General features: G+C 37.1%; 3 protein-coding genes and 1 non-coding gene across 4 annotated transcripts; 3 read left to right on the forward strand and 1 right to left on the reverse strand.

The window, feature by feature from the left end:
- The first annotated feature begins 6,192 nt into the window (after positions 1–6,192).
- On the forward strand, positions 6,193–40,055 carry LOC104604682 (chaperone protein dnaJ A6, chloroplastic). The gene is made up of 8 exons (XM_010269149.3): positions 6,193–6,420; positions 9,855–9,973; positions 30,291–30,432; positions 30,567–30,624; positions 35,653–35,695; positions 38,521–38,569; positions 38,682–38,759; positions 38,856–40,055. Exons 2-8 carry the CDS (start codon positions 9,867–9,869, stop codon positions 39,705–39,707), a joined length of 1,329 nt encoding a protein of 442 aa, XP_010267451.1. The 5' UTR covers positions 6,193–6,420; positions 9,855–9,866; the 3' UTR covers positions 39,708–40,055.
- Positions 40,056–41,404: 1,349 nt separating this feature from the next.
- Positions 41,405–41,489, reverse strand: TRNAM-CAU (transfer RNA methionine (anticodon CAU)). The gene is given in 2 exon segments: positions 41,405–41,440; positions 41,452–41,489. It is a non-coding gene; the product is annotated as a tRNA-Met (tRNA).
- Positions 41,490–48,210: 6,721 nt separating this feature from the next.
- On the forward strand, positions 48,211–54,280 carry LOC104604675 (uncharacterized). Its single transcript, XM_010269137.3, has 6 exons — positions 48,211–48,971; positions 49,135–49,258; positions 49,348–49,507; positions 50,887–50,926; positions 51,079–51,376; positions 53,832–54,280. The coding sequence occupies exons 1-6, from the start codon at positions 48,789–48,791 to the stop codon at positions 53,912–53,914; spliced, it is 888 nt and encodes a 295-aa protein (XP_010267439.2). The 5' UTR covers positions 48,211–48,788; the 3' UTR covers positions 53,915–54,280.
- A 2,086-nt stretch (positions 54,281–56,366) lies between these two features.
- On the forward strand, positions 56,367–57,681 carry LOC104609428 (protein TRANSPARENT TESTA 1-like). Its single transcript, XM_010275746.2, has 2 exons — positions 56,367–56,837; positions 56,947–57,681. Exons 1-2 carry the CDS (start codon positions 56,418–56,420, stop codon positions 57,376–57,378), a joined length of 852 nt encoding a protein of 283 aa, XP_010274048.1. The 5' UTR covers positions 56,367–56,417; the 3' UTR covers positions 57,379–57,681.
- Positions 57,682–72,089: the final 14,408 nt, after the last annotated feature.

Below are 72,089 nucleotides of genomic sequence, written 5' to 3' on the forward strand. Positions count from 1 at the left end.
GCAGGGGAGCTGCAGGAGAAACTCTCTCCCTCTCCCCCTGTTTCATCACCGTTATCTTCCTCAAACCAAAGAGGAGGCAGACCTGTTTATCATTGAACCACCGCCTTACGCCCATCGTTGCAATTAGTCACCGCTGAACCCGACCCAGTACCAATCATCGTTGTTTCGAGTTCGGAGGGTTTGAATACGAACAGTGTAATGAGAGAGATTTCTTGGGGAAGGGGAGAAATAAATGAGAATGTAAGGCTGATCTTCGGTTCAAGATCTGGAAATAAGATTTATCAGTAATGGCCGACTTCGGGGAGACGTTTTTGGGTGGAAAAACGATTAGAAAAAAAAATACAGACAAAGAGAAAGAAGGGGGATTAGAGAAACCTACTGCCGCTGCCGAGAGTTGCAGCGACGGCTATGGAAAGAAAGGAAGACAAATAAATCTTACGATGGAGGGCTTCTGGCCCATGCGGAGGCTGAAGAGTGGACGATGGGTCTTAGCTAGGTGGTAGAGGTCTTTGTGGAGACAGTCGTTGAGGTACCCCATCAAGTGCCATCCCATAGGACCCGGTGGCACATTTCGCCAGTTTCGCCGGCGGAAGATGATGGAGAGGAGGAAGAGGTGGCGACGGAGGCGAAGAATGCGAGGAGTGTGGACTCTACCTGTCACGCCATCTCCTCGGAGACTCTCAACTCATTTCTGGCTGAACGCCGGTGCCGGGTACGGGTCCCGCAATTGCAATTGGAGTTTAACATCGGACCGGGGCCGGAGCCCGTGAGCGAGCGGAGTAGGGTCGTAGGGAGATCGATAGGACTAGGATTTCACAGCGAGAGAATGGGGCACCCTTTTTAGTGTAATGGCAAAAATGACTTTTTGTATATCTTCATTACCAAATTGGCGACAATTCTTAGAAATAGTAGGGATAGTTTAAGATAATATTAAAACAATAAAGATAGGATTAGTCAATTTTTTAAACGTTAAGAGTAGTTTAAGAAATTTGTCTATATATATTATTTTATGGATAAATCTTTTAAATTATCCCTATGGACTACGAAATTGACTAATTCTACTTTTAATGTTTACATATTGTCTTAAAGTATTCTTAAATATTTTGACAATTGATACACGATAAATATTAATTGAAAAAAATGAAATATCAAATTTGTCCTTCATTATTCATCAAATTTTCAAAATAAAACCCAATTTGATGAAAAACCCCTTATTTCAATTTTTTTCCAAATGCAACCTCCAAAACCCAAAACAATATTTGAGACATCTCCCTCATGCATATAATTTTAGATTGAAAAATCTCGTGGTTTTCTAAAATGAATCTCTGATCCGAGTATCAGTTACCAAAGGAATCGGGTCTAGAAATTTCGTTGACCTTTTTCTTTTTCTTTCTTTTTTTCTGATTTTGATTATGAACCTTCTCTTTTCCACAAACTTACTTCCTAACATTATTATGTAAATCCTCAACCTTCTCTTTTTCCCTTTCCTTCTTGAGTTTTTCTTTGTTGATGGTTTATATCTCCATCAACTTGAGATGAGTTTCTTTTGGACTTTATCAAATTTCCACAAAAACTGTTGGCTTCTCCGACCTACTCCCTCTCTTCCTCGGAGATTGTGTACTCATAATATGAAGATCTAAAGCTCACAAAATCTTAATCTAAGTGCACAACGATCTTCTTTCTTTTCCCATGCTTCCTCTTACTCTTTCGCACAGGCCTGTTGTCATCTATGAACTCATCATCAGAGCTTATTGCTTTCTTCCTCAATACCTTGGACCTCCTCCTCCGTTTCATTTGCTTCTTCGAAACCTTGGACTTCCTTTTCCTTTTTTTACTCCTTCCAAATACCTTTTTGTTTGTGTTGTACGCTTTTCTCCCCTTACTCCTCTTACTAACGACTCTTCCTCGTCATCTACATAGTCAATTCCATATGACCTGAATTCATCGTCACCATCATCACAAGTACCTTCATCCTCATTATAATCATATGGCAACCTGGCTCTTCTACCCAACTATTTGAGCATAGTTTTTTACTTACCAGAATAACCCTTTTAGGGTTTTGATCTCGAAAGTTCCATCTCCTCTTCATCTACAAAATCAATTCCATCTGGAATAAATTCCTTGTCACAATAACCACCGTATGTTTCTTCTTCTTTGTCTTCACTTGCACCTCTACTTGTTATTTTATGCAATCACTTCTACTCGCTTTCCCTGGAACGATAAGAACTACTTGGTGTCTCAATTTGACAAACTTCTGCTCCTCCTTAGTCCCATCTAACATGAATTTGTCATCTTCATCAAAATCACCAGATGAAACTATAGTTCTTTTACGAGATTGTTTATGCATACTTCTTTTTTGACTAGAAGAACCTCTTCGTGGTTTGGATCTAACCATCTAACAAACCTTGCCCGATGAATGCATCTTGGAAATCTTTAGGTTTCTTCCATCATCTAGAGACCAATTCTCTTGCGCTACTGACTTGAAAAAATGTCTTGCCTTACAGGCCACAGTGTGGATTTCTGAGTTAAAATCCAAGCCATAGTCCTGCAACAATAAAATATCGAGATGCTTGGAAGGAAAAATGCAAACGATACACGAGTAGTTGCTCAAATATTATAGATGACAATCTCATTCTCACCAAACTTTTGTCGTTTGAAAGTTACAATGGTCGCCGTCACATGCGACGACATACCAAAATCACCGCCACCACCGCTGCAACTTCCAACAACAACATTGAACAATATGTGTATTTTAGGAATTTAAAATAATTACCATTAACGTGATGTTACATGTGAACGAAGTATGACGAAAAATTATCAGCAAGGGATGTTTTAGACAATTGTCAAAAAATTCAAAGGTACTTTAAGACAATATGTAAATAGTAAGGTAAGAGCTTGTCAATTTTGCAAACGATAGGATTTGGCACTTGTAGCTTTTGATTTATCTTATATAATTCTATCATGGAACCAATGTTGTTGCTCTAAAAAACGGTGTCGCATCAGTGTTATGTAAGAAAAAAATGGTGCTCCATGAAACAACATTATGTTTAGAACAGTTTTTCTATCGAAAATAGGTGCTTCAAGCCACGCTTTGGAAATTGGGAAGGAATGGCTTGGAGCAATGCCAAATTTGGCGTTTCCTGGAGCTGCAGCTTGTTGCTGCCAATAGGGCAATGATGTGGTAGTGGATAATGGGTAGAAGTGCAAAAAACGTTTATTTGAGCATTGGTACCAAATAGGAAAAGTTGTTGTTGCTCCAAAAAGCGTCCTACTTGGCAGCAACGATTCCAAATAAGAGAAAACAGTGCTTCCAAACCACACATCAGCAGCAAAAAACGGTGTTGCAACTGTAGCATCGACGCCAAACATACACTTCATGGTTCTATGATTATGTATATGTTTCGCATCGATGTTGCAATTGCAGCATTGTTTTCTCATAAAACATATACTTCAAAAAACTATGCTGCTGATGTGTGGCTTAGAGCACCGTGCCTTTGTTTTTGTTTGGAATCGTTGCTGCCAAATAGGACGTTTCTTAGAGCAACAACAACTATTTTTGTTTGGTACTATTGCTCCAGGAAACGTTTTTAGCACTGATACCCATTATCCAATGCCACATCACTGCCCTGTTGGCAGCAACGAGCTGCAGCTCCAGGAAATGCCAAATTTGGCGTTGCTCAAAGCCATGGCTTCCCGATTTCTGAGGCGTAAATAAATTAAATAACTTTAATCATTTTAAAATTTTAGTAAAAATAAAAAATAATTATAATAGATTTACTAATTTTGATAATAAGAATATAAAATATAAATAATTTAAATATTATTGTTAGAATTAATAAAAAAATATGTAATAACAAAAATTTTAATAATTTTCAAAAAATATTCTTAATATACATTCAAGAGTAGAATAATAATTACAATTATTATTGTACTAATAATAAAAACACCATTTCACTTGTATCAATTAATACTTTTATAAAAGAATTTTCAGAAAATTAACATTCATTAATAATAGTTTTAAAATCTTTATCTATATCTATTATATATATGTATACTAAAATTAATATTTATTGTATTTTTGTGATATATACATTTTCAATAATTATTGTAGATTAAACTATCATTATTTAATTTATTGGATTGATTGTATTTTTGTTATAAATTTATTTTCAGTAGTTACGTATTTTTGTTATAATTTATTGCTTAATATTTAATAGATATTAAACTATTGTTAGAGATTACACTATTTATTGATTAATTTAATATATTTTCATTATTTATTGTATTTATTATACTTGTATAAGTTATTTATTATATATTGAGTAATTATTTGTCATATTTTTGTTATAACTTTATTTTTAATAATTATACATTTTCACTATATTAAATATTGTTATTTATTAGAGATGAAACTATTAATTTGATTGAAATTAAATATTGTTAATTTTGTATTATAAAAAATATATATAAAGATAAATAATTATTAATTATTTGAAAATTAAAATATAAAAAATTATGTATTCTTATGGGTTTCTTTTGTTTTATTTTCACTTAATAAAACCTGTACATCTCATGGCCCTTGCTAGTTGAACTCTAAAAATACACCCTTAAGGGCGCGTGATAAAAAAACAAGGGAAATTCAAGTTAGTACTCGAACTTTCAAATGTGTTACTATGGTACCTAAACTTTAAAAAAGTGTCAAGTTGGTCCCTGTCGTTAATTGTATGCCAGTTATCTGTTGAAAATGTCAAAACTACCCTTCAAAAGAAGATATAGTTCATTGTCCTCTACCTTGAGACCGAACCGGTTATCTTCAAAGAAAAAACATGAAATGTGATAGAGGAAAACAATAATTGAAAGCAAAGAAATAACTAGACAATAGTGTGTTTCAAATCTAAATTAGGAGATAATGACTTTATTAGTCTGTAATCTCAAGCACCTCAATCGATTCAGTATCAAAGTAGAAGACAACGAACAATGTTTTCTTTTGAAGGATAGTTTTGATATTTTAAACAAATAATTGACAGTTGGTTTATGGCAGGGACCAACCTAACACTTTTTGAAAGTTTAGATAAGGCATTAACACTTTTGAAAGATTGAGTACTAACTTGACACTACCCAAAGTTCAAGGTATTAAAATGGAATTTTCCAACAAAAAAGTAAAAACAAGTTCACATTTGTGCCCACAGCACATCCCTACCTTGTATTGGAATATCTCCTAGTGATGTCTAATAATGGGAGATGTTCCTGATACAAGGTGGGGATGTGTCGTGGGGCATTGTGGGGTGCCCCGGTGTCACGGTCTGACACAAGCTTAGCATTGCCTATGCTTGGCAAGCTTACGTTAAGGGACACCACTGTCATTTTTGCCTATAAGATTTTTGGGAAAAGTGATGTCATCTTTAGGCAGACCTCTAAAAGATTTACATACTCTTTGAGGATGGGTGGTTGACCTCCTTGGGTGCCTAACCTTGGCACTCCTAGACCTTCATCCCTTGCGGGGTGGCCCTGGTTAATGGCTAGCATGGCTACCAGGGTTCCTCACGGGCGCACACATGCTCATGGGGACAGTGCATGGACCAGCACTGCGCCACTGACACTCAAGTGAGGCTTGGCATGCAGGCCTATCTCAAGCATGACCCTTCACCACACTAACCCCTTGCCCAAGCTGAACGAGATATCTCGTTGCCTATAACACACGGGTGTGTTCCGGTCCAAGCGGTTGCCTATCATCATTGGCACATAGGTGCCTACATCATCGGCTTACAGGAGACCCTTCACATTGGCGCCAAGTCGCCTCACATCATGGCCTTCCCCCTTTAGCACGTAAGTGGTGCCTCCCATGAACTGGCCAGAGCCAGTCGAAAGCCCTGACCATGCGACTTGAGGTCATGATCTAGTGCTACTGACCTTGGTGAAGTCATCTCATCGGGCAACTCCTAGCCTTAAGCACATAACAAGCTTGTCCGCACGAGTTTCTTCCGCCGTAGAACTACCCCCGTGACACCGGGTCACATATGTGAACTCAGTAAAAACATCTAATATGGTTTACGTTGGTTGATTCACATGGTTCTAATTTCAATCTGTGGGGTGAGCCGGTCGATACTTCTGTCTTGGGTCTGACGACTCTGATCGAGATTGGACCGTCCTGATTGATAATAATATACCAAACTCTCGGTGTTGAGAAGCTTTGGGAAGTATCACAACTCTCCGTGAGAGGCACGTACGAGCGCTTTATCAGGTTTGGTTCTGGAACAGCTCTTCCTCTTTTGAGCCTCATCTTCGGCAAGGAAGGCCGAGAGCATCTATCTTCTCGTCTTTTTCTGTCGCAGCTCCTTGCATCAACAACAGACCCCAAGCAAACAAACCTTCACTGCCAGAAAAAGAAGAACAAGTCGATAGTTGAAGAAGAACAACCAGGTTAGTTTTTTATTGGCCGAGCTCAAATGTTAATAGTGCTTCTCTCCAAATTATAGATTCTTCCCTGAGATAGCGTAGAATAGTGAGTTTGAATTCATCAATCTTGTATCCTTTCAAGATGGTATTCTTTCTTAAAATATTTATATTATTGAATTAAAGCCACCTTTTTCTTATTCACCATTTCTCTGTTTGGTTCAGAAAGATTTTTTTTTTTTTTCTTGTGCGTGAGTGTATGCACTTTTTTGTTTGCTTGTTGGAGGAAGCGGAATCTAATTTTAGGCATTTTAGATTCTCCAACCAGACCATAATGGTTATTCGAGAAAGAATAGAAGGGAATAACGCAATCTTTTTAGCAAACTATGGAAAAACTTGTTAATACCGGTGCGCTTGGATTTTTTTTCAGGCTTCTTTATATATTACATATTTACTACTTCATATGTAATATTTGTTTGTGTTCATTTGTTTTTGATGAATAATATCCAGTATTATCATGTTTCTTACCTCAAATGTTGAATCATTGATAAATTAGGATCTTACTACAGATGGAAAGGTTTATTATGTCCCAAAGTCTGTTAGATTTGATTTGACTTGAAGGGTAAAGTAATGGGAGAAAATATATAATGCCGATAAACGAAAATTTCCTCAACACCTGGAAAGTGGTCTTAATCTCGGAGATAGAACACAGAACTTGTAAGGGTTTCATGAAACTCGTGAGAACAGAATACTGTTAAACTGCGATAAATTCATGAAAAGTGCACTGAGAGACAACGAGGTAGTTTTGCAAAACTGTGTGACAGAGAAAAAAGCTTCTAGGTTAAAATTAATTTGTTTTATTTTTTCAAGGCAATGATCTACATGACAGTTCTACACTTCTACTTATCCATCACAGCAGGCCTTGGATACGAAACCATGCTACATTGGAATGAAAATCTTGCTGGTACACCTGCGACTTAATGTAATGGACCCATGGAGGATGAGTTCTCACAGCGAAGAGTTTCCTACATGGACTGTCCATTGGAGGCATTTTCACAGCTTATGAATCTTTATACTGGAAGCTAAGGTGGCAATTGAACAAGTGGAAGTGATTTTTTAATCACCTTCACATGGTGTGTGGATGTGTTTTCTTATTATGTTCCCCTTTGAGTTAATTTTCAGACCTGTAGATCTCTGGCACAGGGAAAGGCACGGATTCTTTTTTTTTGAAATTTTCAATTTCCCCATTTCTATTTTAGCTTGAAGAAAATACTGTTGAACATTAGGGAGAAACATGCCATAGATTTCAGGTTATATGGATGTTGTGGCTGGTGGCACTTTATTGTCTTCTACCAGATGCATGAAATAGACTAGTGATAAGTCATCTCCCTCATTGTGGCTAGAAAAAAGGTGCATTTTTTTTTTTGAGAAATAATTTTAAATGATCTTTGTAGGGAACTATTTTCCATTGTTTACTATTAAAGAATTATGTTCTTTGAAGCTATGGTAGTCTTTTTCATCCTCAATCCTTAGCATCATTTGCAGAACATGTGGAAATTCTAATAGTGCCAGTATTTTTGTTTTTCATAGTTTGCTAATGGAATGCTAAACTGTTACTCCATTTTAAATCCAATCTAGCTTATCCCATCCTCTCATTGTCCAAGAATAGTTGTTTTTCACTAGATTTTGATTGGTACTAGTTATGTGAAATTTGTTATCCATATTTTGTTCACACTTTGTTTTCCTCCTCACTCTTTTAAACCTTGGACATGTCTCAAGGAATATTTGAGTTTACTCATATGAAGATGCTGAGAGTGGCCACTTTGTGCAAAAAAAAGGCCAAAGGTTAGGACTGTATCCGGTCCACCCCTCCTAAGACCCAAAATAGCTGGGATCAATATTTGGCAATGGCCTTTAATCCATATGAAGATGTTGCTTCAGGATTTATGAAGTATTATTTGCCAAATATTCTGACAAACGTGTATTTGAATCACTATTACTTTTGTTTTCATGCATATTTTGGTTAAGATTCATGTCAAACAGTAACAACTCTTGTATCATACATGTATTCTTTTGGCTTGTACTTCCTATGATGCAACCCGTTATTGAGCATCAGATGGTTTACTGTGTGAAATTACATTAGGATAAGAAGTATGAAATTACAACCATGTATGGAAAAAATGGTGAGATATGAAGTATGGGGATGAGTGGATAGCAAGTTATAAAAACAATTAGTAGAATACATTTAAACAGGGGTTCTGTTTGTTTGTGTGAATTAATGTATAGTACCAAGCCATCATTCACGAACTTACGATGTTTCTTAGCTATAAGTCATGAGCCTAGAAAGCTTTAGTATTAAGTGTGTAGAAGAGTGTGAAATCTGGGTCTATAAATACCCCCAAGTATAAAATAGAGTATAAGAGATCATTTTCAGAGGTTTGTCTAATTTGGGAGTTGAATGATTCCTGTCATTTGCAGGGTGGTGCTATGGGATTTATGGTGTGAAAGAAATGTGGGGATTTTTGAAGAAAAATGCAAACCTATGGATTACAAAAGTAAGGGTAGCTCATTGGGCTGTGGTATGTGGGGCTTTTCAAGGTGTTTCTATCAATGATCTGCTTAGGGAATGGCAGGTGGTGACAGAGTTTCAGCATACATGACAACAAAGGATGTTAGATTGGTCCCCTCTTGTTCTAGAGGTGCTCAAGCTCAATTTTGATGGTTGCAGCCTTGGAAACCCAGGGCCCTTGGGGGTGGGAGGAGTTGTTAGAGACCACGAGGGCAATATTATTCTAAGCTTTTCTGGTCTGGTGGGACAAGGAAATTCTTCAAGAGCTGAACTTTTGGCCTTGGTTCAGGGTTTGAAGTTGTTGGTTAGGCAGGAGTTGAGGTCCTTGAGGAATGTAGAAGTTGAGGGTGACTGTCAAATGGTTTTGTGCTGGATGGCAAGGCAAGACCAAATTCCTTGAAAATTCAGACCTTTAGTCAGAATGGCTCAAGCTCTAGGTATTGATTTGAATGCCTCATTCAAATGGGTACCTAGGAGTGCCAACTTGCTGGGGTGATTCTTTGGCTAAGGCTGGGGTGATTCTTTGGCTAAGGCTGGGGTTGGGAAATCTTCTTTAGATTGGGGATGCCCAGGACTGGACGCTAATGTGAAATATGTAATCAGTGCTGTTTTTTGTTTGTTGTCTTTTATTTTTGCTCTGTTGTCAGTTGTGGGTGGCCTCTTGGGAGGCCCAGCAATGTACACTTTTTTGGTTGTGTGAGTTGATGCTAAATTTATCTTTGTCTAAATGCTTGTCGCATTTGTTATTTATAAAAAAAACCTGCCGTGTTGAACTGAAGAGTCTCTTAGTATAAAATCATTCTGATGCAGAAAATAATGTATCTTAGTATATTTATTTGTGCTGTTAATGGTTGATTTGGTAAATTTTCTGACAAATATGTTTCCTATGTAGAGAATATCTTCAATGGCGATCATACCTTGTGGAAGTACATGGGTATCACAGTGGGGAGTTCGACCTCAATTTATGTTAAGATCCTTCAACATTAACAAGTCATTGGTGTCTCAATATTGGTAAGGACACTTCTAAGCAACTAACTCACTAATAATAAAATAATAATGCTTTGATTTTAGGCCAGTTTGGCTGCAGGTATCTGCTATGCTTTTTTGTTAAGGATGAGAGGATGGTATGCATTTTTTCAGTATTTGATTCAAAGAAGGAATAAATGAAAACACGTTTAAAAGACATTTCATAGTAAACAAGATTTTAGGATTGCAGTATGGTGCGAACATGGAAAAGGCCAGTTTGTCAAGGATTGATATTCTAATGATATGTGGAGAGATGAAGGCCCTTCATCCTGGGTAAGCACCGGATTAATCACAATCTTAAAATCACCTTCAGTATTAAGCCTATCATTTCTAATGCACAACCATCTCTCTGATGCTATTCTAGATATAGAATTTCTGTTCAATGGGAAAATGATGAATTCCCTGCATTGGTTGATCCAACTTCCAAGAACAATTTTTTTTTTTTCTTAGGTGGTGTTCGGTAGCGCTGAAAATGTTGATTTTTCAGCAGTTGGAGATTGTTCAGTGCTACCTCCAAACCGATTCTTCAAATGACGAAAATATCTCCGAATTGTTCAGCATTTAAGTTGCCTCTGAGCGCATTTGGAGGTAGCGAACAAAACTTTGATTCCAATTGTCCTATTTGTAAAAATAAAAAACCCAACATTGCCCTTCTGGTCTTTCCACTCTTAGATGTGTTTTTCGCTACCGAAATAGGGGACAAATCAGCTGCTTTGTTTTGCGCTTTTGGAAAGAAAAGAACTCTATTCTGCGTTTTTTCCAACTGTCCTCACTATCACTTTTTCCCTCCTTCTCTTCCTTCATCTTCATTGTGGTGAATAGAGTCGACAAACTAGAGGGGGAAGGAAGGAGAAAGAGAAAGAACGCAAAAGGAGAAGAAAGTAAAAAGAATGCAAAAAGGGGAAAGAGAAAGAACGAGAAAGAGGGGGAAGGAAGGATGGGAAGATGGGGAGGAGCAGTGGCTGCTACTGTTCTTATTGTGCCCTTTCTAAAATGAAACAAAAGGTTTTTTTAGAGAAAAATTTCTCTCTTATCTTAATTGTGCCCTTTCTAAAAATTAATAAAAAATGATTGGTCTCCCAACCCCTGTTTTTCATCTTCCCTCCTGTTGTTGACCAAAAATTCGACCCCGTTTTAAGTTTTTTTATATATATATATATTTTTTTCTTTTTTCACACTCTCTCTAGAATTCTAATCTTTTATATAAAAAACTAAAAAAATTAAGATGGTTATTATTAATTTATTTTATTGCTTTTAAAATTTGTTATCATTTTCATTTATTGATTTACCAATTTTAATTTATTTTATTGTATTTTATATTTTTTAATAATATTATATGATCTTTTATATATTTTAATTGTTATTATTATTATTTTATTAATATCTTTTGTTTTTTTACATTTTTATTATATTTATAATAATTTTTACTATTTTATCTTTCTTAAATTTTTTAATTATTAATGATATTATTTATTATTTATTTATTTTTATAATATTAATCTTTTTATTACTCTTTTAATATTATTTATTATTTGTTTTATATTTTATTTGTATCAATTCACAATATTTTATAATGTTTTCTATATTATCATATTATTTTAATAATTTTCATTTATTTTATTTATATAACAACTTGAGGGGTAAATTTATAAATTGCACAATTTTCAGATATCACATCTTTCAGATTACCAAACAACTCCACTATATTCAGATGTTTGCAAAAGCAGAAAAGCAAAATTTTCACTGAATGCTTTCAGAGCTTTTTCAGAGTCCCCCCCCTCAGACTTCAGATTTACTGAACGCCACCTTTGTCCCATATTTGAAAATGTGACTATGCCTGAAGGTCCCATATTTCCTCATGAGCATCCACCAAAGTTCATTTTAACCAGGCCAATTGGTGGTGGTGAGAAGAAATAGTGCTATGGAAAAACCATTGACATGATCTGCTTGATGCTTTCAGTCCAAAAGAGTTTGCAGATGTTCATTCATCCTCTTCTTTTTGTGTTGTTGAAGTATTATTAGTGTTACTAGTGTTGTTGAGATCAGAAGCATGAAGAGCACCTACATGAGAACATATGTTGAATGAGGTTCTTTAGAAAATTTAGATTATGTAGAATATCTTTATACAATCTGGAAGATACTCAAAAACAAAACATGAGGTATGGGGGACATCCCTGAATTGCTTTTGAGCTAATGACTATGATAGAGGATCAGTTGATTTGCTCAGAATTAAACCATTGAAGATATGAAAGCTCCTTTCAAGCCATATGATCCAAATAACCACAAAAGGATGAAAAGACCATAGAAGTTGGTTCCTTCTACCAAGTTACTTCAAATGCCATCCACAAGTGGTTGTTCTAGGGGCACCTGTTTTTTTAATGGTTCAGATCTGATGGATCCCTAGAGAGCTGTATTCCAAGGCTGATGGCTTAGATAAACTGGGGCTAGAATAATTTTTGGTTTTTAATATTGACAGGTCCTTGCCTGAATAATTTTTATTGTGGATGGGACTATCTGTCCATACTTGTTCTTTTTTTTTTTTATCTTTAACAGAAATTTTCATTAAATTAAAGGGTGAGAAATTACAATCAGAGCTGAGATGTTTTATCCAGCCACCCTTTAAGCTTTAAAAATACTTTGTGCATTTTTTATACATCCTATCATGTATTCACTATTTTCTCTATGTAATTAACACAAAAGAACTGTAGTGACTGGAGTGCAAGGTGACAGCTCCAGGAAGAAGGGGCAGGGTTCTGTTATTGGCTCAAAGTGAAGTTGAAACTTGAAACATTTTCTTGGACTGGGGGTGTTTATGGTTTTTCATAGGAGATATGATGGAATCTAAAAAATTCCACAATTGGAACCCATACCCTGTGGATGTCTATTCTAACAGACATTGTGAATGTTTTTCTAAAGCTGAAAAATTTTCTTGGACTGGGGTGGTTATTTTTTTTTAAAGAGTAAAAGAAAAAACTTATTGAAAAGTAAAAGCAGATTACAGCACTACAGGGGTGTTAACACCTGGACCCGCTACCAACCACAACAAAGTGTCCAAAGACACAAGACTAAACTGAGAACCCCACCCCCCTCCCCTCCCTCATATAGAAAAGCTTACAGAGACACAAAACAAACAATAGGAAACCTGAGACCCCCCTTTCATACAACAGGGCTTTCAAAGATGCAAAACTGACAAAAGAAAGACAAAACCGCCCTTCAAACATTGGCTAGTCTTCAGGATTGAACGACTTGTTCAGCCCATCATCTTCCTCATCCCAATTTTCTTCTTTTTTTTTGAGAAAAGAGGTTTACTTGATTGAGAAAACATAGAGTACATGAGATGATGTACATTCAGGCTACACACAGGTTATAAAGGCATATTTCTATCACTGTACAAAAAATCCCTGTGTCTACCAGTTTTAGCCAAACTATCAGCTACAGAGTTTAATTCCCTAGCAATCCAATAAAGGTTTACAGATAAGGAATTTAACAGATCTTTAGCCTCATTTATATAGTGGGCCAGTCTCCATGGACCTCCTTCCTTCTCCCCTAACCACTTTATCGTGTTGCTGGAGTCTCCTTTGATTGTTAGATCAGTGAAGCCTAGGTCTCTCGTGATATGGAGCCCCGCTAAAGCAGCTAAAATTTCTGCTGTTGTGGAATCTGCAACTCCAATTGGTCCACTAAATACACACAAAGAGTGGCTGGCCATCCCTCCTCTTAAATACTCCACCGATTCCTGCTATTCCCGGGTTTCCTGTAGCACTTCCATCAAAATATAAAGTCACTTCCTTCTCCTCTCTTTGATGGGGGATGCTCTTCCCTCTTGAAGGACTGGGAGAGGAGAACAATACTTCCACTACATTCTGCTGAAGCATATTCATGGATATTCCTTTGAAGCTGTCCGAATTCTGCACCCACTGATTGCACAAGTATATATTATGTCAGAGATTAAGTCTCCAAGTGATCTAGCTTTATTATCGAAAATGCGACTTTCTTTCTTCCCAAACACCCAACATTACTGCTTTACTTAACCTAGTAGGGTACAGCTGGGTTTTCCCAGAACACATAGAAGATTTCTTAAGACAATGGCAAGGAAGTGGACTAGGCAAACGGGGGAGAATATACTGGCATATGGTGTCCGAATTCTGCACCCACTGATTGCACAAGTATATATTATATCAGATATTAAGTCTCCAAGTGATCTAGCTTTATTATCGAAAATGCGACTGTTTCTTTCTTCCCAAACACCCAACATTACTGCTTGAGCTACCGTATGCCAGTATATTCTCCCCCGTTTGCCTAGTCCACTTCCTTGCCATTTTCTTAAGAAATCTTCTATGTGTTCTGGGAAAACCCAGCTGTACCCTAAGGTTAAGTAAAGCCATATCTTCGTCGTTACTGAGCAATGTAAGAAGAGATGGTCTGCCGACTCACCATTACTGACATGGGGAGAAATGTACAGCCTTCCGTTGAGCTTTTTCTGTAAAAGATCACAGGTGCTTATTTTCCCCAAGCAAGCCTCCCACACAAAAAAAGAGACTCTAGAGGGTACGTGAGCAATCCAAACTCTTCTATAAGGGAACCCATAGTTTGTGTCACCCGATACCGAGGCTCTGAAAAAGGAATTAGTTGTGAACTTACCGGCTGGATGGAGCTTCTAGATTCATTGGTCTTTGTTTGAAGGGGAAACATAGACCTCTCTTAAGGCATGTAGGAGTTCGGCAAGATCCTCAATCTCCACATCCCTTAAGTGTTTTCTTAGGTTTAGGTTCAAGTTTGAAGCAGGGGTTGAGTCTGAAATACAGGAGGGTAAAGTAACTTCTCAGTCAAGAATTTGATTTTGGCCCCATCCCCTACTTTATATCTAATAAAGGAAATATAGATATCATAAATGGAGCAAATACCTTTCCAAGGGTTAGAGGCTTTTGTTAGATTCAAGGTGACCTTGCTGTCCCAACTGTTGACATTCTTTCCGTATTTTCTGATTATGACCGAGGTCCAAAGGGCATTTGATTCTAGAGGAAACCGCCACAGCCACTAAACCCAGAAGTGCTACATTTTTTTCCTTGACCATTCCTATTCCAAGTCCTCCAGCTTCCTTTGGTCTACAGACTAATTCCCAACTGACCAAGTGGTTTTTTTTTTCATCTCCACCCCCATCCCACAAGAACTCACGCTGCAGCTTTTTAATTTTATTTCTGATATTGGCCGGGATTTGGAACACTGAGAGATAGTAACTAGGTAGGTTAGCCAGGGATGCCTTTATTAAAGTGAGTCTTCCTCCTTTTGAAAGAAAGCCTTTCTTCCAAGTTGCCAGTCTTTTTTCACACTTTTCCACTACTTGTTCCAGAAGCTTTGGCTTATTGGATTCTCTCCGAGAGGTAACCCCAAGTATGAGACCAGAAAAGTCTCCACTTTACAACCTAGGATCGCCTTGAAGCTGTTTACCAAACACTTGTGTTTATCCCCACAATGCTGCTCTTGGAAAAATTTACTTGGAGACCTGTAACTTTCTCGCAACACAAAAGGATCTTTTTTCAAGTTAATGATAGAATCCAGATCAGCCTTCAAAAAAACAATGATGTCATCAGCAAAAATCAAATGGAACATGTGAATTGAGTCTCTTCCAACTTTAAATCCTTTCAACAGGTTTAGGCTTTTTGTTTTCTCAATGAAGTGACTGAGAAGGTCTACAACCAGAGTAAAGAGAAAGGGGGCAGCCTTGCCTAAGACCCCGACTTGCCTGAAAATAACCTTTTGGTTCTCCATTTATCAGCACCGGGAACCGAGCAGAATTGAGGCACTCTTTTATCCAACACACCCATATTCTTCCAAAACCTCTTAACTCCAACATATTTAGTACACAGTCCCAGTCAACATTGTCATATACTCATGCTTTCTCCAAATCGAGTTTTATAACCACTCCAGACTTGCCTTTTTGTCTTCTGTCTTCAACACATTAGTTGGCCACTAAAATACTATCAATGATCTGCCTTCCTTTTACAAAAGCATATTGACTATTGGAGATTAGATCTCTAAGCACTTCCTTTAGTCTGCCTGCCAGCACTTTAGCCACAATTTTATAAATACTGCCCACCAAACTTATTGGCCTAAAGTCCTTTACTTCCAAAACTCCTTTCTTTGGGATTAAGGTGATGAATGTTGAATTGCTACTTTGTTTATGATGGCTGAATTGAAGAAATCCTTGAACATTTCCATTAAGTTCAATTTGATAATATCCCAACACAATTGGTAGAAGAACAAAGGAAAACCATCCGGACCGGGAGATTTGTCTCCATCCATACCAAAAACTGCTTCCTTAACTTCCCGTTCTTCAAACTCCCTTTTTAGCCAAGCTTGTTGTCCCTCCAACAAACAATTTCCTTCCCAGTTAGACAAGTAAAAGGATCTGTTGTAACTCTGTGTACAGCTCCTTAAAAAAATTCAGAAACTGCTCCACTATCTCCTCTTGTTCCTCCACTTCTCTTTGTGCCACCTTCAGTTTTGAGATGTAATTTTTTCTTCGTCTTCCTGTGGCTTATCTGTGAAAAAACCTTGAAATTTTATCCCCCTCCTTCAACCATTTTACTCTAGATCTTCGCCTCCGGTCTACTTCTTCCCTCCTAACTACCTTTTCACACTCTTTCCTTAATTCCTCCCTTCTTCTTCTCCCTTGGCCATCTAAATTCCCATCTTGTTCCTTGCATTCTAACTCATCCAATTCCTGAATTATTTTTTTTTTCTTTAGCAGATGCTTTGAACTCTTCCTTTCCCCATGATCTTAACTTCCTCTTTAGGTACTTTAACTTCTGAAGAAAACAAAACCCAGCCCAACCGTCCACCTCACACTCCTCCCACCAAGAGGCCACATTGGATTTGAAATCTTTATGTAGTCTCCAAACCTTCTCTAGTCTAAAGGGGTACTTTCCTCTTTTTAAGACTTCAGTTTTTAACACAATCGACCAATGATCTGATGTACACCTAGGTCTGATCTCTTGGAATAAGTCGGGGAAGTGTTCCTCCCAGTCTGTAATCATCAGGAATCTATCAAGCCTACAACTGATCAGATTCTCCTGCATATTCAACCAGGTAAACCTTCCATTGTGAAAGGGGAGATCACGGATGTTGTGTCTTGCTATGAAATCAGAACTCTCTCATGCTTCTGATGATTCTCCTACTATTAGTGCTTTTGTGGCTGGACCTTGTGACATTGAAGTCTCCTCTGATACACCACGGGAAGTCTTCAAATTCATGGAGAGAATCAAGCACTTCCCAAAATCTCACTCTGTCCCGAGGGGAGTTGGGCCCGCACACTCCTGTCAGATTCCAGTTGAAACCATCTAATACATTTGTAAACAAGACAGAGATGGAGAACTCTCCAGCATCTATTTCTGTTCATGAAACCACCTCCTCTCTCCATGCGATGATGATTACTTGGTTACTCCTGCTGTCCCAATGGCTGGCAAGGTTGCCCATTTCTTCCCTCTTAATCCTTTTTTTTGATCAATTCTTCTCTCTTAATCCTCATACAACTTTTATTAATTTCCCATCCACCAAATCCTTTTTAGTTTCCTGTATGATGACGATATCCGAATTTTCCCTCTTAAGGGTTTCTTTCACTAAGCTTCTTTTCATTCCTCCTCCCAAACCCCTTAAGTTCCAGCTTAGAATCTTCTTGGAAGCTCTACCACATTTTTCCCTTACCAACCCTATTTCCCGCACTGAAGGGTGAATTCACCTTCTGACTTGTCAAATCCCATTGGAGTCTTTTCAGTTCCCTGTTTGTCCCATTCTTCTTCACTGTCCCTATCTTGGTCGCAATGCACTTACTTTTGTTGTTGTTAGTGTCTCCTTCCTGTCTAAATTCCCTTACATCATTCACTTCTGTCATGCCCAAGTTTCTGGTCAACTCCTGTAATTCCACATCTCATCTTTCAATCCTTTTTCCTGCACTCGAAGCTCTTCACCGCTCTGGCTATTTGAACCACTTGTTGCTGATCCAGAGTGTGAGGACTTTTTCATCGATTGAGAAAGCAAGGCACTTGAACCTGAAACACAAACATTAGAGGTTTGCAAGTGAGAACCAGGGGAAGCATGCGAAGAAATTAAAGATTCAAAAGCAATGCTAGAGGGGGAGGGTAAGGTAAAGCTTGGGTTGTGGTTAAAGAAAGCTGGTGGCGAGCAACTTCGCTCCTTCTGCAGAACGTTCGAATCCATAATCTGGGTTCACTAGGTGCATCAACTGCAAAATCTCAACTCTTCCCCAAACTTCTCTCTCTTCGAATAAGAGCTTTGACATTCTAAGAGCCACCTCACGGGCATCAGAGACTTCTTCTGAGAAATAAGAGCTTATCTCTATTTCTGAATCAGATAGCTTGTCTTCTTGCGCAGAAGAATCCAAACAAGGAGTTGTAGGCTTATTTACTTCTCTTCCTATACCTTTGAGACTATTGGGAGTGTTAGGAATTTCTTGGTTCTCGAAGGTGGGTGTTTCAGGGGTGATTGAACCGTCTGCTCTCTCAGCTGGATAATCCTCGAGGGCTTTGTTCTTAAGTTGGTCCAACTTTCTTAACCGTGACCGGTTTGGGTCGGCTCAGTGGGTCAATTCAGGATTTTGGACTTACCCGAATCTGAACCAATGGGTCTTTCGCTTTTATCCCAATCTTCCTTAGAGGTTGAGAGTCTTTCCCTTTTCCTTCTTTACTGTAATTAGAATTTTCACGCCGATTATCTCTTCTGTGCATAGATTTGTTCTTCGAGCTCTTTCCTTCTTTAGAAGTTTTTTTTTGAAAACTTGCATTTGGAGACTCGATCCTTACACGAACTCCTCTGCACTACAGCTGTCACATCTGCCTCTCTTAAATTTCCACGTGGCTAAGAGCCATTTGGGCGAGTCGGCTCGGTGATTTGCAGGTGTGATTCATTCATCTTCTCCACTTCGACTGCCAAGAAGAACCAGATGTTCCTTTCGAGCAGAGGGATTGAACGTGGTACAGAGTGTATCCCCCTGCTTCTTACCCTTATTCTTGCGAAACACATATCCTGGAAGTGCTTTGTTTTTTCATCTACTTCTTCAAGCCTAGCACAAAGGCTCCCTATTAAAGCAAACACCTCCTCTTTCCATAGATGGAAGGGTAGACCCTTGATGATTAGCCATCCATTAAAGCTTAGGAAGTCTGGAATCACATCCACCATGGTCACCAACGGGAGATCAACACCCACTTTTTGAACACAAATATCTTCTCCAACCTCGTCCATGCCAAGACTGCCTCTTTTGAAGGAGTGAAACCCACTGCTCTATTTGGCTCGAAGGGGGTTAGTTGCAGCCAGTGATTTAAAAGGTGCGCCTAGGCACACAGGTGAGGCGCATTTCAATGTAGGCGCCTTGCCCAGGTCCTGGTGCGCCTTGCGCCTCAGCCCAGGTATGCGCCTTTTGAAACTTTGACGCTTTTTTTGTGTCTAGCGGCTAGGGCGGCGGCTCCGGACCCCCATGCCACACCCCTATTTGGTAGTGTTGTTCATTCATTCACCCTAATAAAATGTCTTCTTAAAAAGCAATTAAAACTATAAAATCATTATTTTTTGTGTGAGAACTAAGAATTTAAGACCTAACGTGGACTTGTTTGGGCTTGCCTCAAGGGGCGTGGTACAGAGGTGGCCTGTAGAATCGGGAATGCAATATGTTTTACATATCACATTAGCTACTTGAAGTAGTGCAATTCAGAAAAAAAAAAGAGATTGTGGGTTTTATATGCTTGAAAATGTTTTACATATTTGATTTCATTTTTAAATTCTCATTTGGATATGCTTTACATATTATATTTATGTATTTTAATATTAGATAATAGGTTTTTCAAAACATTATATTTTTATTTTAAAATTAAACTTTATATTTTTATTAATATTATGTTTAATATATATATTTTTTAATTTTTTGCACTTTTTTGATTTTTTTTGCCTTTTTTTAAAATTTTAGCCTTTTCTTTAAAAATTTTTGCACCTTGCTTAAAAAGGCACGTGCCTCGCCTTGTGCCTTGCGCCTTAGGCACAAATTGACCACTGTGCCTTTTTTGCACCTTGCGCTTTTAAAACACTGGTTGCAGCAGAGCGGGGGCATGCAGGTTTGCAGATAGCCCTAGCTCTACTTCCCTCCAACTCTGATCTTCTTGTTTTGTGCACACAAGGGCTGTTTTCCAGATTCCAAAGGTTTAGTCTTATGCTCGATAGAGATAAATGCTGAAGACGTGGGAAAATTTTGGGTGATCTTACAAGGTAGTAAACACTTAAAGGTTTGTTGGAAGGTCTTCCATCCACTACTATTTTCTTCTCCTGGAATGCATATACTGTGTGGCGCATCTTCTTTCTCCCACTGGCTTAGTCGAACATATCTCCCCATCTATTTTCATTAACTTGAAACAGGAGAACCCTGCCCCTTTCCGTTTGCTTCTTAGGGTCTATAGTTCTTCCTCTGTTTTCCACCGGTGATGTCTATTTTCCCTTGAACCTGCTTAACCTTTGGCCCTTCTTTTGTCAGGGTCGACTTCACCTCCCCTTCGACAGCTTGAATCTCCTCCCTCCTCCTTTCATCACCCTTTTTCTTTGCATCTCATCCTTTTAATCTCTTCCTTCTGTACACTCTCTTATATTTGTTAGAAGGACCTGCCCCAATCAAACCGTCTTTTAACCTCACGAAGACCTTAGACACATGAACAAGGCGACATTTACTTGGCTCTCTAACTTTTTCACTCCTATAAATCCTACGACACCTTTGTTCTCTGCTTTTCTCTACCCTAGATGTACTCCGATCCTACCAGCTGAGATTTCGAACTTTTGAAAATCCTCGCAGCCTAGAGATGAGCTAGTTTTTTTGTTCTTATCCAAAACCTCTCCTGCAACCTCATCACCAGATTCAGTATTTGCACTCTCAGTGTCATCCCCTCCACAGTCAGTTCTTTCAAACAATCCTTCCTTGTCCTCCCCTTCCCACCTCACCAACTCCTTTGCTACTTCCCCAGAAACCACTCCTTTCCTTCTGATCTTTTGAGCCTTCTGAACAAACAGCCACTTGAGTCCCCTCCATCACATTCCATGTCTGCAACGAAAATGAAAAGATCTTGACAACGAAGTCACCAAAAGAGATAAACTTACCTGCTTGCTGAATCGAACTTGTCTTCCCCCTCTTCCTTTCATCGCAGTATGCTCTTGGATTAAGAGGGTGAACAACAGAGCTTCCACATTGAGCACTCTTCAGAAACACTTCACGAGCAATCTCGGGACTGGGGGTGGTTATGGTGATTCTGTAGGATAGAAAGATGAAATGTACAAAATTTTCACTAGTGGAACCTTCCCCCTTCGGAGATGCCTATTCTAATAGACATTGTGAATGTGTTTCTACTTGTTGCATAGCCTCTTGGAATTTGGACATAGCTTTTTTTTTTTTGATCAATAACTGTGGATTGAATTAATATTAAAAATATGAGAATATACAGGGCAAGGGGGATAAACAATCTTAGCTCCCAAGAACAACCATTAAGCATCAAAAGAACAAAAATTACAAGACAGCCCAAAAAATAGAATGTCTATTCACCCCTTGTCTAGCTAGACCATCTGCCAAAGAGTTCGCACTTCTTTTACCCATTTGTATTGGATTTCCATGACCTTAGTCAGCCACTTGAATTTCCTCTTTTCATTACTGTAATTCCAAAGTCTAAGATTATCCTCTTTCAGCCAGTTTACCACCACTTCAGAATATCCTTCTATGATCAACTTGTTAATATGCATATCTTTGATTCCTTGTACCCCTTCAAGAGCTGCAAGTATCTCAACTCTCAAAGAATCTCCCACCCCAACTGATCCAGAATACATAGCTAACAGCTTCCCTTGTTCATCTCTTATTACTCCTATTCTGGATGGCCCTGGATTGCCCAAGCTGCTGCCATCAAAGTTCAGTTTAACAATGTCATGGGGTGGGGGGATCCAACAAACATTTGAGGCCTTCCTCATTGGAACAAGTTCTGCTATCTCCTTCCACTTTCTTTGCAGCTCATCAACTGAGAATTCTGCGAACAGAGCCAAGGTTTTCAGCCAGTGTATAACCCTAATGTGGATGACCTCCAGCATTGCTTCCAAACTTCTCTCCTTATCTATAAATATTTGTGAATTTCTCTCCTTCCAAATAGTTCAACAGACTGCAGCCCTCGTACACCTCCACGTAAACTTGGCCCTTTTTGTTGGCCGAAACGGCATACATGTGAATAGGCTTTGCACATTCGAAGGGGGGGGGGGTCCACCTGCACCCAAACAAAGAAGTACACTACTCCCAAATGATGTTAGTGAACCGACAAGAGATTAGTAAGTGATATCCAGACTCACCATCAGCTTTACAGAGGACACACCAGTGAGGGCAAAAACAACTATTGGGTCTTTTTCTTTGAAGTAAATCTGCTGTGTTAACTCTTTCCAGAAAGGCTTTTCAACAGAAACTCCCAACCTTAGGAGGTATAGGATGACACCACACCTCTTTAACAGGGAAAGACAAGCCCGGAGAAGAAGAATGTGTGAGAGCACTAAAGAAAGATGCACAAGTGAAAGAACTAGAGGGAGTGAGAGTCCAAATTCTACTATCTGCCTTTATTGGCTCTAGGAACACCCCTTCAAGAATGGATAACAGTGATGAGATACCATCAAGCTCTGTATCCCTGATATCTCTTTGCAGGCCCAAGTTCCAGCCGACCCCAGAAATAGAATTAGAAGGAACAATGAATGAAGACACCAGTTCGTTTTTAAAAGTGGAAAGGGCAAAAAGGCTTGGGAATTGGTCTTTTAGGGAGGAGTCCCCAATCCAAACATGTTCCCAAAAATTAATGAGATTGCCTGAGTGCAAGTCATACCTGATCCATGGAGAGAACAAAGGTAGAATAGCTTGAATAGCTTTCCAAGGAGATGCTCTTGTACTCCTTGCTAGAATCCCAAAGTCCCATCCATTTGCTGCAACCCCATGAATACTTTCCACTATCTTCACCCAAAGTTTGTCCTTCAATGAGAACCTCCAAAGCCATTTCCCCAGAAGAGCCAAGTTCCTATTCCTTAAATTCCCGATACCCAAACCTCCCTCCCTCTTACTCCCACAAACCATCTCCCACCCCACCCTATGGTCCTTCTTCTCCTCCCTCGGCTCCTAGAGAAAGTCTCATTAGTTTTTCTAATCTACTAGCCACCTTTGTCGAAATCTTGAAGATTGACAAAAAGTAAACAGGAAGGTTAGTTAAAGTAGACCTGATTAGAGTGGTTCTCCCTCCAAGAGACAAATAGTTTTTCTTCCAAGTTGCTAATTTCTTTTCAAACCTCTCCACAACCGGAACCCAAAACTCACCTTTCTGAGGGTTATCACCCAATGGCAAACCAAGGCAATTAAGGGGCCAGTTTGCTATTGCACATTCTAAAATGTCTACAACCTCAGAGATCTCCCCCTCGCCCATATTTACCCCAACTATACAACTCTTCTCAAATTCACCTTAAGGTTTGACATTTACTCAAAAAGTCGTGTAGTGAGCTTCAAATTTCTAATCCTGTTAGGGTCCCTTGCTTCACAAAAGAGTGTGGTGTCATTTACAAATTGCAAATGTGTGAGTGGCACAAGCTTCCTCCCAACTCTCCAACCTCTGATTAAACCCCTGGAATTTGCTCTATAAATTAGTCTCCCCAGAATTTCTGCTACCAAAGTAAATAAAAAGGGAGAGAGGGGGTCTCCTTGCCTAATCCCTCTCAAGGCTCAGAAGAAATCGACCACTGTCCCATTTACCAGTATGGAGTAATGGCAGTTCTTGATACAACCCAAGACCCATCTGCACCAATTATCCCCAAAACCAAAATTGGTCATCACCTCCATCAAGAAAGACCAATCCACCAAATCATAAGCCTTTTCCAAATCTATTTTACAAATCACCCCTTTTTTCTTGGATCTCTTAAACTTCTCCAAGCTCTCATTTGCTATCAGAATCTGATCTGTTATCTGTCTCCCCTTCACAAAGGCTCCTTGATTATCTGCTATAATTGTTGGGAGCACTTTCCTTATTCTGATGGACAACACCTTGGTGATAATCTTATAAAGGCTGTTGACTAGGCTGATCGGCCCGAAATCCTTTGGGTGACATGCATTCCTCTTCTTAGGAACCAATGCAATAAAAGTGGAGTTCATCCCTTGGTTGGTCACCCCCCTCTAGAGTGGAATTCATCAAACACAGTCCATAGATCTTCCTTTAATATCTCCCAACAATCTTGATAAAAAGCCATCGTAAAACCATCTGGACTGGGTGCCTTTGATCTATCCATAGAGAACACTGCCTCCCTTGTCTCTTCCACTTCAAATTTCCTTTCCAACCAATCCTTATCCTCTATGTGCAAAGTTGGCCATTCCATACCCTCAATCCACACCCTACTATTTAGGGGTTTTCTAAAGATAGACCTAAAGTGATTTGCAAAAGCCCCTGCTATTTCTCTTTGGGTGGATATTGTAACCCCTTCAATCTCCAGACTAGATACAAAATTCTTTCTTCTTCTTCCACTTGCCACCGCATGAAAAGTTTGGTATTCCTATCCCCCTCCTTTAGCCATTTACACCTTGATTTTTGTCTCCAACTTATTTCCTCCTGAAGAAGATAATCCTCTAACTATTTATGCAATTTCCATCTTAGTTCCTTATCTTCTTTTGTAAGACAACCCCTTTCTTTCTTGCCATCCAGGTCTTCAATTTGTGCAATCACTATTTGCTTTCTTTCCTCTAATCTCCCAAACTCTAACAGATTCTACTCCTTGATTTTGCCTTTCAGATATTGGAGCTTCTTATGAAACCTCATTCCACTCGATTTCATTGTTGGATTGCTTTCTAGCCACTACTCTTTGACTTTCTTTATGAACCCCGGGTGTCCTAGTCACATGTTTTCAAATCTAAAGGGAGCAGGACCAGCACTTCTCACTTCCTCCCTACAGATTACAATAGGCCTATGGTCAGAGGTCACCCTTGGATATGCTCTAGAGTTTAGATTCCCCCAATGTTCTTCCCAGTCATTTGAGACTAGAAATCTATCCAGCTTAGAGCAAATCGGGTTCACTTGGAGATTGGACCAAGTAAAACAGCTGTGTGATAGTAGGATCTCTTTAAGCTCGTAAACATCCACAAATTGATTGAATTTCCTCATACCCAATGTTGATCTCCGCCTCAAACTATTTGTCTCTTCTAGGAATCTTATAACATTAAAGTCACCTCCAAGACACTAAGGCCCTTCCCATTGTCCCATTTTATCGGTCAGTTCTTCTCACAACTTCCTTCTCTCTCTGTAATCATTTGGATCATTTACATTGGTAAGCACCCATTCAAACCCATCCTCCACTTGTTTAAACTTCTGGGAAATTGAAAATTGGCCTATTAACTCTTCCTGACCTATGAGTACTTCATTCTTCCACATTGTGACAACACCCCCCCGCAGACCCCCAAGAAGGCAGAGCCGCCCAACTAATCCCCCTGCCTCTCCAGACACTCCTTGCCCACCTAATGTCAAAATCTGTTCTCTTGGTCTCCTGCGAGAGTACCACATCTGGGTCTGTTTTCTTGATGGTCTCTTTTATTACTGTTCTCTTCCTAGCACTTCCCAAACCTCTGATATTCCAGCTTAAGATCCTCATCTAACTATCTTCTTTCCCCTTAGACCCTCCTGCCCTCAGTTATTCCTCTTCCTTCTTTCTCCTTTAACCTTCAAACCTCTATCTCCTCCCACCTCCTTTAGCAGCCTTTCAGCCTCACTCACTCTTCTCCTTTTAGATTTTGCTTCTTCTTTCTTTGTTTTCAAAAATACTTTGAGAGCATTTGGATCTTTCAATTTGCACCCCGGTTTCTGTACAAAACCCGCCACAGAATCCTCACTACTTACATCTCTTACACTTGACTTTCTACTTCCCTCCCCTGTTTTTGTCTCCCCCCTTCTATCTCCTTCCTCCTCAGAACCCTCTACTCTACTCCCTTTGGCCCTTCCTTTTGACTGTTTCCACCACTGCTTCATTTAACAGACACTCTAAGATTTCTAGGATTCTTTTCTTTTCTTTTTTTTTTTCCTTTTTTGTTTCTCCTTCATTCCCTACTTCTCTCTCCTGACCCTCACTGTCGCTTCTATTTTCTCTCATCTCATCCCCCCTTCAAGGGCTGCAGCCTCTGGGTTGGGTAGATTGGGAGTGCTGGAGTTGGATACAAAAACAGTCTGGCCTTGACAAGGAATGTGGGTTCCATCTGGTTCCAAGGCTTGGTTTTGATTAGTTAGCCTTTTCGTCACCTCTGTTAAATCTCTTACCCACCTGTTTATGACTCCCCACTTTGTTCCTGTATTGCTTTTGAGAAGTTTCGAGGGATCCCTTACAAAAAACCTGTTTGACAAGGAGATTTTGAGATTGAGCTTCTGAGTGTGAGTTAGAGATTCCACCCCCAGAGTTCGAAATGTGTTCAACGACAACAATGTACGGCTCTTCCTCAGCACAATGAGACGTTACCGCACCTGGTCTTTGTGAGAACAATATATCCAGATCAAAAGTTGCAGCAACTTCTTCCTCTGAAAACTTCTCACCCAAAACACTGCCTAAACTGGACTGGCAGTGTTTGGTCTGTCTTGTTCCTCCATTTCGCAGTCCACCCAGCCCTCATCAAAACCATCCTTTTCCTCGAGATGAGCTCGATCGTACCTGGGGTTTGGTCTGTCTTGTGATGTTCGTCCTTCCCTGGGTGTTTCAGGAACTGCGCGAGGCACCCACTGGAGAGTACTTGAGCTTTGCTCTGGCTGCCTAAGATCACCTACAGCGCCCTCGTCCAAAATTTTCAAAGAAGAAGATAGACGATGTCTATCATCTATAGTCCCCAACCATCTCCCCCGACCCACGTGCTCACTTAAACAATCACGTGGGTAGGGATTCCCCCTTCTGGCTGAACCGATCGGTCCACCCACCGGTTCAGATGACCCGGCCTGCAGAAATCTCCCTTTCTTAACCATGTCAGCGAAGGTATCTTGTCCCTTCGAATTACCAGCTAATTCAAAAAATTTTGAATTTATTTCTTTTAATAGGTTTCGTGGCTTTTGGTTCTCTCCCACCGACTTTTCAGCTTCCTTTCTAAGCTGCCTCCTATTTTCAGTCTTACCCTCCAGCTGTAGGCCCCTAGTAATCCAACCCTCCACTTCAGCATCGTCTTCTACCTTGGGTCTTCGACCCCACAGTTCTGCCTCCACCTCTGAAACTAACCATACTTTTAAACCATGTACCTTCAGCAAGAACCTCTATTGTTCTTGGGAGCGATTCCGATCTCACCCTGACCATCCTAACCACAGTGGCACGAAAATCTTGCAGATGGACTTCCTCCATTTCTCCACCCAGCAGCTTCACAATATTTCCCAGATTTGCTTCATTCCAGAGATGGAAGGGAAGACCTACCAATTTGAACAGGAAACTTCCGCAGACATGTTCCATCTCATTACACAACGGTTTCCAGTTTTGCATCTGAATCAAACCTTCTTCACATTCAAAAGATGTAAATCCCTTGATTTTTTCATCGTCAATTCTCAACACTGCCTTCCTGTCTGAGAATGGTTTCAGAGCAACCTCGGACTCCAGCTTCAAGTTGTGCACCATTGAGTTTAGGACCTTCCTCCAATCTTGTATTGCTTTGCTCGTTGAGATCACCATTCTTTGCTCGTTGAGATCACCATACCATTCTCGTTGACGAGCGACTCGTCAAGGTACCAACTAGTCGGACTCCTCGTCATCACGTATCATTTAAATAATTAATAATTATTTATATTTTGGGTTCAACTATGATATGGGAAAGATATGATATTTGAAAAATTTTGACCAATCAATTGGTATCACAAATGTGGTAGCTAATCAAGTGTTATTTATCAAATTCATGGGTGGATTTTGATTGGTCAAAACTCTTCTGATACATCATAGATTTTTCCTTATATTTTATATACTACTTTTAATATTTTTTTTTACGATACAAAAAAAAACAATAATTAATTTCAGCTAGGGTTGTTCATCAAATTGGTGAAACCGACCAACTCGACCCAAGTTGGTTAGTTTCCTAGTATTTCCGGTTGGCCTTGGTTCAACAATTTCCCAATCGACCATGTTGGATCAGTTTCGCTTTGGCCATTTGTAAATTGATCAAAATCGAACAACCCGACTATATTTCTTAGTCTAAAATATTTTATATCATAAATTTATTTTTTAATAATGTCACTGTAATTTTTTAAAATTTAAATTTAAATTTGTAAGTTCAAATCTTTTGAACTGACCCACCAAACCGAAAATTGACCCAAACCGATACAACCTGAGTTGGTTTGTTTTCACTAATGGGCAGTCAGTGTCGGGTGACCAACTCCCCATCCCGACTTAAGTTGATTTGGTTGGCCAAACAGCCTACAATTGAACCAAACCAACCTGTGAAAACTCCTAATTTTATCTAAACTAATAGTTTAATCTCTAATAAATAACAATAGTTTAATCTCCAATAATTATTGAAAATATATTGATAATGAAAATACAATAAATAACTAATAAAAATACAATAATTACAAAAATACAATAAATACAATAAGTACAACAAATTAAATTAAAAAAAGTTAAATAACAGTAGTTTAATCTCCAATAATTATTGAAAAATTTTTCGTTAAATAACAAAACAAAAATAGATTTATACGTAATTATTAAAAATATATTTATCATAATAAAGCAATAAATAATTAATGAAAACACAATAAATATTTATTTTTAGTATATATAAAGATATAATAAATATAGATTAAGATTTTAAAATTATTATTAATAAATATTATTTTTTTGAAAGTTATTTTCTAGAATTATTAATTGATATAAGTGAAATTAGTTATCTACAATATTATTTAGTTATTTAAAAATATCATTATTTAATTTATTTAATTTTTAAAATATTCATTATTTATTGAATTTAATAATCTATAAAATTATAATTTATGCTATTATTACCTAATTTCGTTTTTAATTTTGTAAAATATTAAATTATTATTAATTTGAATATTATGTTATAATTAATTTTCTAGTTTTAGGAAATTTTTTAGATTTATTACACAATTTCATTATTTTAACTATTTAAAATCTAGTTATTGTTAAATATTTCGTTAGTTAAAATATTTAGTTACTTAAATATTTAAATAATATATAAAATATTTAACATTTTTTGTTATTTGAATTTTATTTATTTTAAAGTTATTACATAATATTAAATATTTTGTTATATAATTATTTAGCTATTTTTCGTATTTTTTATTTAAGATATTTAGTTATTTCAATATGCAAATAATATTTGATTTTTAAATGTTAATTTTATATTATTTAAATAACATTTAAATTGAATAATCCGGAAAACTATAATTTATATGGTTAGTACATAATTTCGTGATGAATTTTGTGAAAATATAAAATTACTAATAATTTGCATATTATACCTATTATAATTATTTTCTTTTGTGTTTTTAATAAATATTTTAGAAGTTATTATATAATTTCGTTAGAATATTTAAATAACTTTTAAATTTGTTAATTCAAACTTTAGATAGATATAGATTAAAAGTAGGGGAGAGGATAAATAGGAATTAGAGATATTTTAGGAGAGAAACTCTACTAAATTAGAGATAATTTAGGAGATAAATAGGAATTAGAGATAATTCAGGAGATAAATAGGAATTAGAGATAATTCAGGAGATAAATAGGAATTAGAGATAATTTAGGAGAAAGTGGGGGAGGTAGTTTTGGAGAGGATATTATTTAGGTTATTGGGAACGTGTGGGAGAGAGATTTTAGGTAATTTTTTATGGGGAAGGAGAGCATCTCGTTGGTTTAAAAAATGACATGGAATAAAAAAATAAAAAATTCAAAAAATGGAGAAAATTTCTAGACTGTCGTGTTTTAGTGTATATATATATATATGTGTGTGTGTGTGTGTAGATTTGCGCAACCCAACGTAACAATAAACAGAAAATAAAAAGACCAAAGTGCCCCTGCGGCGCATATTACATAGTTATTAACGGATTTAACAAGTTTCATTATCTACTTTTTCTGGAAAGATGACACATCTTTCATTTTTTTGGATGCGTGTGTTAAAAGGAACCTTCCTCACCTATTGAACATATGAAATGATTCCTGGTGTTTCTTTTGTTCTTTTGTTTCTGATATTGTTGAGAATCATTTTTATTTTATAAGTGTTGTTTTGATATACAATCATTGTGTGCAGTGTTTCAAGCAAGATAAAATATTTGGCATCACCAAGTTCAAGTTTATTTTCACACGAATCCTTGCATGCATTGTTTGATACGGGGCCTTCTCAGAATGCGCATCGTTGCAGGGGAGCGCGATTCATTGTTAGAGCTGATACTGTAAGTATATTTCTGGCTTTCCTTTTATCAATTATCTGCTTGTTCTATTCCTTTTTTTATTTTTTTTATTTTTAGTGGAATGCTCATTGACTGTTCATCTTATAGTCTTAAGTATTAACATTCTTTGCATACAGGACTACTATTCTGTCCTTGGGGTGTCAAAAAATGCCAGTAAATCTGAAATAAAAAGTGGTAAGTATGCCTAGTCCATCTTTTTTAGAGCCCTATTGTTATCATGATCATAAAAGTGGATTAGTATTCTGTCCATCTTTTTATGCTTTGTAGCTTTCTGATGTAAAATTGACCTTGTTTTCACACAACCTCTCTGCACTGAGCTTCCCTTTATTAATCAGGTTTTCTATTGAGTTCACCTATTTTGATGTGTGATTCCACCATATGCCAATTTTGGTAATAGAAGTGCTTACATTTGGATTTGTCATTTGTCATTTATACAACACTTTTAGTACAATGTCCAAGGGCTAATTTTATTACAAGGGGACTTGATATATACAGTTGCAAAAATGCCCCAGTTGGGCTATATACAAACATATGATAACATACAACTGAAGCATATTAGTACAATAGAACAAGTAATAACACATTATGTACAGGTTTTATTACAATTTTAGTACAATGTCCAAGGGCTACTTTTATTACAAGGGGACTTGATATATACAGTTGCAAAAATGCCCCAGTTGGGATATACAAACATATGATAACATACAACTGAAGCATATTAGTACAATAGAACAAGTAATAACACATTATGTACAGGTTTTATTACAATTTTGTCCACAGTTGTGAGTTATTTACTACAATCCAGGCCCATGGCAGTATCTGTCGAGAGAAACCAGAAAGCTGGTGCAGGAACTATGAGCTCACTTTTAGTGGACAAGAAGAGAAGCAAAAAATTTTGCAGATACTCTAGCCAAACAAGAGGCGAATGGGGATCAATTACTTTGCTGATTGACCAACTTATAGCCTTGTGCATAGTACTTCAAAGGGTATATAGGGGTTATGTGTCTGACAGTGCTTGGAGGCCATGTGATGCCTCAGCATCCTATGTCTTTGTAAATTAAACATTTTTATCATCAATAAAAGTGAACAGTTACCAATAAAAAAATCCAGAGATCTGTCTCCCTCAAGTATTGAATATATTCCAATAAAACCTGAAAGATTTGTTGCTCTCAACTTGTGTCAGGGAGAATCCTAATTATTATTGTTGTGATATATTGTTGATTTGAGAAAACAATAACAAACTTAGCAGTATGTAATGTATTGGACTACCAGACTAGGTTGTGTTGTTGTGGTTGGTCACTTGGTTGGGCTTAGACTAGGGGTAGGGGTGGCAATTGGGCGGGTTGGGTTGGGTTTGGTTTGGGTCGAGTTTCAATCCAACCCATCTAACCCGTCAACCCATTAATGACCCAGTTATATAAAATTAAATGGGTTGGGTTCAACCCAAACCCGCTTTAGCCCAATCCAACCCGCCCAAACCCATTAATCTTATATTTATGGACTTAAAAAAGAAGCTCTCTCTCTCTCTTAACAAATAAGTTAGTTGTAGCTTGGTGGTTATTGTAGTTATTATTTATATCCATTTGACTATGTTCGAATTCGGGTTTGACCGAACCACTTAGGTTCAAACTGGTCAGACCAACTTAAACCACTTAGGTTCAAGGGTGGTTGAACCGTTTAGATCTGGATCAATCTGGCTGGACTGGTTCAGCCAATGGTGGATTGACTTGGACCGGACCATATCAGGTTTGTGCATGGGTTCGACCGGATTCGGGTCGGACCGTGTGCATATTGGTCGGATGGACGGTCCAGATCAGGCAAAAGTGTGCGGAGGCTGAATCATCCCGTCCAAAACTGTTTTGAATTCGGGTCGACCCAAATCGACTTGTACTGGGTTGGGTCGGAGTGTGTGAATATTGGTTGGGCCGGACGGCCCAAAATGAACAGAGCAAGCGGCACTGAACCATCCCACCCAAGGCCTATTTTGGATTTGGGTCAACCTGGATCAGTAAATGTTGGATCGGGTCAGACCGTGTTGAACTGGTCCGGACTTGGGTCAAATTGATTTGGATTTATGTTGGGTGAAGTGTATTGATTCAAGACAAAACTAAATTATTAATAGAAAATTAATGCATTAATTATAAATTATTTAATTCTAATGAAGAAAATTAAAAAAAAAGGCTAAGGAATTAATACTTATGTCTATAATGGTTAACCCAATGGTTATCCACAATCCAACCCAACCCAACCCATTTAAATGGGTGGGTTGGGTGATGGGCTGATCACACAACCCGTCAAGTAAATGGGCGGGTTGGGTGGGTTCAGCGGGTTGGGTTAAAAATTGCCACCCCTAACAAGGGGGAAAACTTTAATTGGTATGCTTGACAAGCATGGGATTGAAGGGTCTGTCCTGCTCAACTCCTTTTCCTTTCTCTTTCTGTTGGTGCACTATTGGGTTTAGGTCACTTGAAAAACTATCCAAGTATAGCTGTTGTTTCTTTTTATCATATCTTGTGTATGTTGGCTTTGCCTCTTTCTTGGTGAAGCTTTGTATCTAACCCTGTTATGATGTTCTGGGTGATTATAATCTCTTTTTTGGCAAAGCTCTGTTATGATGTTATGGACAATTCTATCTTCTTCAGATTTTGATTATTAAAAATGTTTTTTTGGATCTTGTTAATAGTAAACAAAAGGATAAAAAATCTAATTACCCTTATTGTTTACAAGAAATTAATTTTCTTATAAAGATTTTATATTTCTAGGAGATGTCTTGTTCTAAGGCTGTCAATCTTCATGAGTTAAGTTCACAATCTAATAATTAAAAAAGTGTATTACATTGGTCCTGAACCAGAGCAGTGGGTGGTTTCTCAGATAATCCCCTTAAATCTATGGGATTTCACATCAGAGAGGAACACAATTCAATTTGGCACATCTTTAGGACTTATGTGGACCTCCACTAGGGGTGGCAATTTTTCAACCCAACCCGCTAACCCACCCAACCCAACCATTAATTGATGGGTTGGGTTGTATCCATTTAATTCTGGGTTACTACAGGTTGGGTAACCCAATAAAGGGTGACTTAATGGTTTGGGCGGGTTGGGTCATGGGTTCCCAACGGATAACCCATTACCTTTGATGATATTTTGACTCTCTGGTTCCAAACCCTGAATTATTCTCACACTATACCTCTCTCTCTCTCTCTACAATTTTATCAGCAGACCCCCCACATTTTCCCAACCAGCATATCATCCATCATGTGTGCCATTGGGATCTTCTCCATTACCCATTTTCAAGTCTTTATCGGTGAATTTGAGCCATTTCACATGAAGAAGAGATGAACTTACCATATCTTGTATTGTAAGGAGGAGCCAATGGATGCACTGCCACCATAGATAAAGAATTCAGCTATAGTACCTTTGTTTTCATCCGAGAATTGGAGGAGTAATAGGATCGATGAGCTAAAGCTTGGATAATTTCGAGACTTGTATATCAACACCACCAATCAAGACCTCATCTGTAGTAAAAACTGGAGGGGGTAAAAGGCCCAATGAGCCAGAGCTCAGATAATTCTGTGGCTCATTGTCTGTGATTGGTGGGAACTCTCTGACTTCACGACTGTGGACAGGCATAACTTATCTCTTGTTTCTCTCAAAAATTGAGCCCAGAAAGTGTTTGATGAAATATCCCCAAAGATAGAATTAATAACTAAACTCTATACGTTGTGTGCTAGCTTTCATTGTTTCCTTATTTCTTGCTATCTACAATTTGCTTTTCTTTTCTTTTGCAATTTTATTATTTATTTTCATTTATTTTTGTGTTTTTTATAATTCGTGTTATATTTTCCCACAATTTCTATTATCTTTTTGTATTTTTTTTTCTTTATTTTGTTATGCTTTTTGTAATTTTGTTAGCTTGTTTTTTCATTTTTTGTGTTTTCTATAATCTTTGTTTTACTTTTCTTGTAATTTCTATTTTCTTTTTGCATCTTTCCATGCTTTAATGAATTAAAAATTAATGGGTTGGGTGGGTTGGGTTGGGTCAAGGCAGGTTTGGGTTCAACCCAACCCATTTATTTTTCTCTAAATGGGTTATTAATGGGTTGACAGGTTAGATGGGTTGGGTTGAAGCTGAACCCAAACTCAACCCATCCAAACCCGCCCAATTGCCACCCCTAATAACCACCATTTGTATCTAATTGAGAATCTGCACAATTCTTCAAACTTTCCTTGATTTTCTTCAGTCCTTCCAAAATTTATTTTTTCTTAGAGCAAAACTGTGATTATTCTTTGGTGGATTTTTTAGAAATTGGTGAAAGCTTTTTAAGTTATTACTTTAATGAATTTATTTTTTAACGAGTATTAAAGAAGTTTTAATGATGTGCATATGAGACTGAAGAGATGTATAGAAAAGACTCAAAACTAAAACACTTCACAGTGTGACTATGCTTCTCTCTACTCATAAAACATTGGATCTTTTAATCCAGTTCGTTTATATCCACAGAGATTCTATGATTGCATTTCTAAACTATTGAAAGTCCTCCATTTGTGTTCTCCTTAAACATCCCTGAAAAGTAAAAAAGGGACCATGGACAAATGATATAATCTGTACTCCCTACCAAAACTGAAGGCCAGGAAAGAAATGCTTCTCTCATAGAGTGGGGACAAGATCATGAGACCTAAAAGAAAAAGCAAAAGAGCTCCTAAAACAAATGAAAGTGCTCTTGCATTGTATAGCTTCTAATTGTACATGGGTTATTGTAACAAATTCTGATGATTAATAGTTAAAATACAAAATGCTTTATCTTTTCAATAAAAACCGTTGCTGGAAAAAAAAAAGAAAATGTTATTCATCAACTTTTTCTGAAGATCTTCACATAGCATAACAATTTTGTATTTGTATCACCTCATCATGTTGATGGTTAATGGTGATCACCTTAAAAGGAAATGAAATACATGAATTTCTCAACTGCGGGATTGATTAACTTCCCTCAGATACAACTGGAGTCAGCACCCAGCAGTCTGTATATTCCCTTTACTAAATCTATCTTGAACCTTTTTTTTTTGTGTTTGAGTATATTTGGTTTAATATCAACTGATTTAAACTCTTCTGGTATTTTTTCCTTTTTGTATTCATGAGTTAGTTACTTGCTATTTTACCTTTTTCTCATTTGATCTTGTTGGTAATTTACTTTTTGATGTTAAGCTTATCGGAAGCTGGCTAGGAATTATCATCCAGACGTCAACAAGTAAGTTGAATTGCTACAATTGCCTGTTGTGCAGTTGTGCTCATGTATCCTTTTTTTCTTTTTCGATCAGCAACATGATCAAAAGTGCTTATATATCTTCTTATACAGTTGTGTGCATTCATCTTGTGATGTGTGAATTATTTTATAGAGAAATCGACAATCTCTACTTGGCTGTCCATTTTGATGTTTCTATTTATGGTATAGCCATCAAGAATATTGCTTCAGGTTATATGAACAAGGTATCTCAACCCCACTGCCTCACGAAAATAAACAAAATAAAATAAAAAAGGAAGAAAATGAAAAGGTTTGGGTATCTTGTTCAGTATGCATTAGGTGGTAATCACATTGTTTTCTAAGGAAAACATTTGACTGCATTTCTATTGACTTATTTGTCATTAACCATCTTGTTACAATTCAATAACATGTTTGACCTTTTTGTTTGTAAGCTTTGCTCTTTCTTGTCATTAACCACCGTATTACAATTCTTTTGCCATCATTTATGCTATTTTTCCCATATTCATCAAGTTCTTGCATTGGTATCTTGTAACTTTTAATTCTTTCCTTTGCATGCATGTACTTGTGTGCATGGTAATTGCTATATTTTATTAGTTATTTGCTAGGTGTGGGCATACTGTAAATTTTTTTCAACAGATTGGGAAATAATTTCATTACTAAAATGGCAGAACCTCAAGCAAAAGCATAGCTTCTATAGTATATAGCAAGAGATTGGGACTCTCTAGTTATACAGGAGTGCAGATCTATTATAATTGGGAACTCTCTAATATCTATCTTTTGGATGTGCTCACTTCTGGTTATTGCTCCAACACATACATAATTGGGTCAATGTATTTTCTTTCCTTCTTTGTTAGGTTTTGGTCCAATCCAGGTTCTACCCTAATACATGGTCCAAACTCTAAGGTAAACCTCACCCGCCCAAACCTTGCCAAGCTAAATTGAGAAACAGTTCACGCCTGGGTGGGTTGCATAGGTGGAGCTAAATTGTCATGAGGGTGAGCAATTGAACCTACTTGGCTTCTAAAATCCTTAAGAGGTTATTCACAATTTATGTAAGGTTTAAATTCTTTGTTCAAAATTGATCCAACTCAAATAAAGTTTGTGGGGTTAATTCGAAATATATAAAGTTTTGACCCAATAAAAATAAAGCTTCCGAACTCCATTAAAAGCATGGGGGTACCTCTTGCAATGATTTAAAAGGCGCGCCTCAGGCGTGCCTAGGCGCACAGACGAGGCGCATTTTGGGGTATGCGCCTTGCCCAGGTCCTAAGCACACCTCTTTCAAAAGGCACGCGCCTGGTGCGCCTAGGCGTGCACCTGATGCGCCTTGTGCCTTAGCCCAGGCATGCGCCTTTTTAAAATTTTGCGCCTCGAGGGGCGTGCTACAAAGTCGACTCATAGAATCAAGAATGCAATATGTTTTACATCACATTAACTACTTGAAGCAATGCAATTAAGGAAAAAAAAGAGATTGCGGGTTTTACATGCTTGAAAATGCTTTATATGTTTGCTTTTATTTTTAAATTTTCATTTGAATACACTTTACATGTTATGTTTATGTATTTTAATTTTAGATAATAGGTTTTTTAAATCATTTATTTTAAAACTTAAGTTTATATTTTTATTAACATTATTTTTAATATTTTTTAATATTTTTCCTTTTTTTTTTAAATTTTGGCATTTTTTTTGAATTTTTTTTTTGAATTTTTAGCTTTCTTTTTGTAATTTTGTGCCTTTCTTAAAAAGGCGTGTGCCTTGCCTTGCGCCTCAGGCGCAAATTGGCCCTTGCGCTTTTCTTGCGCCTTGTGCTTTTAAAACACTGACCTATTGTAATTTTAAAAAGTTAAGTCATTGTAATGTTTCACATGTGAATGATTAATAATAAATATTTATATATTGATGCTTTTTCCTTTTTATTACTTTAATTTTGGTTGCACCCGCTGACAAAAATTCCTGGCTCTGCCACTGGTGGGTCGGTTAGACCTGAGTTCAGTTGCTAATATTTTTTTGCAGTTTTGTATTTGTATTTTATTTGGGATGTATACTCCAAATTAGAAAATAAAATGAAAAGAAAATATACAGAAGTATCATTGCATAAACATTTATACATGGTGTATATATTTTAGTTTTTCCTTTTCCCTTTTTTCGATTAATAATAGAAACATTATTATGTTCCTGGTTTCATTTTGCAATACAATACTTTACCTTCTTCAAAAAAAAAAAAAGAAACATTATTATCTCAAAAGGGAATTGAAGGGAGATGTACAAGAAATAAATTTCTGATCTCTTTTTGATTACTTTATATTAGACTCTGCGTTCAATTACCTTGCAGATGTGCTATGATCACATGCATTTCTCTCAAAATATATACACCGTCCTATTAGTGGTCTTGTATCTTATAACATTTCTGTTTGCGTAAAGTTTGGAGTATTATTACATATAAAATAATAAGATTATTATGGAGTCTGATAAATATTACATTTTTTTCTTGCTAAGGTCTCAATCACCTTATTGAATATCTAATTTATGTCCATAAAGATCGATCTGTCTATCCTTAACTGTACAAGAGATTCTTTTTGTTCATGTGTCCATGAGAATTGAAGTTGTTTAATACCTAATTTGCCATTAAGATGACATGGCAACCTATCCTTCCATGTATGCATCTTTTCATGACACTAGCCATGAACAAAGCAACAAAGTCAAAGTTGATAATGTCATTCTGTGCTTATTAACTGAAAGACAGGATCGAACTATGAGGCTGGTGAACATTCCTTTTTATTTATTTATGCCATGTCTTCTCTATGCTGCAGAGAACCTGGAGCTGAACAGAAATTTAAGGAGATTAGCAATGCCTATGAGGTAAGGGGCTGTTTTCAGTATGTCTACTATATGAATCTGATTGTGGTTCAGTGATGGCGAGTGGAGGCATGGATGTGTAATGTGGTTAAACTAAGGACAACATGTTCTACAGGTGCTCTCCGATGATGAGAAGCGATCCTTGTATGACAAATATGGAGAAGCTGGGCTTAAAGGTGGTATGGGCATGGGGGTAAGTTTTTACATGCATGGAAAATCATCAATTTTGGCTATTTCACTTTTTTACCCTTAGTTGTATCTTCTCACAGTGAGTATTCTACCATGACAGGATTTCAGCAATCCATTTGATCTGTTTGAATCATTATTTGAAGGCATGGGTGGTATGGGCGGAATGGGCATGGGAGGCAGGGGTTCCAGAAATAGGGCAGTGGATGGTGAAGATGAGATATACACTCTTGTCTTGAATTTCAAGGAAGCAGTTTTTGGAGTTGAAAAAGAGATTGAGATAACCCGTCTTGAGAACTGTGGCACCTGTAATGGTTCAGGTGCAAAACCAGGGACCAAGCCTACGCAATGTAGTACATGTGGCGGCCAAGGTCAGGTTATCTCATCAGCTAGGACTCCATTGGGTATCTTCCAGCAGGTAACTACCTGCTCAGCCTGTGGTGGGACTGGTGAGTTGTCCACTCCTTGCAATACCTGTGGCGGGGATGGGCGTGTAAGGCGGACAAAGCGGATTAGTTTGAAAGTTCCAGCTGGTGTTGATTCTGGTAGTCGGCTGAGGGTTCGATCAGAAGGTAATGCTGGGAGGAGAGGTGGAGCCCCAGGAGACCTGTTTGTCATGATTGAAGTTCTCGCAGACCCTGTACTGAAACGTGATGATACAAACATTCTCTACACCTGTAAGGTGTCATACATTGATGCAATATTAGGGACAACAATCAAGGTTCCGACGGTAGATGGCATGGTTGATTTAAAGATCCCACCTGGTACCCAGCCAAACACGACACTAGTGATGGCAAAGAAAGGTGTTCCATTTCTAAATAAAAGCAACATGAGGGGTGACCAATTGGTCCGTGTGCAGGTTGAGATCCCAAAACGGTTGAGTGGTGAAGAAAGGAAACTCATTGAAGAACTTGCGAACCTAAACAAGGCTAGGACCGCAAATAGTAGGAGATAGTAGTGAGGATACCTTATGTTGACCTTTATCATTCACTTCTCCTATGATTCCTTATTCTTTGTCTCTCATGGATGTGAGTAAGTTGTTCATGCAATATGCCGTGGGAAAACTTGACTTATAAATTTCTTTATCAGGCTACGTGGAGCAGTAAAGAATGTAGTTGTAGGTAAAACGTTTGTGTTTGATTTTGTCCTATAAATAGATGTGTTTTAAGGGAAGATAGAAGAAAGAGACTAGGTGATAGTTCTCTTTTGTACTTGTTCTACCTTTTATAATTCCTCACTTTTTCTGATGACTTGTTAGTTGAAAAGAATATAAAAATCAAGCAAATATTTATCAATTTGAAAATCATTCATTCTTTAAAATACAAGGTCAAGTTTGATAATCTCTAGCTTTATGCCGGCCAGATAGATGCTGATATGGCAGTTCTTTTTGTTTTAGATTCAGGTTGAAAGGAGTAAAACCTTATATTTTGTATATATTTGTATACTCTTTAGCCTCAAGGAACAAAACGATAGATATCGGTAAAGGCTCCCTTGGGTTGTATGATTGCCCCGGAACAGGGCTTTCATCTTTGTTTGGGTCACTTCTGTGATGTCTTGCCCAGTAGCTTCTATTCTTCAAACTTCTAGGCGACAAGGGAAAAAGAGGGGATTCTGCCACTAAAAGTGTGGAATCTATCGAACCAAAAGAAACAAACATAACAAACGGATTACGTTGGTTCTGGTTCTGTGGCTTTTTCCTAATTAAGAATTGGATTGAGATTGGTTCTTGTTGTTTCAAACTGAAGATTTGAATCAATTTTATATTAATATGGTTAATAATATTTGAAGGCCTCGTTTTCTTGATTTTTGTTATATTTTATGTCTAAAAGAGTACATTTTATAGATTGTATGTAAGATAATTTTGATTAAAAATACTTCTTTTATTAACTTAGTCATTTTTTTTTATAGTTACATTATGAAAAACAAAAATTTTAAGTTGTTATTATCATAGGTGATTATAGACTCGAGTCTAATCGAACCAGCCCTGATTGTTCTGATGGGGCTCATGGAACTGATTAATAATTGGTTCGAGATTCGTACAGCCTGCTCCAAATCAGATCCGACCCATTGATAACACTACTTCCTCACCTAACCTTCTTAGGATTCTTTGGGACATCCGCACATTGAGACTAAGCTATAAGAACATAATGAATTATGAATTGTGAATCATCAAACAAAATGAATTATGAGAACCTCACAAGGCAGAGGAAGGCTGTCGACTGACGTCCTTTCCTGGGAACAATTAGGACATTAGCAACTGTTGTATGGCTGTTTGCCATCTGATTTGCTCCTCTGGATACGGTGGGTCCTGTGATTTACACAGTGCTCTTTTTGTTTTTTGGATGTGGCTACACACCACATTAATGGTAGACTTGCCGGCAGATTTACCAATAAAAAAAGGGTTCAACTATGATATGGAAAAGATATCATATCTGAGAATCTTTTGACCAGTCGACTGGAATCATAAATCTGGTAGCCAATCAGGTGTTATTTATCAAAATTTATGGGTGGGTTTTGATTCATCAAAACTCTTCTCATACCTATCTTTTTCGCATGATAGATTTTTCCTAAAAAAATAAAGCTCAGTAGTAGTTAGTGGCAAAGTTTAAGGAAAAAAAAATGGTGGGGAAGGGAAAGGAGTATAAAATAAACTGGGGTGAGAGAGGCTCGAACTCTCGACCTCAGGATAACTCAGAAGCTATGAGACCTACGCGCTAGCCAACTGCGCCACCACCCCTTTGATGCTTTCGTTGTTACACCAAATAATAACTAGTATTTAAGTGTGCACATGTAATGTCAATTTTTGTTGATGACGATATGAAATAATATGCTTCAATTTTTTTTTAACATTTTTATATTTATAAAATTATTTTTATTTGTCACAATTATTTTTGTTTAATATGATAAATATACATTATTAGAGATGTGTCCAAAATATTCTTTTACGAGTTCTTATTTTTTGTATTTTTATACTTTTGTGTGTTTTCATCTTTTTAATTTTTATTATTATTTACTTATGAAATCAATGGTTGGCACATTTAATCCAAAAAGTTGAATTATTGACTTCCAAAAAACAATTCCATTTTTTGGGTTGGTTTTAAATTTATATTTTATTTTTGTTATTAATAAAAATAATTATTCTTTGTCACACTTATTTTTTTAATATGATTAATTATTACAGAATTAAATGAAAGAATGGAGTTAATATCCTAAATAGAAGAATTAATGAGAAGGAATTGAATAAGGAGAATAAGATTCAATGAATGTTAATGAGAGTTAATAATTTAAATATAAGACTTGAGATTTGAATGGGAAAAGTGGTTCTTCAAAATACATTTCTATCTTTATAATATTATAGAGGGGCCAAATTCATACATTGGGGTATTTTAGTTCATAAAAATTCCACACTCTCATTTACATTTTACACTTTTAGTAGTAGTATAGACATAGATATTAGTATACATGTCATTTATAAGACTAATAAGAAAATGAAAGATGTATTAGCTATAGCCTCTCCATCTTAAAGAGGCATATATACAGAATTCAGTCTGCTTTGTGGTCATTTGGGAGTGCTTATTTGGATAAGTGATTATCCTAATAAGTATTCATAAATGTTTGCTGAAAAAAATCACTTCTTTCAAATGGGGTAGTATAGGTACTTTGAAAAATGTGTCGGACCAAGAAGGGCTTCAAAAAGTGTTTGAGAAAAAGTTAAAGTTTGAGATTATTTAAAACGGGTTTATTTCTTGAAAAAAGCACTTGTCTCTATCTGGGCTTATGTCCCAAACCCATATAAGTACTTATTGCTTGGTGCGGTTCCGGCTTAAAATAAACGCCTTTTAATTTTTAATAAGTGACTAAAAATAAGCACTCCCAGAGTCCCAGTCGAGGGTTTATATCAAATGAACTTGTCACTTGTCAGCACCATGTGTACTCTTGTTATTGAGAATTGGTGCTTGAGAACAAACGAGTCATTTACAGATTTTAGTGGCTGTTTCCTCTATACTTCTGGTATCTTTTCTTTCCTGTCTGTTTTATTTTTTATTTGCCTTTTCAATTCATGCTTAGCTTGGAATGAGTTGTCTTTGCAAGAATCCACGGTCTCCAATTTAGATTGATTTGAAAAACAGGTTGGTTCTGCTTTATGGGTTTAGGAATAATTTGACTTTGCATGAAACATAAATAGAAAGGCAAAGGTTGTTTCATTACAAATTTACGCTCCAATAGCAATCCCACAAATAACATAAGTGATAAGGTATTGCTAGGTTGTAGACTCAGATTCTCTAAACCAACCTCAACTAGTTTTGTCAAAAAAAAAAAAAAAAGCAGTAGAGGTGGAGATAGTTAAATTAATAACATGTAAGAACAGTTGGGTATTAATTGAACAAGTCTGAGGAATTATAATTCAATAGAGTAGTGGTGGTGCAGCAGCACTCCAATTTCCAAGCAAGGGGGGCTCCAGGCTCCAGTCCAGGTTGGCCCACACCAACTCATCAAGTAGATTGGGCTTTGTAATTCAGTGATGGTAGGCCAATTGCCAAGCTGGTGGAGGAGACGACACAATTCAGGGATCAGAAGCAATCAATCTTGGCGATTATCGTCTGACCTTTTGTTTTGTACATGGAACTACTTATGCAACCTCCAACATGTAATCATGTAATGAAATGGAATCACTCCCAACTCCCAACTCCCAACTGGGTTGATTCCCCCCGGCACATGGATTCGTACCACCCACAACTGGCACTACCACCCACACTGGACTGGCGTAGCATCTAGAGTCTGCACCAACTTAAAATATATCCTATAATTGTTAAATTCTACGGCCATACTTTTTGTTTGTTTTTTTTTTTTTTTTTGAATTTAAAGTTGGAAGTTGGAACACACATTCTCTCACGAATAGTAAAAACATTTTCATATTCACTGCAACTTACAGGGCAGTCACCATGGAAGTTGGTTGTGCCAAGGATCCGAATCATGACTAGAGGTCACTGGGGGCCTAGGTCCAGTTTAGTTTTGTCAACCCATATTAATGGGCCGTGTTTTGGATTGGGTGACGGACGCTTTCTTGATGGGTGAGTTGTTTCAATTAGCCACTCACCCAATGCCAATATTCAGACTTTTCTTGCCACCTAAGCTTTTTGATGTTCAGTTTCAATCAAGTGGTTAATGCTTTACGGTTTCATTTGACTTTGTCACCAATGAAAGTGGTCCAAGTAATAGTAGTAGTAGTAGTGATCTGTCCGGAATGATGAATTGTGCAAACTGCTCTAGCCTCTACCTCTACGCTTTGTACTCTAGCCGGCCGGTTGCCTCCACTACCGACCATATCCTTATGGTTATGGGCCCCCACGCCCAAGTGCTTATTCTCTTGTTCTGCTTCTGCTCGATCATCTTCCATCTGCATATATACAAAATCATCAAAACTATGTCTAATTAATCTTCTGGTTCTGGGTCCATATTTAGACTTTTCATACAAAATTCCCAAATCAAAGTTAAGGTTGCAATTGGTCTGTAGTTTAGTTATAGGACTCATCCATTGATTTATATATATACTGGAATGCGACTTGACTTTGCAGGAACAACAAATGTCAATATGTAACTGAGACCTTAGATAACTTTATTTGACAAACGAGTCATAAGAGGTATCATACCATTTAGGGTCCGGATGTAGTATGCACGTTAGTTAAGCATAATAAATGAGCAAGTAATAGCTGTGTGACATGTCCCAATTAATGTGTCTTTTATCCAAACGTTTTCGTTCTATTAGATACAAATGATCCATTATTTTGTTATCTTTGTCAAAATAATTAAAAATAAAAACAATAAAAAAAGAAAACCTAAACGTGTTGGGAATTGAGACTCATTTATGTTTTCCTTTTTCATTATTTTTTATTTTTAATTATTTTGACAAAAATAACAAAATAATAGATAATTTCTGTCTAGCGGAGCAAAAGTGTTTGGATAAAAGACACATTAACTGGGACATGTGTCATACAGCTATTACGTGCTCACTCATTGTGTTTACCTAACATGCCTACTACATCTGGACCCTACTACATCGGCACATCCATCCCCTATGACTGAGTAGGGTCCAGCTTCACAAACTTTGGAAACCAATCATTATTATTGGGTCCAGTTAGGGTCCATAAACATAAAACTCAATACTTAGTATAGAACATGCATATAAGGTGGGAGATGGTAAACGTAAATCTACTTTTCTTTCTTCTTTTACATTTGACTTCATGTAACAACAAATTTTATTGCTAGCTCCATCTCAATGGTATAGTGTAAAAATTTCTAAATACCCAAACAAGAACAAATTATTTGGCAGGTCCGGGTCTGAACCGTCTGTGTCATACTAGAACCCAGAGCTGCCATCCAATACCCGGAGTTGTGGTCTGGGACATACATGAGTGTTAATTGTATTCTAGCAAGAAGGTTAACAGCATTATTCACCCAAACAGGAAGAAGGAATTTACAAAGACGGGCGGGCCCAGTGAGAAAACAACTGTATGTAGTGTTTGGATGGCGTGTTTCAGTGAGTTACGATGCCAATGTCCCGTGGGCTAGCTGTGGCTGTGGCTGTGGCTGTGGCTCCATTGGCAGAGAGAGAGAGAGACACCGACCCGTCAAGAGAAAAAGGGGGCCCTCTTGGCTCTTGGAAGCCAGCATGCACATGGTTGCCATCGGGTTAAGGGTCCGGGTCCGGCCAAGCCGGCCCGTCCTGTCATCTTTGCCTCCCCAACTAATGAGTCGACCGTCGAATCGAGTGTTCTGGTGAGCGCTCAAGCGGGGGACAAAACAATCTACTATTCGCTAAAATGCACAATGCACACGGCTTATTTTGCAATCCATGTAACCAAATGGTTTGGGGGTTCAACTATGGGTTGGCTTTATCAATCCATGTAACCAAATGGGCTCTAAGGCTCTAGCACAACTTATTATCAAGAAACGGTTTCTACTTTCTACATTGAGAGATTGAATTTGAATGCATCCCAATCTACTGCACAGAATCCTTTCAACAAAATGATGAACAAGGGAGGTTTCAATTTCATTGAGAAAAAGAAAAGGTTAATCGGGAGGGATGCTGATTGATCGGTGGATGATGGAAGTAGAGAATGGGGTCCATAGTGTAGAGGAAGATAGATATAGAGAGAGAGAGAGAGATCGGACGTGGGAAAGAAATATGTGAAATCCAGCTCATTGCCCGCAAAGAGTGATACGACCCCACGTGGAGAGGACTGCCAGCCAGTTCACGGTGTCCCAGATAGGGCAGAAGGCAGAGGGGTCATAAAACTAGGGGGGTCCCCGTCCCCCATAGCTGTCTCATCGTCCCTAACGCTGTCTGTCTGTCAACAAAGAAAGCTAAGAAGATAATGACCGCGTGTGCTTGTGTTTACACATGTGGGTTTCATCCACATGATCACCTTCACCTTCACCACTATTACCATTATTATTATTATTATTATACCTTATTGTTGTATAATCAGTTATCACTTCACTTGATCACTTCTGCATTTGCCTTTGGATTGGCATCCTTGCTGGGCCCATCAGTTACCTGCACTCCAATCTTAACCTACAACTGTGGTTGGGCTCATACTCAGTGAATCATTTGCTTCTTTGCAGGTTGCAGCAGAAAAAGGAAAAAAAAAAAGCACCGCACGACTCCTTATTGATAGGAGACTTTACAGCTTGGAAATAACAAAGATGCAAATTTGCTGCATATATATCCCATCTCCCGAGTTGGGTCATGGACTCATTGATGATCTGATGAGAATCCTTGCAAAATCCTCCCCACCCCCAAAGAGTTTGGGCGTTTGATCCATTAGATTTCTAATGGGGGGTGATGGGTGAGGTTATGGACAAATTAATGGTCAGTTGGTCACCTTTAGTCAGTCACACACACACACACCTGACACCACTTCAATTTTAATTTTAATTAAAAAAAACTACGAAGCTCTAATTAATAAAATGATTCATTGTGGAATCATTCCATGGATATAATATATATCGGCATATGTATACAGTTGGAACACCCTGGTTTTTTGCTAAAATCATCACCAAGCTATCCGGCCTCGAATGCACATGATTTCCAATCCCGGCCGGATGACTTGGTGGATGATTCATAATCAATTTTGATTGGATAATCCCAACTGTCTTCACCAATTGTTTAAAGGTTTGTGCTTGATTAATTTAAGAGGCAAACCTATGATTACAAGTTTGGCAACGTGATGTCATGTGAGAATGTTTGACAAGCATTCCCCAAAAAGTCCATGCTTATCTGTGGCTTCACATTTCAAAGAAAGAGATTACTGGATTTTTTTACTAGATTAACTATGTGCCCCAAATAGGACAATATAATGAAACTGGCTTCTCATCTCTACCTACAGAGACTACAGTTTTGGTTGATAATCTCCATTGATTCTCTACACCATAAACTACACAGCTCAACTAGTAAACCCAACTCATTTATGGGCCATACCCACCGCAGTTCATCCACCTGCATCTATGATGTACGATCAATTACATCATCTCAAATTTTCATGGCCATTCAAACTAATGCAACAGATCACATGTTTTGTTGGAATTATCAGAGCATTTATTTGGAGCTGTGCGGGAAACAGAAAAAGGGAGGCTATTTCCTTGATCTTGACCCGACTGACCTATCCCGATGACCCCTTCTGGTTGGTTATTTTATGGTAATCGTTAATTGGTCTACATACCTTTTTCCTATTTACAAATGGGTTTCAGCCAGGTTTACCCTTTTCAGCCCAAACAAGGCTTAAACAGTTGGACCAACTCTACCGGATCTGTCTTTACATTTCCCAGTTAGTGGACTATCTTATTCAGGTTATGGAGACGGGACGACGCTTATCTGAACAGAATCTGACCCGGCCTGAACCCAACCCGCACAAAACTCTGCACCCCCTAAAGAGGCAACCCTTTGATTGGACGGTGTAGCTCCTCTCTCTCTAAGTATGGACCCCTGGTTTGGGATACAAAGGGTTTATAATAGGAGGATGACTAGGTGGTGTGGTAACTCTATCACCTTGCTTTAAGTAAATCTGGTCCCACTATACAATAAGTTGTATGTTGTTTTCAATTGGACGCATTTGATTTGTGTCCCCAATCCCCATGTAGGAAATTTTCGCCATAGATGAATCATGGGTCCAAATCAAATAACCTCAACTATATAATCCAAAGCTGAAATCTTGCCATGAGATTTCTCACTTCTTTAACCTCGAATGAAGTCCGTTTTATTGTACAGCTCAGATTAATGCTTGTAAAGATAAAATAGGTATAGGAGAGAGCATTGGGTGTTATGGTGGTTATGAACTTAGGCAAAATAAAAAACAACAGGAAGAAATACACAAAGAGAGGGAGAGAGAGAGAGAGAGAGGGAGGGAGGGAATAACGAATCAATGAATATAGTGGTGGAGGGGTATATTAATGCGGAGACAGGGAGGACAGACGCGAGTGCGTAGTCGCGCAGCTGTCATTCGACATCCAAACCACCCCTTCTCAGAGACAGCAAATAAGCGTTAGCAGCTGTCGGACCCCCTTTTCCTTGCTCACAATCTCCACCACCCCTTTCCCTTTCTTCTTCTTCTTTCTTTTTTCAGCCTTCTCTCCTCTTAATTGTATTTCACAGTTCAAATCCCCCTTTTGTTTCAAGGTTGGAACCTTGCAGCATCAACAGCACAAACAACCTCTCTACCAGCACCGGCAGCATCAAGACCACCACAGGAAGTCAGGAACAACACTTTTACAACCAGCTAGAATAGAAGAACCCTGTCTCTATTGGTCTCTCAATGTTGCCTTCTTTGATGTAGAGAGGAATGGAGGGAGAGACAAACAAAGAAGAAGAGGAGAAGAAGAAAAAGAGGTGGAAGAAAAGAAGCAACTCATCAATAATCTTTGTCAACTTCGAGAGGGGTATATATTGAGAGAGAGAGAGAGGGGAGGGGAAACAGAAAAGAGAATTCATGCATGAAGAGAAAGACCCATTGGTTGTTTTGATGATTCATTAGAGGTCATGGCTTATCAGCACTATCGATCGCAATTCGGAGATACCACTTTCACCAAGGTGTTCGTTGGAGGGTTAGCCTGGGAGACGCCAACCGAAGAGATGCGTAGATACTTCCAACAGTTTGGAGAGATACTTGAAGCCGTTATCATCACCGACAAGAATACCGGCAGGTCTAAAGGATACGGCTTTGTGAGTCCTTTGTTTCCTCTTTACATTTGATCTCTTGGGTTACTTTTCGTAAAACACAAGACGTTGTTGTTTTGTTCTTCTTTTGGTGTTAAATATTGTCGACGATTTGATCATTTGAGTAACGTATATACAATATGAAAGAAAGGATTTATTGATGGAGCAGGTGACGTTTCGTGATCCAGAGTCGGCAAGGAGGGCTTGTCTTGAACCGAACCCTGTGATCGATGGGAGAAGGGCCAATTGTAACATTGCTTCTTTAGGTCGCCCTCGAATTTCCCCACCGAGAGGTAGATTTTTCATTGTTGTTATGATTTATTGAAATTCGCTTTAATGAATAATATTCACTTTTACGCTGTGTACGTCTTCTGTTATGCAGGGAGAAATCAAGGAGGAAGCCCCTATCATGGAGTTGGAGGAGGACATTTGGGTGCACCACCTTACAACAGAGCTGCAGGACCACTAGTTCCTCCACTTCCTCCGCCGCCACCACCACCGCCTCCTCCTCCTCCTCCTCCGGTCATATATCCGACTTACGGGTTAGTTATTTGTACCCAGGCTACAAACGAAGCAAACTTGTCCATGAATCCATCCGTATACTCTTTTCTCTGTAATGAACGTGGTGACTGGTGATAGCTTGTGTCTTGTGGTTGTGGCCTGTGGGGGGTGAATGCAACCGGGTTGTAAATTTTGAGAGAACCAATCCAAAGTCGTTAGATGCCACCACCACCGCCTCCTCCTCCTCCTCCTCCTCCTCCTCCTCCGGTCATATATCCGACTTACGGGTTAGTTACTTGTACCCAGGCTACAAACGAAGCAAACTTGTCCATGAATCCATCCGTATACTCTTTTCTCTGTAATGAACGTGGTGACTGGTGATAGCTTGTGTCTTGTGGTTGTGGCTTGTGGGGGGTGAATGCAACCAGGTTGTAAATTTTGAGAGAACCAATCCAAAGTCGTTAGATGCCACGAGGTCTGCCGGACTCACGTGACACTTCCCCAGATATACCATTATCTTAGGACCCACCAGTCAGAAGTATTCCAATCAGACAGTCACCAGATTGCCATGGTCACGTGGTGGCCGGCCTCATTGGATAGTTAGTTCTCTGCCCCAGGAGCAATTAATCAATCTGTCTACAAGGAGAGAGAAGAGATTGAGCCAAACTTGTGTCTTTTTTCGGTTCTCTGAAATAAATTAAATTATTAAATAGGGCGGTCAACTTGCAGCTTGTTACTGAATACCAATTCATGACGAGTCGCGTGCTGTCACCTGTGGTGACATAAAGACGGCTTGACAACCGTGTAGTTGGAATCCTTGAATAGCAAGTGAGTAGAGTGACTACTTGTTACTGATCGCGATCGGGAATTCAGGATTCGGGATCATAGCCGCAGACCGCAAAAGCTGTTGGATCTGGATTTGATCCATAGAATAGAATCACCCAGTTCCAGTGTGGGGTGTAAAAAAAGTTAAAATAAAGTTCCAATCCAACAGTTTTGACCAAAGCCCTATAGGCTGTAGGCCAGCCCAAGCTTCTTTCACTTTTCCATGGTGAGCCTGGATCGATCCATTCAGATACGATGGGTGGGCATGAATTTGCTCGGAGCCCCAAAAACACAGTGATCGTATGATTTTTGTGGTCCACATCATATAAGTTAACCTCCTATTTTGGGACAATCCGTCAAAGTCATTCCCTGTGCTGTCATATTTGTTGCTGTACACTGTGGCTGTGTACGCAGTTTCAGTGTTCAGTGGTGGGACCCGCGTCAGGTCCCACCCTACCCTACTACTACTCCACGGTACCGTAGGTAACATGTTAGCAGTCCTTTTAGTTCCAAAGTCCAAACCAAACATAAGCTTAATCAATTTATCTAATCTAACGATGTCATTATGTTATTAATTAAACGGTTTAATTTGCAGGTACGCTACCTACACGTCGGATTACGGATACCACCACCAAGTTAGTGCCTCATCATTTAAAATTTTAATTTAAATTATTATATTTAGGCGTTAGTAGTAATGTATAGTTGTTGTTTTGTCTGTTAATTTCTTATATTTTATTAAACAAAATAATAATAATAATAATAATGGTGGGCATACTGGGCTGGGCAGAGCATGTACAACCCACATTTACAAACGCAGTATTACCATCAAGTTTACGGGACGTCGCCGTCGACAATTGGTTCTTCCTTCTATTACGGCTACGCACTGCAACCTTCTGCTTCCAGGGGCCCAACCTTTGCCGGTCCCTCCCAGTCCCAGTCGCATCGTATCCAGGGACCCCCTTATCTCCATTATCCTACGCAGGGAGATAGGTCCTTTGCCGGCAACTTTCCACCGCCTCCACCACCACCACAGCTACAGCTACCGCCGAGGCCAACCCTACCCGTATCATCATCATCAACCTCCGGTAAGTAACTTCTCTCTTTCTCTCTCTTTCTATATATATATAGAATGTATAGTTCCACTTGCACATGTCCAGCCCGGTACACTCCGGCCGGGGGTACGTACAGCCACTGAGCCAGTGTGAGGAGGCACAGGGGCAGGGCGGACCACGAGAGATGAGCAAAGCCAATTTTCCCATCTGGGGGGGGGGGGGGGGGGTGGAGTTGTGAGCCATCAGAATTCACAAATGTGGGGATGGAAAGTCAGTGATGCCAGAGAGGCAGGGAAGAAAGTGTACTGAACATGTGGTTTCGTCCAAAAACCAACACGTCATCATGACCTCACTCGTACTCTTCTTGCTATATAATTTTTTTTTTCTTTCTTTTAACGACTTAAAAAGATAGAAAAGTTGTGCATGACAGTCCTCTTGTTTAAGCCCACTAGTGTTCTACTCTTTTGCCCTCCTCAACCCTAAAATCATCATCAATAATAGACCCCTAAAATAATGTGCGGAACCGAATCTATGATAAGTGATGGTTGCCTTATTCCAGATGGCGACTTCATCCCTATCTATCTATCTGCATCCATTATTTATTTATTAGGTACTAATCAAAATTACACCACCCATCATCTGTCTGTGCCCACTTACATTATCCATTCTATTAAAAAAAAACCCAAGTAACTCGGATTCGACTCGGAAGACCATGGACTCATTATCCAGTCCAGCCTGACTCGACCCAAAATTCTATTAACCCAGATGATCGAGTTCCCTGTTAACTCACTCAATTTTAAAACATTGCTATAAACAATTCCTCAACATGAATTAAGAGGAACTTGATTTTGAGGTTAAATTTGTTTGGTGGCAACAATGTATATTGAATTAATAATGTAACTACACAAGTCCAAGGAACCCTACCTTTAAAATTGGGTGGGTCAAAGGGTAGGTACGTCGTCTTCATGGATCTAGTGCTTACGTAACGTACTGATGATGAGGAGACCCTGGCTGTGAGTGTGTGCATTAGGGCCTGCCGCTATGCATGACCCAGAAATTGTTGACGGGGTTGAATCAAGTCACTGAGTTTTCTCTCTAGAGTCTAGATGACCTGACACTGTTTCTGCCACGTTGATGATATTCAATTTAGGCAGTTCATCAGAAAGGGGAGCCTATGGTTCAGACATGTGTTTCACTCCATCTAGAACCTGTGCGGTACATAAATTTGCACACTACGTAAGTAGTTTTTTTTTTTTAATGAAAAATATGTATTCTGGTTTGGCTCAGTAAGCTCTTCAAACTCAGGCTGGGCTTGGCTAACTCGACTAATTAGTTCACTTTAATTTATATTGCGTACTACTATGCCTAACTTGTGAAATTGTCAACAAGTCGAAAAGTGACAATCTAGAAAGTTAAAAGAAAGAGGAAACCAATAACAATAATAATAATTCTGTGCAGTTGCACTTTGGTTTGTGCTCCAAAATTGAATTTTTTTAGGTGATCTATAGTGCAAAATTGACATCTTTTGGTTTGTTTGTGCCATTGTGTGTCATGTTAGGCTTGGATTATGGTACTTCAAGCTATAGTTCATCTTCTTGGACTTTTGATTAAATATTTTAGATGTGTAAATCTACGGCTTCTATCTAATCTAATCTAATCTAATCTAGGTTCATGGATTCCATTATCGGGCCCCAACTATACACACTGACTGAATTTGGGTCTGGGTCAGGGCCATCACCCTTGGCTGCAAAATAGCTTCCACTCACACTCTGTAAAGGGGTGTTCCACTGATGTGTATGATCTTGGTTTTTCAAAAAAAAAAAAAACAACAACTGCAATATCATCAAAATCATATTGTTTTTGCTCATGGTGACAAGTTTGTTTTTGTTTTGAAAAACAAAACCATTCACATTAATGAACATCCCCTAAGATATAAACTAAATCTATTCTACATAATTTAGGGCTTGTAGTTAAAATGTGACTTTACATTGTGGGTCACTGGGTCTAATATCTCTAACCTTGAAAAAGGCAAGTCGCCAACACCAATCTGGCTGATATCTCTGACACAGTTATCCAAACATTGGCCTTAATGGGATCTGTAAATCCTAATCAGTTGTTCATTTATGTACCCACATGGGAACTTATCATCTCTCTTTTGTTGGGAGAGTGTAGCCTAATTGGCCAAGAAATGCTCAACCTTAGGGTGGGCTTAGGATCCATGCCTAGCCTTGGCGAGAAATAAAATGAAAATTATATTATGGGCATGTTTTTGCCAATCATAGAAAACACAATGTGAATTGGGTAATGTAAATCATCCATCTGTTGTCCTTTTCCTTTTTAATGGCCAACCAGAAAAAGGTATTCCGTTGATTTAATACTTGTTAGAGTAAGTGGACTCAATCCATTTTGAAAGTACTAGAGATGGCTATCAACATTTCTTTACACATTTATGCTAACAACATGCAACATCGTTTTTGTTTTGTATCAGAGACACAGACTACCCAACAAGCTTCACAAACCTCTTCAGCGACTGGAGTTGAGGCCTCTAGCTTGGAGAGTCCAAACACCTAAGTGAACTCAAGGGAATATAAGCATGATTTAGCGAATGGGTTCAATTTGTATAATCTTGACGAGCTTCTGATTTTCATCTCCACCACATTCGTTTTTTTTTCTTCTGTCCTATGTGGAAAGAAGCTGCAGCTTTGGATGCGAGAGAGCATTGTTTAAGTGCTGTAGCAGCCAAAAGTGGACAGTAACCTGAACTGCCTTGATTATTTTTCCTCCCACATTTGGGTTTTTTTTTTTTTTAATTCTTCTTCAATGATCAATCATCTTTCATAAATGTACGCACAGAAAGAGGAATGGTGCATCCCTCAATAAGGACAATTTCATACCACCCCGCCCATATTCAACTTCTTATTTCCATTTCGGTAGAAGTTATGTGTGCATTGCATCTGCCATCTGACTAGGGCTATGTGCAAATTAAACCTCATCAAATGTCAATATTCGCCCCTTTCGATTGCATCCTTGTGAGCATGGTTGGCAATTGGGGTGAATTGTTTATGGGTTTCCTGAAACTTTAGATTATTTGTTTTTGTAATTGTGCATTTGAAAAGTTCATAAAGATACTGCACAGAACAAAAGGTGGGTCAAATAATTAATATGTGTAGGGGTAAGCTAAGCATAGTCTTTCATCAGGTTAACCCGAAAAAGTTGGTCAGGCTAGCCTGGTGTGGGCGCTTCGTATTCATCACCAGGGGAGATGATGATTTGAATCATATGTACGTAAGGCAACAATTTGACAAGATATGAAATGCTTCAATTCAGTCTATCCCGACCCTAGATTTCAGGATAGTTTGAGTTTCTTGGGAAATGACAATAGCTAATGAAAAAGTAAATACGTAACGTAGTAGGGCATATATCCAATGAGATGGAGCATGCTCTTAGGATCATATCAATCTTTCTGTGTGTGGGTGTGTGTCGCAAGTGTAAAAAGGGCGGGGAAGGTAACAGGCGAAGAAGATTTGTGGTAGAATTTGGTAATTAATATTGCTTGTGGTTTAGGTTTTATGATCAAGGAGGTTAGAACATTTAATTGGTTCTGTACGTGGAGTTTTTAAGGCAAAACTTATGATAAATCTAGTGAGGGAAGGCAGGCTTGATCCGGGTTCCGATTGAAAACTATCAAGAAACCAGCAGATAGATATAGATATAGATATAGATATTTAATTTTATTGGCGTTGCAATTACGTAATGTAGAGGCCAATTAAACGGATTTAAGATGAAGGACAGCCTGGACCATCCCATGAGATTGATGTTTAATATCATGACAAAGGATACAGTTGGTGGCTTACATTATGACCCATATATCCAAGAAGAGACACATCAATTGAGTGGTTAAGATTTAATATGCCCATTAGTTTATACTTTAAATTGGATGAGTACTAGAGAAAAATAATAGAAAGGTTTGTGGAAACAGGACGTTCTTTATATATGACAGATTTTAATGGTGTAAACGGGCCCCTATACTTATTAATATAATCAAACTACCTCCTCATCAAATTCATGAGGTGAGAGAGTCCTAACTAATCAAAAAGGGAAAGCAAGATGTGCAGTACTGGACAGTGGACGTAAATTTTCGTGTTCTAGCCTAGGATCGACGTCGGTCGAGACATGAAATAGAGATAGCCAGATGGGCCAATAAGTTGTCGTTAGTGCCCACTTTTCAGCTGGATTACGTTGCCACAGATAAAAGACAATTTAAAAGGTGGGAGTGGGACGACATCGACAACAATAACATCTGATGAGTGATGCATCGGTACTCATCTATATATATGGGCTTGCCGCTGCTACGGGTGTCCACTGCCCAAGTTTCGGTTGGTTCTGGGGGTATCGCTTTTTTCATTTCTTCAAACTGAAATTGAATCGGTATCACCAGTTAACCAATCCGCTGGTTTTGGTTTTTGATCGATTCGATTATTCCGTTTTTTTATTTTTTATATTTATAATATATAATATTATATTATAAATAATAAATGATATATAATATATTATAAATATTTTAAAAATATATAAATATATAATATATAGAAAATATGTGACATATATTATATTAATAAATGAATTCATTACCGATTTTCTTGTATATTAATAAAAAATCAAACCAATCCTTCAATTTTTCAGAAATTCCAAATCAAAACCGAACCGATTGATTCGGTTTTTCATGGACACACTTAGCAGCGACGTAGAGCTTAATTATCTATGCAAATTCCAGTTAATTTGTGTAATACTTGTACGCCAAGGATTCCCCTCTGTCATAACATGAAAACCACAGCTATCACTTAAATGAAATTCCCAAAAGGAGTAAGGTAGAACGAGCAGGATATATTAAAGACACCGTTTAACAAAGGTCATTGTTGTTCAACCAACGCATATATTCCCCAGTGACACCGGCCTTGTTTCACTGCCATCTTTAATTCACGCAAATACATATATGCCGAGATTTGGAGACAAGCGTAGTCTGTGAAGAGTAGTGTAGATAGAGATACATAAGATCAGAATTAAAGTATTAAATATGGGGTCTTCTGTAGATTGTCGTGATGACTCAAATCCTGTGACTTGTTCTTTTGCTAAGGATATTGAGTCTTATGCTCTTTATCAGGATACAAATAATACAATCCAAAACTCTGTGGAGCCTCTACCATTACTCAGCTGCTTGCTTCGGCCGGCCACACCCACACTAGCAGTAGATGAAAATCATGAGACGGCCGGCAATGAAGACGGGAAAAACGTCACCGTAGCATTACACTTACACATTGGGCTGCCTAATAGTTCGAATTGCTCCACGTACACGAAACAAAACGATATGATGAGAGACAAAAATGCTGTGGATACCCAGTATTGGATACCGACTCCTGCACAGATACTCATGGGCTACACCTATTTTTCGTGTCACCTCTGCAAGAAAACCTTCAACCGCTACAACAACCTTCAGGTTGGTTAATTATATTGTTAACTTGTTAATTATTTCATCTTCCTGTCTTTGATTTGATCCTCTTATCATCAGCTGGGTCATTCGAATTCATGGATGTTAGTTGTGACAGATGCACATGTGGGGACATGGGTCGCAGTATCGTAAAGGAGCAGAGTCACTGAGGGGAGCTTATCAGCCCAGAGGCAGAGGCAGCATGTTGAGTATCCCTTGCTACTGCTGTGCAGAGGGATGCAAAAATAACATAAGTTACCCAAAGGGAAAGCCCCTCAAAGGCTTCAGAACGTTGCAAACCCACTATAAGAGGAAGCACGGGATGAAACCCTTTATGTGTCGCAAGTGTGGCAAATCCTTGGCTGTCAAAGGTGACTGGAGAACCCATGAGAAGAATTGTGGCAAGCTTTGGCTTTGTGTTTGTGGTTCTGATTTTAAACACAAGAGGTCGCTCAAGGATCACATCAGAGCATTTGGCTCCGGTCATGAGCCTTTTCCTACTTCATCAATTGGTGATGCTCTGTTGAATAAAACCTTTACCCGTACTTGATCATTGATTTCAATTAAATAATGATATGAGGTTTCTCTAGCTAGTAATTAATCTACTACTTAGACTCATTAGCTAGCTATATTCTAGTAAGGCAGACCTATTCTAGCCGCGATTCTCAAGCTATATTATATAAATTAATTAGAATGGTAAAAGCTCTTTCATCATTGTATTATATTTATGATGACAAGCTATCAATCAATTAAAGGTGGTGAATATTACTAGAACTTGATCGAACGAGTCTTTTTTCTGCTGAGGCTGTGGGTGGTGTATTTCAGTGTGAACAATGATTTTACAGAATGTTTGTGTGCTGCTAGAAATGGAATTATATATATATATATATAGTTTGGTTATAGTTAATAGTTAATTATTTCACGTGCAGTACGCACTGATTGTTGATATATATTTGATAAAAATAATTGAACGATACTTACCATTCAAAAGGAATCCACTCATTCCCAGTTTTCTGTGCTTAAGCGTTGAATTGATTTATATATATGATGAAGCTGTCGACTCAAATGTGTTATTATAAAATTAAGTAAATGTCATGACTCCATGTGAAACATCATAAAAATGATTTATGAGTTTTGACAAAAAAAAAAAAAGTTCGATATGGGCACACCACAGGTAATTTATTTGGAGTGGGGCTGCAAATGGATGCAAGTAAGGTAAACTCAAATTTGATTTGTAAGTATTCGAAATTGAGTAGGAGCTTATTTGGATAACTTTCTAAAAAAATTCATTTTAAATGATGTAGGATGTAAAATGAATTATTGTTTACAAATAAATTTTCACTTTTTTTTTGAAGAAATAAATAAATTTTGACTTAATCTCTTAAACTAAATAACAAATTTATATATCAGATAAGAAATTAATCTAATATATAACGGGTGTCAAAACAGAATTTATCAGAATATTGATCACAGGGCAATCATTTTTTAGTATATACATATATTTATGAATCATCGATGTGATGTGCCCTATATTTTGATAAAAGAAGTCGGCTTAGAACCTGATGAACCATTACTCTTTGCCAAGTGTGAAATTCCACCTTAATATCCCATTGATTGATTGATTTACAAAACTATTTTTTTTTTCTTCTAAAGACATGCTTAGGTGCTTGTCATTAAGGCTGCTGTATGTGGTTGCAATACAAATTTCATTTATACTGGTTTAGATATATGAGAGTGCAAAAGGGCTGAGTGTAAATTCTAATTTATTTTTGCTTTAAATTTGATTTGATTTTATTTGTTTGTGATAAATAAGATGAGGTGACCTCCAATTTAAATGAAATAGAATAGAGGTAAGTGGAGGATTGTCTGTTTAAGTTTAAAGTATATATGTTGCAAGTTTCTCTGGTCTTCACTTTATTTATTTATATTTGCTTCATCTGTAGTCTCACTTTAATAATATTAGAAATAAGAGAAATAGGAGGTGAAGGTGGTGCAAATATTACATCATTTTTTGAGATGAAAAAATTTGCACAAAAGATTTAGTATGTCAAAAAAACTTGTTCCGGATAGGAATGCATATCATAATTAAACAAACAAACATAAGCAAAGATTAACTGCTTACTGCAACCAAAAGCAGTCTAAAGAAAGAAAGAAAGAAAAAAAAATCCTGAAATGTGTTTTCTCTCCAAAAGAAAAAAAAAAATGCCAAATCCGAAGGTAATATCAATCTGTGAATCCGCTCACCAGTCACTGTTTATTCTGTTTTGTTGGTAGCTCCATCCAATGGATCCGGATCTCCTAGAAACAAAATCATTTTTGGGTGATTAAATAAAACATTTTATTAACTAAGTTCGGAATCACCACATATTGTCGTAATCATTCAGGAGGATTTAGGCCATGTTTGGTTTAATTTTCATTCTTTCTCATTCTTACCCAAGATGAAATTTCAAAATAGAAAAGAATAGATAAAAATAAGTAGAATGAGAAAATATTGCTATGAACCGAGCATTTTTTTCCTAAAAATGATTTCTTTTTAGATTGATAAGTGTCCTATGTTGCTCATTTTCATTCTTAAAAAAAAAAAATTGTCGATATTCACAAACCGCCAGCCTAGGTCTTCAATAGTCAATGTTTACCAATTGGCATAGATGTTTTGTAAAAGTACTACCACAAAAGTGCTTTTATAAAAATATTTTCATAAAAGTGATTTTATAAAAGTGCTTTTGTAAAAGTACTTTCATAAAAGTGCTTTCATAAAAGTGCTTTCATAAAAGTAGTTTCATAAAAGTAATTTTGTAAAAGCGCTTTTATAAAAATGAATTTGTAAAACTACTTCCATAAAAGTGCTTTTATAAAAGTAATTTCATAAAAATGCTTTTATAAAAGTAATTTCATAAAAATGCTTTTATAAAAGTAATTTCATAAAAGTGATTTTTGTAAAAGTGCTTTCATAAAAGTACTTCCATAAGTGCTTTTTATAAAAGTACATTCGTAAAAGTTCTTTTGTAAAAGTACAAGGTGCTTTTTATAAAAGTACTTTCATAAAAGTGTTTATAGAAAAGTTCTTTAATAAAAGTGCTTTAGTAAAGTACTTTTATAAAAGTTCTTCCATAAAAGTACTTACATAAAAGTGCTTTCGTAAAAGTACTTCTGTAAAAGTATTTTTATAAAAGTGCTTTAATAAAAGTGCCTTCGTAAAAGTACTTCTATAAAAGTGCATTCATAAAAGTACTTCCCTAAAAGTGCTTTTTATAAAAGTACTTTCATAGAAGTGCTTTCGTAAGAGTACATGCATAAAAGTGCTTTTATATAAAAGTACTTTCATAAAAGTGCTTTCGTAAAAATGCTTTCATAAGTGTTTTCATGTAAAAGTAGTTTATAAAAATGCTTTTGTAAAAATACTTTTGTAAAAGTGCTTTCATAAAAGTAAACATTTTTTACAATAGTTTTATCTGTAGAGTTTCCTCAGAATGAAATGAGCAAGATGGGGAATGATTTTTCATTCTAATAAGAATGTGGTCATTGGCAAGAATTTTGTAAACAAACACTCTAATGTTATTCATTCTTGCCCATTCTTGCTTAGAATGAACAAGAATTAAGAGAACGAGGGCCCAGAGCAGTAAACCAAACATGGCTTTAGTCACCGGACTTTTTTGGGTAAATAAAATTTCATTACTGGCAAAGATACTATGAGAAACATTTTCCTTCAAACCAAACATAGCCTAAAGGAGTGGGCTTTCTCTTACTAGTAGAACCCTATGCGTTCTAAATTGGGCTTTACCCAAAAGAAGGGGTTGGGCTTTTTTCTTAAGATAATCTAACTCTTTTACTTTTTTTTTTTTCTTTGAAATGGAGGTCTTTTTTTTGGGCAAATTTTTTTAAGTACCTTTGACTTGTTGTTTACATATTGTCTTAAAATACCCTTAATGCTTTTGACAATTGTTATTGCTAAAACGAAATATTGAATTTGTCCTCCATTATTTCTCAAATTTTTAAAATAAAATCCAACGAATAAAAATTTGAAAAATTGTATGATAGTCTGGGTCCATTGGAAGGATGAAGAGGAACTACTTTCCCCTTTCAATCTTCGTTCTAGCCAATGTAAGGCAGACACAGAGTTGACGGGCTGCAAGCTGAAATGCCGAATTCAACAGACAAGTAAATTGTGGTTGGGCCTTTCTCTTAAGATCGATACTACTACTCTTTTAGTTTTTCTTCTTCTTTTTGAAACGGGGTTCTTTTATCCCTTTCAAATGCCAGACGAGATCTCCTTCCTGAAAGCAAAAATCATGTCACACTTTAAGAGCACAGATCCAGTTGTACAGGGAGTATTTTCCATGAATTTAACACAAAATTACGGGAGATTATCAGTGCTCTTCAAAGTTCAAACACACCACACTTACAATGAAGATGCCACTCTTTGGGCATTTGGGTACAGAGCAGGACCGATGGTATAAACTTGAGCAAATTTGGATTGGATTTCTTCCAACATCTGTTGTTCAAAGTCATCAAAAGTGTTTAATATGACGCCCTTGGTTCTAATGAAAGATTGGACATCCCTTAGTCTGGTTCCTTTCATCTCGGGTACCCAAATCGATCTCAGTGTCGAAGTATCCATTGGTAAAGCAGCTTTAATTCATCTACAAATAAATATACTGATTGATAAGATGAATACACGCACACACGTCTTTTCAATTTATATATAAACATTGTTAAGTTAATACCCTTTAATGGTACATAACCTCTCTCTACAAGCTCGGCCTAGTGAAGGTAGCTTATAAATACCACATGAACTGGTAGCGAAGAAAACAAACTCTGAAATGCCTTTACTCGTCTGCAGCCTGGAGGTGAAGCTCTTGACCCCACCAGACAGTATGCAAGTGACACGAGGATTATCAGGTGCACAGTTGAACTTCACTATTAGGCTACACAATGGACACAAACACTTCTTTACAATTGGGGATGTCAATGGTCTACTTTTTGGGTTGGACTCGTCTAAATTAAAATTAGTTTGGACGGATCAATGAGACATATTGAATTGAACTTGTACATTCCAAATATATATATTGGGTTGGATTGGACCTGATTCATTTATAATGTATTTATATTAAATTGGGTTGGATTAAACCAATATCAATCAATTGATATTAAAAATTAGAATACAGGTGTCAATGGATCAAATTTGAATCAGAACTAATCTAAATTAAAACCAATTTGAACAGAATGAACTGATCCAGATATTGGATTAAATCGGTCTAAAATGGTTTAGAGTATTCATTGGATTGGGCCTGATCCATCTGTAATGGACTCATATTGGACTGGATCGAATTGGACCAAATCTGGTCCTATTGACACCCCTATTTGCAATTGAATCGCACGGTGAAGGAATACTTGGGTTGCATCGTGGTCAAATGGTGGCAGACCATCAGGCATTGTTTTCAAACAGGAAATCAGACAGTCGGTGAAGGGATTTGAGACCTCCAGACCTCATTAGGTGTTGGTAATTGAACTCAGTGTTGATAAAGGTGATGTCGAATCCTTCAAAATGGAGCAACTTTGCACATGGGACATAGGTGACCTTGTGTGGGGAATGTGGGACACCGATGGCATGAGGCTTCTCAGCTGCTAGCGACTCCATATTTATTTATCTATTTATTTCTTGATAGGCAAATACTGGAGGGAGATCAAGGTTCCACTTTTTGTGATTTTTGATGAAACCCCATATTATCGGTTACCACACTTATGATGCCATTGATAGGTTATAGTTTTTGTGGTATCATGTTTTTCCTGCATCATAGTTGGAAAAAGAAAAAAGGTTACCTAAATTCAATCTGTTTATAATTGGATAAAATATGAATCTATATTTATCTCTTTATCTGATTCTAATTCAATTTGATTCATATATGCAATTTTCAATTCATTCGGTTTATGAATTAATAATATTCAAAGTCACTTTGAACTCAAATTATTAATAGCATATCATAAGATCTATTCAAATTCGAATACAAATAAATCAATTTTGAATATTACCCAAATTTGATTCGATTGGATCTGTTCATCTTAGAATGTTAAACAAAGTTAATTATTTATACATAAGTTGTTTCTTGATGCCTTTTTCTTTTCATAAAATCAATGGATTACAGAAAAAGGGGGCTTAAAATGATGGCAAGGAACACATCCAACAGCTAATTCCAAACTTCTCTGAATTCGTCCACCTCACTGTCTTTGGAGATTGCTTTACCGTAATAAAAGAAAATTTGATTGAATTTCCATTTTCCTCCGCCCTTGATCCAGAGCAAGTATAGTAGCCTAAATAAAACGATTGATTTGAATATTGATGAAGGGATTATATCTTAAAAGAAAGAAAAGATAATTTTAAGTGTACGCGAACCAAATCATAACTCATTATTATATTCCCAAATAACATAAGATTGCTCGTACAAATGCAAATATATATATATATATATATATATATATATGTAGAGTGATGCATGGCAACAAATTATATTAGAAAGCAGACAGCATAGTTATATTGATAATGGAAGGGCTAAGATAGATAGATGATAATTAATAACTACAAAGAGTCCATCAACCAAGTACCGGCACCTATCCCATCTTTCTTTCTTGGGCAGCAGCATTTCGGCCGCAAATTTTTCCAAGTCGACGTATGAAAGATCCTCTTGGTTTGGTTGCTAATTCAGCCCTTGCCTTTCCACTCTAAGGCTGCTTTTGTTAGTGTCTTCCCCTTTCTCCCCTCCCTCCTCCATTCAGTTCCCTCACCAGCTTCTCCACTTGTTCTCTGCTGACATCATATCGCCATCGATGTCCATTCCAATTGCCCAATTGGTGCACGAGTATCGACAATTCGTCTGTTGCTCTGTGAAGAATGGCCAACATATCAATATCATGGGCACTCTCCCTTAGATATTCTCTCTATGGTAGAATTAATTCCAACCTAAGAACCCTCCAATTGAAGGGTGAGAGAGCACCTCCTCCCCCTGCAATCAGACATCTCCCTCTTGTCTCCTCAAGGAACTCTTGTATTAGGACTGCCGACTCACCAGTACTGATTTGATCGGGTCTAATGATCCATAAGAAATTAAGGATGCTTGCTATTAGCGATCCGCCATGCGAGCTCCCTCAATTGTGAGTCTTGTCATAACCGCGATGCTTCCAAAGTCCACGTAGACAACCGATGTGGGATTTCTTTCATCTAGCTAGCCACTCTCGGAACCCAGTCTCCGCCTTCCACTTCCACAAATTCCATCCAACCGACGACTCCTCTTCACCTTTTATGAGCACTTGATTACAGAGCAAACTTAGAGGACCAAAGGTATAAATCTGATCAGCAAATTTGGATCGAATTTCTTCCAACACCTGTTGTTCTAAATCATCAAACGTGTTTAATATGACGCCCTTGGTTTTGAAGGCATTATTTACTTGTTCGATGTTGTAGTTGAGCATTATATCATTTGGATCTCCAGCCACCCAATCGATCTCAGTGTCTAGGTATCCGTTGGTAAAACAGCTTTCATCTTCAAATAAAATAAAATTAATGATTGATAGATAATATAAGATGATGCACGTAACGAAGGTAATTAATATAATTAAGGAGAAGTGAAAGTTAATATATATATTTTGAACTTCACATATGAGAGTTTTTGTTTGTATTTTTTGGGATACCATTGAAAAACAAAAAGTTATATAATTGTACTTCAAGAGATAAGAGGAAATGTACAAGCAATTTTCTTTTAAAATTAAAAGATTCCTCTTAAGAGATAAGAGTTAAGAAGAAACAAACAAGTCTTTAGATTGATGACTTTCTTTTTTTTTTTTTTTTTTGTTTTCTTTGATGAATATTAGAAGGTGCTATACAAGACCCCGTTTGGTTCTTGGGATAGGGGTTTGGCATCAGAATCGGAATGAACTATTCCAATTCCAACTGTTTGGTTGGATGGAATCGGAATCCCATTCCCATTCCCATTCTCTACTGGAATGGTATTCCCCCATTTGAGGGAATGGCCATTCCCTACCCCTCTCTTGGGAATGAAATTTCATTCTTGATGATTTCAATTCCCATTCGTGTCTGAACCAAACATACTATGGAAATAGATCATTCCAATTCTGATTATTCCAGAAAATTTCAATTCTGATTCTGACTGTAAACCAAACAGATCCTAATATTGATAGCCTTCTTGGTCACAGTTGAGAGTTGAGACGACAATTAAGGAGTGAAAAAAAGTAATTGACAGCTTAATAAAATAACATGAATTGAATTCAAAGAGTGAATGATGATGACATAGACGTTAAGCAGTCTCCAGGGACTGCATCTATGGTTTAGAAAGTGAGGATGACACACAGAAGAAAGAAAATGAAATCAATGATAGTGACAACTTCAAAGATGATCACCATGTCCTATATATGTTCTTCTTGCATATGAAGGGGTCCTTAAATTTTGAAGTTGGATGTAAATAATGCTCCAGCAGTCTTGCCTAGTGTTATTAGCAAATACAACCATACAAGATCTTTTGGAGTTTGGGAGAATTAATAATGCCGCACTACTGGTATAGCTGTTATGTTACTTGGGACTTATTGACTTTTACAATACAAACCGAAGAAGACCCATTAAACAATCACCCGGTGAGAACCTGAGCCATTGTTGGGTCCCATGCTAATTCATTAATTCAGGATATTTGAGAGTATCAGTATATCATAACATAGCCACCTACTAGCGTATAAGAGCACTAGAAACTTGCTTATTTGGACAAGTTTTACTTGAGGGCACTAAAAAATTCTTTTTCTCAAGTCTCAAATAAACTTATTTGAGAGACACATGCGTAAGTGGTAATAGTGGGACTCAAATCCACACATCCGCTGGAACAATCCGGTGAGATTAGATTCAATCCTCACAAAACACAATGCTCACACTGTTCTTACAGTCTTTTACGGCTGTATATTTGGAATATCTCTGTATTTATACATTTTTTTTTTGTGGAGAGATATTCTCAATGAAAGGCTGTAAGGATTCTGCGAATTGTCTTGTGAGGATTGAATCCGATTTCATACCAATTGAGCCATTGTGCATTCTTTTAAATTCATCATAACTTTTTAAAATGTCCAAGGAACCCCATGTTAAATTGATGTTAAATAGACAGATGGATGTTGGTAGATTATTATTTTTATCCTTTGTTTTGTTGTAAATAGAAAATAAAACAAAACTTTGATAAAAAAATAACAAAAAATATCTCAAATATTTCAGTCTAAATTTGTTTCTGCCGTTTTACATATTTAAATAAATAAGAGTTTCAAATAATAATAATAATAAAAAAAAAACGTTTTTGATTCAAATCAAATTCATCTATCGTTCCATATCTACTTGTGCAACACAATTGTCACTTCACCCTTTTTAATTCCAAATGCAATAAGAGCCGAGATCAAGAAAAGATTTATGGTCATGAAGAGCACACTTTTCTCTATAGGACCCAACACCCACGTAGGAACAAAAGTATATTGAAGAAAAAATAAGCTGACATAAAATATGTTTAATATGATTGATATGCCATTTAGGGGCAGTTTGATTATAAAAATTGCATTAACAGGTTAGGTCAATGAACACCAACCGATGGTGAATTTTAAACACAAAAAACTAAAAAAAGTTATTGACATGGATTTCTCACATGAAATTTTGACAATTTCCTTTATTTTAATAGAATCTAAGATATTTAAATAGAACGCATTTATAAACAGAAATTAGAATGGAAATCCCTTATTGATTGCAATAGTTGTACTAATGCAAAACTATGGTAATATTGCACCTTATTTTGTTTGATTGCAATACAAATGAAGTAAAATAAGACTTGAAACAGAATAAAGTAAAACCCAAAACAAAATTAAACCAGAATTTGTTTTCTTTTCATTTCAACTCATTTCTTCTTTTCACTGTCAAAATCTCAGCTTAGCTTTATCAATTCGAACTCAGCACTAGCTAACACAGTCACGTGAACTCAGCACCAACGACCATCTTTCTGTTAGGTTGGGCTTCAAGCTTGGGCCCGGGATTCGGGCTTTTTATTAGGGCCGGGCTCGGGCCCAAGTTGTAGGCCTGTTGGTCGGGTTGGGCTCGGGCTCGGGCCTAACAAAATCCTATTTATGAAGACTAAAAGCTCGGCCCGGCTTGGCCCATGAACAAGTCTATTCATGGGCTGGATTTAGGTTTGGATTTTTCCAAAGTTTAATTAAATGAATTCGTCCCGAAACCCAAGCCTAAAACATTGTAAAGTCGGATAAGGATTGAAAAACAAGAGCATAGTTGTAGATAGGGTTGGATTCGAGTTTAGCCGAGCCGAATAGTATGAGGCTCGAGCTTGGCTCGCCAAGGTTGTATTGAGAAAAAAAGGTTTTATAAAAATAAAAAATTACATATAAAAAATATTTTTAGTTGATATTTAAAAAATTAAGAATTATAATATTTTTATTATATATTATTTTCTAGAATTTATTATATATATTTGAGCTTGGCTCAAAGCTCGGTTGAAACCGGGACAAGTCAAGTTTTTCATGAGCCAAACTCAAATAGCTCGACTCATGGCCACCCTTAGCTATAGAATTGAAATTAAGGGTTTTTTTTTTTTTTGGGGGGGGGGAGGGGAAAGTACGAATAGGTGCTAGCTCGGAATTAATGCCAATCGACGAGAGTCATTGATGCATATAAAAATATAAAATATGGGTTTTTGCCATTTTGAATGTTTATCCTATCCTTTACTTTTCCGTTTCAATTTTTAGTCTTGCTCACCAATTAACTAATAACACCACCTATCACACAGTTCGACAAGATGTAAGTCGAACCATTTTCACACCGTGCTTACAGCTTTTTACAGTCTGTACTTGTACGCTTTTTTCGCGGGAGAGATATTCCTACTCGGTGCAAGCCTGAAAAACTCGCGAGGGATATTGTGAGGATCAAACCCGATTTCTTACCAATCACGGTCCATTTACAATTAGTGATTTATTTCCTTTAAAAATAAGTGGTATTTTTCACAGCCATCACTTCAAAGTTGAGAGTTTTAGAAAAGTAGTAGTAAGTTTAGTAGTTTTTAAGGGTTTTTATAGTTCAGTCACCACTTTAAAACGGAACGGGATCTGCTCCTCACACCCGGGGCGCCTCACATGCACATCCACCATGTACTAGGAACATCTCCCATGAATAATAATTTATAAATAAGGGAGATGTTCCCAATGCATGGTACGATGTACATGTGAGGTGCACGCGAGGTGCCCTGTGTGAGGAGCAGATTCGGTCTCCTTTAAAACATGTCTCCTGTACGTCACTCTAAAGTGGATCACATAGGCTTAAAATTCTATTTTTTTGGTAGTTGGCTCAAAATGTAGTTGTTTAACTCTTTTTATTGTTTTAAATTTGGGTAAATCTCTTACACTATCTTATTTTTTACGAAATTGACAAGCTGTACTGTTTACATATTGTCTTATGGTACTCTTAAGTTTTTCTGACAATTGACTAGCTCTACCCCTACCGTTAATATCCGTTAATGTTTCGTTGAAATTCATACACACGTGACACCATGTGATGTATAAATTTTCTTCAAAACCCAATTTTGCCCTTCATCCCTCTCGCTTCTTCTTCACTATCCCTCTCCCCGATGGTAACTACAACAAACTACTATGCAACCGTTCCACTCCTTGTCTCTCTATCACCATCGTCACCACTGTCGTTGTCTGCATTTGGCCACTTTCGCCAGCATCACCAGGTTTTTCTAGCACTAAGTCCTTTCTAGAGGAGGTGGAGGATTAGCAGTTGTCTGCAACTATGTTCTGCAATTTTCAGAGACTGGAAGCTTCTGAGCAGGTACGAAGGAACGAGGGGAGAGGGAAAGGGAGAGAGAGAGAGAGAACGGGAGTTATGCCCATACAACTTCAAAGCAGGTACAGGAGTTGTGCCCGTTGTTGCCGCATTGTGAGCTGCTAGGTGACTGGGGAAAGAGGGAGAGAGAGTGCTACTAGAATCCTTGAAGAAATGCTGATAGCTGTTACAACTGTTCATAAAATGGTTGCGGTGAGAATAGGAGCTTTTGAAGGTATCTTTCTTATAAGTCTTTCTATTTTATGAATTTCGGATGTAGGAGTCCCCATGCTGTATGCATCTCACAACCTCTTGGATGTTAGGTTCTATTATGTCATATAGTATCCAACCAAGTTCTGTTCCTTGTGTTGGACATGCTAGATATGATGGCTGATCATTGAAACATCCTAAAGTGGTGTCAAGGGTCTTCTCAGTCACCATTACTTCAACCATTCGTGGGAAACTCTAGCTTTTTTTTGTTAGCCCCTCTTTTGTTGTTTTATTCTTCTTCATGATTAGTCGTGGGTGAGTTCACATTTGAGCGATAGAAGTAAACGAAATCGATGATGAGACCTCCATTGAACCAGTTCTCCTAAAACACAACAGTCTTTGGGCAAAACAGCAATTGTTGCCGTCATTTTCGGCTACGATGATACCGGTGGTAGTTCTTTGTTCACCGTCAAGAAGACGATAAATAGAGATGAAGATGGAGGAAGGAGAAGTAGAGGAAGAAGGAGAAAGAGAAGAAGAAGAAGAGGAGATGAAATTTGAGGAATAGTGGAGGGCAAATTTGATATTTCATTTCCTTTCGTTAGCACTTAACGACAATGTCAATTGCCTGAAAACTTAAAGGGTACCGCAAGACAATATCTAAACAATAAGGGTACCACTTGTCAGTTTCATGAATAGTAGGGGTAGTTTAAGAGATTTACCCTTTAAATTTTTAAATGAATAACACCTGCTTTATTTGGTACTAGCGGGCACCGTGAGATACATGGGATTTATCAAGGAAAGTGAAATAACCAAAATTTATAATTAAGAATACAATGTTGTTTATAACAATTGAATTTTTATTTTAATAATTTGTTATAAAAATGTTTTACTAATTTAGTAATTTGGATTAATTATATTACTATTTATTAACAAAAAATAATAGATTATTGCTAATTACTTAATAAAATAATTATTTTCCATTTTATTTACTAGTGTTCTATTTTATTTGTTTTATTTTATTAATGATTAATTGTTTCAATTATTTTTTTTTGTAAATATCACTTAAATATTTAAAATACTTAAAAGATCAATAAATATATAAAATTAGGCTATAGTTATAATTAAATTAACCTATAGTTAACGTTTTTAGTCATGATTAAATTAATCTAGGCCCAAACTTAAGGTTTAAGACTTTGGATTAGATTTGGATTGATCGTCATCCCGACCCAACCCACCCAAGTTGCGTGCATCATAATATTCATAATTAGACTGAACCAAATTGGATACAACCCATGAATGCATTATTTTTTAGGCTTTTTAACCATATTAGATTGAAGCAAAATGAGCTATGAAAGATGGACTACCCCCATTGTGTAGCCCAATGAAAATTTTTATAGTGTATTAATAGTTTTTAAAGTTGTCAAGCATAACAACCCACACCTTGAGTGTACTAATATTTATTTGGACCTATAGACTTGCTTGTGCTAATTATAAAACAAAGGTTTTTTTACCAATTAAATTTTTTATTTTATTCTAGTCTAGTATATATATACTTCCAAGTTGAGCTTATTAGGTGTTTCTTAGCTCGATACCCAATTAGATTTTGCATCCCATTAACCCATATTTGGATGTTAGAATTTACATTTGGTAAATAATTCGATTGGATGTGTATTTAACCCCATCCAATTTGACACATAGATATTATGTGTAATTACACATATATGCATTTATATTTTAAAATTCAAAATCCAACATAATAATAATTAGATGGGGATGCAGATCTAAAAATTTCATAATCGGATGTTGATGTGGATGTAGTTGATCTGATTCATTTACAACCCTACTACCTACATTATATATGGGGTTGGTGTAAATCTCATCAGGTTGGGCTAAGTTATAAGCAATTTATTACTTTTTATTATTAATTTTAGTTATCCTATCAATACCAATTTTTATTAATTTCTTATTTTTTTAATACTTGCTAGATAAAAGATGCTAAAATTTAATTTTTTTTAATTTCATAATTTACAGCCCTATTGCGTGCATTATGTGTGGGCGCATTGTAAATCTAAGCTAGACGTAGTTTAGAAGAAAATATTTTCTTGAGCCTTAGGTTTGGCCAAGTTATAAATGGTCATCCATAAGTAGGAGTCGTATGACATTATTCTAATTAATTTTTATATGGACTGCAAATGGTTTATTTTATTACTTTTCATTTTTAATTTTGATTATCCTAATAACATTAATTATATTTAAATAGAATTAAATTGTATTTTAGTTTTTATTTAATGTATTAATATTTTTTATTATTTTTTTAACTTTTAATAGATGCTAGATAAAAAATTGCAACTTTAGTAATTTTTATTAATTTATAGTTATTGTTAAATTTTAGTTATTAATTTATTAACTTTAGTAATTTTTATTATTTATAGTTATTAAGTTTTAAATTATATATAGATTATTATTATTATTATTATTATTACTACTACTACTACTACTACTACTACTACTACTATTATTGTATGTCATGTATCACACGTTATAGGTTTCTAGACGAACTGGATTGTTTTTGAAAATGGGTCAACACATATGATAAAATGGGATCTATATTTTAAATTTTCATTTTTAATGGGTCATCTATTTTATATAAATCCCTTGTGTAGTACGAGCATTACGCACAATAAAGGTCTAAACTCATAAAAATTATTAATTTTAATAATGTTATTAACTAATTAATTAAGAATGCAATAATACAAAGTTATCTAATAAAGAAAATAAATAAAACAAAATACAACATTAGAACATGGATTCTATTTGCAATTTATCAAACCCATGTTCAATATTATTAAAACTATCAATTAATATTTTTGTATTTAAATTTCTTATTTTTATTAGTGTTTATTAAATTTTGATTTTTAAGTAGAACTAGAGTGTTTTTAATTTTTACTAAGTTTTGTTAATATTTATTAGTTTTAAGTGGAAGGTTATTGGATTTTTAAAATAATATTTTTATTTTTGTTGTTTTATGCTTGATTGTTTAACCCAATGTGTTCAAAACCGGACTAGACTAGATTGTTAGATTGGAAAACCAGGAACCAGTCATTTTACCCCCAAAAGGGAAGTTCAATAGTGACACAATTCATCCAAGAGTTCAAAAGTCTAGTTGATCAACTTGTAATTACCTTAGAACT

Source organism: Nelumbo nucifera, chromosome 5 (assembly GCF_055504915.1).
Source record: "Nelumbo nucifera cultivar China Antique chromosome 5, China Antique-T2T, whole genome shotgun sequence".
Taxonomy (NCBI): Eukaryota; Viridiplantae; Streptophyta; class Magnoliopsida; order Proteales; family Nelumbonaceae; genus Nelumbo; species Nelumbo nucifera.

Coding starts and splice junctions, on each gene's coding strand:
- LOC104604682 (XM_010269149.3), top strand. CDS start 9,867: ATGGCGATCATACCTTGTGGAAGTACATGGGTATCACAGTGGGGAGTT. Junction 9,974..30,290: donor TCATTGGTGTCTCAATATTG/GTAAGGACACTT, acceptor CATTGTGTGCAG/TGTTTCAAGCAAGATAAAAT. Junction 30,433..30,566: donor TCATTGTTAGAGCTGATACT/GTAAGTATATTT, acceptor CTTTGCATACAG/GACTACTATTCTGTCCTTGG.
- LOC104609428 (XM_010275746.2), top strand. CDS start 56,418: ATGGGGTCTTCTGTAGATTGTCGTGATGACTCAAATCCTGTGACTTGT. Junction 56,838..56,946: donor ACCGCTACAACAACCTTCAG/GTTGGTTAATTA, acceptor TAGTTGTGACAG/ATGCACATGTGGGGACATGG.
- LOC104604675 (XM_010269137.3), top strand. CDS start 48,789: ATGGCTTATCAGCACTATCGATCGCAATTCGGAGATACCACTTTCACC. Junction 49,508..50,886: donor GTCATATATCCGACTTACGG/GTTAGTTATTTG, acceptor TTTAATTTGCAG/GTACGCTACCTACACGTCGG. Junction 51,377..53,831: donor ATCATCATCATCAACCTCCG/GTAAGTAACTTC, acceptor GTTTTGTATCAG/AGACACAGACTACCCAACAA.